General features: G+C 44.5%; 1 protein-coding gene across 1 annotated transcript; it reads left to right on the forward strand.

Annotated features, from left to right (window-relative positions):
* The first annotated feature begins 24317 nt into the window (after positions 1-24317).
* On the forward strand, positions 24318-58465 carry LOC146782735 (extracellular calcium-sensing receptor-like). The gene is made up of 3 exons (XM_085637217.1): positions 24318-25043; positions 57354-57477; positions 57561-58465. The coding sequence occupies exons 1-3, from the start codon at positions 24318-24320 to the stop codon at positions 58463-58465; spliced, it is 1755 nt and encodes a 584-aa protein (XP_085493343.1).
* Positions 58466-72089: the final 13624 nt, after the last annotated feature.

The raw sequence follows: 72089 nt of genomic DNA on the forward strand, positions 1-72089 counted from the left end.
GGAGAGCTCCCTACTAACAATGAAGCTACCAGCCACCTCCCAGATTGATCTGTCTCGAACTTCTCTATTTTTATCCCAGCATTGTTTGTAATTACTATTGCAACTCCCCTAGTGCTACCTTTTTGTTCAGAACAGAGAATATCTTGAACCCATCTAAGCTTGCCAAACTCTAACTTACACTCCTCTGCCTCTAAGTGGGTTTCTTCAAGAAGACAAATATGAGCCTTGGAATTATTTAAAAATTCACACACTCTGGACATCTTTCTCCTATCTCTCAACCCATTGACATTCCAGCTAATTATCTTAATTTTATTTGCATCACAGGGGGGAGGCCTTGAAAAAGAAGAGGGAGAGAAAGGAAAGAAACATAAAGAAAGGGGAGCTCAAAAATCGTAAGACCTTAAAACATTCTGCTCCCTTGGTAAAACCTACCCCCTCGCTAAAATCGTATTTTAAGATAATGGATCAAGTGGCTGTTTCCAAGGGGGAGGGGGCTTCCCCTCTATCTTCCCCCGGCCAGATTATTCTTCAGATTTCTACTGAAAACCGGGTACTCTCCCTTATCTTGCGATCCGGACACCGAGTCTGAAGAGATGGCTTCCTCTGGACTAGAGACTTCTAACCTCTTTGTCCCACCCGAACCTGTTATCCCGACCTTAATCCAGCACCCTGCAAAAGATCCAGATTCTATGACTACTGTTAATACTAATATCTGTCCCCCGTTAACCCTATGTTCATCACCCTCTACCGATGTTGAAGCGGGGGATAGGTCTGATCAGGGTGCTTTGGGGGGAGATCTGGAGAATTGAGTGGTGAACATTTACAGCTAGAGTCACTTCTTCAGTCCCTTAGAGGGGACTTACTCTCAAAATTTGAGATATCCGAGGCAAATCAAAAGGGGATACACGAGAAGTGTGCCAATTTAGAAATAAAACTGGACGATATTTGTAAGCGGACTGGTGCCTTGGAAGTGGAAGTTGCTACACTCTCGGAAGTGAGTCGAGCCCACACAAAAGATATAGTGGGTTTGAAGGCCCAGAATAAGTCACTCCAAATGGATATCGAGAGATTGGAGATTCAAGCTAGACAAAATAACTTGAAATTTTTAAAGATTCCAGAGGGAGCGGAGAATGGGGACGTTAAATCATTGATCTGTAAACTTCTTAGAGAAGGAGTATTAAAAGACAGGTCAGACATTGACCTCGAAAAAGAAATTCAAAGGGCACACAGAGGTCCCTTTAGGCAACATCCAGATTTAAAGGTTCCCAGAAAAATCTTAGTCAATTTCCATATCTTTTCGGTTAAGGAATTGATATTGGGTAGAGCACTCATCAATACATCTCTTCAGTTTGATTCTACAAAATATCTCATTCGTTCTGATGTAGGTAGAGCTACAGCACAAAGGCAATGGGAATTGGGGTCTAGAATGCCCGATCTGAGGAGCTTTGGCGCACACGTTCAGATGAGATTTCCCGCTTCACTGAAGGTGATGTGGAGAAATAAGCCTTATAGCCTTACTTCCCCCCAGGAGGCGGAGTCATTGTTGACTCTGATGAAAGAAAACTCACATTAGTCTTTTTTTTTTTTTAGATTGGGCCTGTATTTGAATATCTAAGATGGGATAAGAGAAGAAAAGAGAACCAGGAGATAACCAAAACATGAAGAAAAAGAAAAAAAAAGGTAATAAGTTATAAAATAGGAAATTTAATAAAAAATAGGATGTCTCTATGGATATATAAGAGAGGGGAAGCGAGGGGAGGGCCGGAAGGAGAGGGGAGAAGGGGGGAGAAGAAAAGAAAAAAAAAATCACGGGCACATAATCTTCTTTTTAATTTTTTTCAAGTGGGTCAGAGCACACCAGTGAATTAAGGGGGTCGTTCCTGGTATCGGATTAAGGGAGGTCCCGAAAGGCGACTAAGATCATCAAAGAAGAAGAGGGAGGGTCCCTCAGGGGGGTGCTGGGTGGCTGGGGGGCACGGGTGGTTGGAGCAAAAATGGTAAAAAATTAATCCTCACACAACTGTGGAGAAAAGAGAGCTATAATGACTGGGTGGGAGCTAAATGTAGTCTACTTAAGGTAACCCTAAGGTGAATAGCATTCCTAATAAAATTAAGATAATTAGCTGGAATGTCAATGGGTTGAAAAATAACTTTAATGTTGCTCGCAGGCAGAAGATGGAGCAATCGTCTAGCTAGAGACACTCTGTAGACTTTTCCATTTTTTTTTTTTTAAAGAAGAATGCCTTTAGTGCGCAGATGTGTGCAATGTTCCTGACAAGAAATTCCGGAAGACGCGAAGACTGTTCCTTTGGTGAGAGAGTAAACGCGAAGACTGGTCCTTCCTTCTGTGTCCCCTTTTTAACACGGAAAATTACCACCTCATAATGTTGCCGGTCAGAGCACGCGGCGTACATTCAATGAGCAATCAAGCAGCAGCTTAAATTCCCTCACGATATCTTTGTAGAATGCGAGTGCTGAAATCCTTTGAAGACGCGCAGAGCATTGACTCGAGCTACACTTTCATAATCTGCTGTCAACAGACTAGAAAGGGTGGAAAGACTGTCATAACGAGAATACCTGCACAATACTGACAAATTACACATGCGGTAAAGTTGTAGTTTTAAATGACGGTGCAGGCAACCTCAAAAATGTAGAATTCCCAAACTTTACTTAGACTCGACAAGGTGGGCAAACAGCTTGAGAAGACGATGCATGGGATTTCCGAGCCTCATGCCGGGGTGACTGTAGACCACTAAAACCCTGCAAGGGCAATAGTTATCTTTGGAAACTGTAAAGAGCAGGCAACAGTAGAATTCCTGCAGTTGCAAGAAGTGCTCAGATACTCGTAATATGGCAGGCTGTCCCTGGACCTTAAGATTATAACTTAGGCTCCCTGTTTTCTGTTTTCTACTGATTTTTACAGATAAATACAGACAGAAAACATTTATTTTCTTGTCTATATTTATTTTTAAATGTGGATAGAAACGGAAATTGGGTTGCTTTTTGACTAATTCTAAATACTGTCTGCCATGCCTGCCAGGCCAATAGCTGTGTGTATTGATAGGTAAGGGGGCTAAAAAAGAAAGGAATTTTAGAAAAGAGGCTTTAACAGCAGTAGATATGCACAAGGTTGATTCTGAAATTTGCATATTTTCTTCTAAGTGCATTTATCTTCTATGGGTGTTTACAGCATTGAAACCTGGTAGGCATTCAAGCATGAGTGCATATTTACAGGTTAAATAAAGGTGGAAATATACTTATTTCAGCTTATTTTTTCCATAAAACCCAAAATAAATATGTATAAATGCATAAAACCGGGAAAATTTATAACACCGGACCTTAAACAAGTTGTCCACTAGTTTTCCTTACTCTGCTCATTGCCAATATGTAAAACAAGAACACCCAAACAATGGGGAGATCCTTATGAAGTTTATTCTCCATCCTGAAAACAGGATACAGGTAAAAGGCCCAGGAGTCAGCATCCAACTGTGCCTCGATTCAAATACATTCATAATACATTCCAATGTAGAATGTACAGATATCCAATGAAAGTCCCACCCCGACTATTACATCACTTTGACCTATACTGCACATGCTAACACAAGAGCCCAGACACCATATCTCTTTTTTCCATTTTTGCTTCACTGTCTCATCTTCTATTTTTTCTCGCTTCTGGAAGCAGACATTTATGAACATTTCTTATTTGCACATTTCGGGGCAGATTTACAAGCCCCTTGCGTCACTTTTGCACCGTCGTTGCGTCATTTACAACGTGACGCATCTACGGAGATGCGTCACGTTGTGAAGCCCTGCGCCACATTAAACCTGTGTCAGGTTTAATTTATGCAGGGTGGACGTTCCGTCGCAGGAAGCCCCGTAAAAGTGACGCAGTGAAATCTACAAGAGTCACTTTTACGTCCATGCTGCGTCAAAACCCTGCGCCTGCTTGAAGCAGGCGTAAGGAGTGACGCAGCATGTTCGGCATAGGGTGCCCCTGAGCATTGCTGGACTTGCGTCGTGCTTGCGACACGACTCCAGCAATGCGTGACTTTTCCGTCAACAGATGCGTCAGAATTTCAGACGCATCTGTCAATCCTTGCGCCATGGTGAGCCGTATTGTAAATACGACGCATTCACGGTGACGCAAGGATTTGGCATGTTGGCGCAGGGAAAGTGACGCATCTCTACAGATGCGTCACTTTCTTGTAAATCTGCCCCTTTTTCTTTAAGATCTTCTGTTATGGAGGTCTCACCTGCATGGTGAAAACCTGTATCTCTTTATTGTCCTTTGCTATTCGCAGTATCTTTTCCTCTGCTGAGCATCTATCTGCAAGGTTATAGATAAGGAATCCCTGCATGTGGTTTGCATATTTACCACTAAAGAACGGCATCTTATAAAGGCAGCAGGCTCATCAGTCACTGTAGCTTCTCTGCTAATTTGTTGGAAATGCGATTCATATGGCGCAAATTCATCTGCGCCTTGCAGTGGTACCTGTAGCCTACAGTATGCAGCCTGCACTATTTGTCAGTGTTCCAAAAGGGAGCAGAATTGAGGAGGAAGATAGCATATTTTTTATGGTTGGAAATCCTGGCGATTCTCAGTGAAGTGGTCTACAATAGTGCGTTGTCGCTGATATATGAAAGAAGAAATACATATCTATCTGACAATGTTGGGAGCGGATGAAGAAATGAGAAATTGCGGGGCCGTAAGAAGCCCGGAATGTGTGAGGATCACCCCCAAATTTATGATAAAGAGCTGAGGATGTCCCACTAGAGAACTGGTTGTTAGTCAAGGATATTGCATTTAGAATGCTACTAGCACAAAACTGGTGACTTATATTGGTTGTCATACTAAACAGAGCAATTGTCACTGGTACTTCCAGTTGATTCATTTTATCTAGCTGAAAGTCTCTCCCTTGCTGAGTTATTGCAAGCACCTCCCAAACCTTGGAAATGGCTCGTGCCATAGCTTGTAATGGATTTAGGAAAGGATTCACGATTCTGGGGCTGGCAAATTGTCAGAGTCTGAGTGTAGGTTAAAAATGATATAAACCCAACCCTCTCTTCATCATCATAATACTGATATACAGTTATATGCTGTGAAAGGTGAGTGGATAATGTAGGATGGTCTGGAGGTTCTTTGGGCCTCAAACAGGCTTGTAATGAAAGCTGTGCTGCAGGTGTTAAATAGGTAAGTGTATGTAAGCTTTTGAATAGAAATCTCTTAGTCCTAATACAACACACATTCAATACATTGGTGCTCATAAGAGAAGGGTAAAGGCCTAATCTCAAAGAAACCATATGGTCATTTTGCTTACTCCTACCCCCACCCAGGGAGCTCTAATAATTGGTAAGGAAGATCAGGAACCAATCCTTGCAGTCAGGTAGGAGACCTGGAGATGAAGAGCTTTGTGACCAATAAATAAAGAAACAGACACAGCACAAAACAACTACACAACTACCCATGAGCGCACTAAGGGCTAAAGGTGTGGACCGAAAGAGAACTCCAGAGAGGAAAAGAAACCAAATACACAACTTCCAGGTGCAGAACAAGTGAATGTTGCCTGTCTTATTCTTCAGACACCAAGACGACCAGGACGGAGAGTGAGAAAACAAGAAAGTTAACTCTGTTGTATTCTGAAACACTAATGTGCTAACTTAATGGGATAATCGACATGTTCCGAGACCTCAACCTGTAGTTCTGTGTTAGTAACTTTCTGGTGTGTCAAAGCAGAATGGGGTCTGTGTGTTTTCAGACATCTCCTAATCCGAGAATTCTTACCAAAAGCTTCATGAAACAGAAGATAAAGAAAGGAAATCACAAATCTATATCTTTGTTGCATCATATGTGAAGTACATTGTTCAGATGCTAATTCACAACATCACAATGATTGTTTGCACATAGAATAAATCAATTATTTCCTTGTTCAACCCTTGGTAGCTGGCAACGAGCAGGCAGGCGTAACTTAGGAGAAAGGTGTGTAAAGCATTTAAAAACACCAATACATTAAATAAGTAAGACACAACACAGAATAAAATCCAACTCCAATTTGGAAAAATAGATTATATTTTTATAGACACCTAAAAACCAATGTAGGGAACCAGAGAAATACATTTTTAAAGCATAAACACTTTCTAGTGCTTAAAAACATATAGCACCATTTTGGGAAATCTGGTCATGCTTGATTGGGACAAAGTTTGACGCTGATCACGTGGAGCCCTAGTTGGATACAGAATCAGAATCAGAATCAGAATCAGAATACATTTTTATTGTTTAGTTAATAAAAACCATAACAATATAACATTTATTAACAGTGCATAATACCAATAAAATCAGTTAAAAAGTATTATAAAACAAGTGCTTTATCATTAAGTTTTAAGCCGTTTCCTTGTACGAATAGTCGATATATCAGTGAATTTAGGCTGTTACCTGAAATTAGTTCTGAAGTGCCATTGTGCTAATAACTTAATGTTAAAACATACACGTTTGCAATTTGATTATGGGTAATGTAAATTATGTGCAAAAAAAAAATTTAAGTTTAAAAGCATTTCTGAACAACAGCAGCAGGGTGAACGAACGCGTACATTGTTTGTTCAATGAGGCTTTCTTGTGGCTGAAAATAAGTCCTTAAGGTCTGATTAAGACGGATCAGTATCTCCTTCATGGTGTGGTGAAACGTTGATGCTTTTTTGGACAGTTACCAAGTTTTTTAGCCGTTTATGTTCAGCAATCGTTAAAAATTTTGCTAGGCGGCAATTTAACTGAGTATTTTCTGAATTAAAACATGCTAGTACCGCTTGTCTCCTTGTTCGGATACCTATAGTGTTAAATACGTTTTTTAGGAGTTTCTGCCGGTCTTGGGCCATATTTTTGCATAGGCAGATTAAGTGTAAAATGTCACCTTGCTTGGCTTTGCACAGGCTACAGGAGTCTTGACCTATCCGCCGTTGCCATGGCGGAAGATGTTGGGCACAAGGCAGAACTCCCAGTCTGAACCTCATAAAGCTCAGTTTTGCTGCTTTAGAGTACCCCTGATTGAAATATGACTGTGGGGTCAGAGACTTATATGTGTTCAGAGTCATCCAGGCATGGGCTCTTTTAGAGAAGGTTGCCTTGTCTTCAATCAATGACGCTTGTTTAATGACCTTCCAGGCTAGTTTTTTAAAAGCGTAGTATCCAATTTGGGCGTCCCAGAGTTCCTGTAGTTTAGTGTATCCCAGGGCTGCCTGGAGATAAGCTCTTGCTTGGGACGTGTCTCTGTTTTGCAGTTCTTGCCACAGCAAATTGTTGAGCATGTGGGACCGAGAGCTTTTGATCTTAAACCAACAGATGATGTATGCTCCTTGTCTGGCAAGATCTTGTCGCAAAAGCCCGAACTCCAACCTAACCTGGGCTGGAGAGGTGTAGTTCGGAAGACAAAACATTTGTTTGTAGGCTTGAACCTGAAGGTTGTCTAATTGCTTAGCGTCTCTGCCCCGCATTGCTTCACTGCCATATGCAGTTGTGGGAAGAAGTTTCGCCTGGGCTACCCTTAGTAAGGGGGTCAGGAGCGGCCCCGTAAGTTTGTGCGCAAGATTTTTCAGAGTTATAGCCATTAGCAAGCCCTTTCTTTTTTCCTCCTTCATCTGGGATTTAAACAGGCCTCCTTTATCGATTATTACTCCTAAGTATCTATATTCGTCTGCCGCATCAATTTTTTTATTACCGAAGAACCAATTCCTCCGGCGTGTCATTTTGTTTTTTTGGATTGTCATCGTCCGTGTTTTTTGCAGGTTTATCTTTAGATTATTTTCTACAGCGTAGTTCTGCATTACCGTCAGGAGGTTCTGTAGACCGACGTGCGTGTGACTAAGCAAGACTACGTCGTCTGCGTACATAAGGTTGGACAGTACAGTCCCACCTAACCGCGGGGAATGAGAGTTACAGGCGTTAAGTACTTTTGGCAGATCAGCCAGATATAGATTAAACAGGGTTGGTGCTAGCACACAACCCTGTTTCAGGCCTTTTGAGGTGTAAATTTTCTTGGAGATGTGACTACCAGCGCCTAGTTTCACCTGCACCCAGGTATTTGTGTGTAAAAGTTTCAGCATGTTTACCGTAGGTGCTGGTGCACCCCATTGCTCCAGTTTCCTCCACAGTCTGACTCTGTCCACGCTGTCGAATGCAGCACTAAAATCAATGTAGCACAGGTGTAATGGTTGCTTGGAGGTTTTAGCTGCGTCGATTATTAGAGATATTGTAAGGATATTGGTGGTGGTGCTTGTTGATTTACGGAACCCAGTCTGATTCCACGGTATAATAGAACTAGCCTCTGCCCAGTTTGTTAGTTCTTCAAGTATTGTGCCTGAAAAGTATTTTGCCTCATTGTCAATCAGAGCTATTAGACGATAATTATTGGGATCAGCCTTGTCCCCTTTTTTATGGATTGGTGCTATGATTGACCCTTTCCAAAGTTCTGGTATTTTTTCCAGTTTCCTGATGTCCGTGAATAAAGATTGAAAAATAACCACCCAGGCGTCAGGGTTGGCTTTGTAAAGTGCCGGAGGAATGCCATTCGGGCCTGGTGCTCCTTCTCTTCTTCCTTTTGCGATTTGTTTCCTTATTGTTTCCAGGGGATGATGGCTAGCGACACCTGATTGGCTGTTTTCGTTGTCTCCGAGATCTAGGTTACTTGGGTAGGTTGAGGTCTGGCTGATATGTGCTTGTGGCAAAGAAGAGCTTATTTGATAATTGCCAGGTGTTTCAGCAGGGACGTTAAAATGGCTTGACAGGTAGTTTGTCCATGTTGATTCTGTTATGTTTGACCCAATTCCGGTGTGATATGGACGGATGATTCCGTTAACTGTTTTCCAGAAGCGACTACTATTGTTGCATTTTAAATCATATAGTAATTTTGCCCAGTGGTCATTCTCAGAATCTCTTATGATGTGCCATTTGAGTTTCTTCAATTTTGCCCTTTGCTCTTTTAGGTTTATTCGAAGAAAAGTGTTCCACGGTGAATATTTTAAATTGCGCAGGGCTGCATTAATTGTTTTTTTAAGAGACTTTATCTCTAGTCTGGTTTTTTTCGAAATGTTGAACTTATTACGTGTGGACTGTAGCTCCCGATTATTGTTGTTGTTTATTGCTAATTGACTTGTGAGTGAATCGGTGAATGTTTCCCAGGTTTCTATTTGATTGCCTTGACTTTCAGCTAGTTTATTAAAAAGTTGAATTGCAGCATCTGCTTTGGTAGCTGTATTTGTTGTTGTGCAATTAATCCTCCGTAGGTTAGAGGTATAAAAACTCTCCAGGGTTGCTTCTGGCATGATTGTTTTTGAGGCTATACAGGTTATATAAAATTCTTGTGGGCGATGATCACTGTCTCCTTTTTCCCCCATTCTGAACCCACCGATGTGTTCAAACAGTGCAAGATTTACAAAGGTGTAGTCCAAGATGGAAGTGGTTGTTGAGGAGTAATATGAGGCTACAGGTGGAGTGTCCTCTGAGAATCTTCCGTTTAGTGCACGCAGATTTAAGTGTTCCAGGTCATCTAGTAGGTGATTGTTGCACAGGTTCTTGTTCTTCTGCTGTGGTACGTGTTGTTTGGGGATATTATACAGGCCAGTATGCAGCACTACCTCATAACCCTGAGCAGAGCCTATAAGATGTTGGTTAAAATCCCCAGTCAAAATGATCAGAGGGTTCTCTGACGCCATGTATATTTCTGTCACATGTTTCACTAACTCAGTGGCATCTTTTATTTTGCGTTTAGGATGGATATATGAGTTTATCCAGGTCACCTCAGTTTCTTTATCCTCAATGTAAATTGGAGTTTTGACTGTTATAAATGTGTTTGAGTTTAAATCCATCGTTGTTGCTGATGAAATACGTGTTGTTGACATGTAAGTGGCCAGCCCCCCAGAGCTGTGGCCAAATCTTCCGGATCTATTTGCCGGTGTGGAAAAGCACGTGTATCCCTCAATTTGTATTGGGGACATGAGCCAAGTTTCCTGCAGAAGTATTATGTCGTGGGCCTTGATGTAATTTAGAAAGTCTGGATCAGTTATTTTTGCTGCTAGGCCGTTTATATTCCATGAACAGACTTTAAGGCCTGTAGATCCAACTTGTTGATCTGGTCAATCCAGCTCTACGTGTCTTTTTATGGTACGTAAAATTGTTTCCGTTTTTCGAGCCTGATGTGTTGGAGCCCGTGGTTGAGATGTTAATTCCTGTTTATGCCTGTAGTCGTCAGTGCTATTTTGGCGAGATCTACCGCGGGCGCCCTTGAGGATACTAGTTGGTGGAATATTATCCACTTGTTGACCTGTGCCATCAGTAATTGTTAGTGGTGCCGGGTATGCTGGGTTTTGAAATGGAAGTATCTCAATGCCCCATTTTTTGAAAACATGTAGTTCAGCCAAAATTAGTTTTGCAGATCCACTAGAGGACCATGTTGTTTTTGTTGCTTCCATAGGTTGAGGGTTGTTGGTGTTTACAAACTCTATGGATGTTAAATCCGTTGATCTTATCGCGGCTAGAGTTGGGATTGCTTTACATAGTTTTAAGATGTTACCGCGATTGAGTATATCCTGAGGGCCCCGAGAAACATATGTTGGTTGAAAAACCAGGACTGTTGGCTCTTGCGTTGGTTCTTGTATTTCTAGAGGCGTTGGGTTTGTTCTGTTTGTTTGATCAATTTGAAACAGGCCGCTGATTATATCTTTGTGCTGTATATCCCTCTTGTTATTTGCAGCCTCAGTCCTATAGTTTCCTGAGGGTAACTCCGGATTTCCTTGTATGGGGTTTGGATGTGTTGTTCCTCCCCGTCTACACTGTAGTTTGTTGTCTGGTTGCCTAAAACTGGAGCATTCATTGACTTGCTCCTGGAGCGTAGACTCAGTTAGCAATGGCACCTGCGATGGCCAGTCAGGCCTAACTACACTTCCTTGGGCGTCCCTTGTTATCTCTTGGTTTTGTGTTGGTTTCCGGTTGTATTGAGTTAGATTGACCGGTATGGGTGCACGTAGAGGAATGCCCTTTTCTATTGGTCGCATGTGTATATTTTGGACTGACCGAGGTGGACTCTTTTGGTCGAAGATCTGTTTTTGTTGTTTATTTGGAATTGTCATCGTTTTGTTTATAGTTTTTGGGTCAATTGGATCACTTTGACTTCTCCCTGCTTCTTGTTGTGAAGTTAGCGTAGTTGTTATTTGGTTTAACTTATCTTTGTTTACGTGTGTGCAGATGCGCAAATTCAAGTTTTGAATACTTTCGGGTTCCGGGGATTGTTTTAAAGTATCCACTGGAGAAAAATCACATGTTGATTGACTACTTGTGGTGTCTGGAGAATTTTCATTTTTAGCGTGACTGTCGTGCGGGTATATAAAGATGGGGTAATAGGAAGACGTGCTTTTGTCTGACTTTTGATTTCGACCTTTCCTTTTTTGCTTGCGGCGCTGTTTGGCATTTAGTTTTAATTCGTCGCTGTTTTTGAGGACACTGGAGGTAGCCTTTACCATTACCTTAGTGGCACTGCCCTGCTGTGGAGTATCTGCCAGACAGTCGGTTACCGATCCCTCCGCGATGATCGGGACCGCCTGCATGTGTTTAGAGTTTGTCGCAGTTGCTTTTGAAGTTACATTTTTAATTTCTGATAGCATGCTGTTAAACATTGAGGGTAAAGTAGATAATTTTTCAACAACCTGATCGCAATTACATTTGAGGTTAGAAGATGTTTGAGCTCTTATGATCAAGTTGTTTAAGTTACCCAGTTTTTCGTCTATGCCGGCAGTGAAGACGGCCAGAGTGTTTAGCAGTGTTAACTGAATCTCCATTTTTTCAGATTGAAATTGCAAGGCATTTACGGCCAGTTGGATTGTATTCAGTAAGGAGTCCCAAGCGCTGATATTTTGTGCCTTTGCCGATTCGGAATCTTTGTCAGTAAAGCTCGTCTGATTTGTACAACTTGAGTTGTTAGAAGAGATTTGGGGGCTGGCCGGCCCTTGATCAGGTGCATCTTCTGGATTTGATTGGTAGACCACCGAATTGTTAGCTTGCCCGTGCTCTTGAGGGTCTAGTTGTAGTATACTTGTGTTAGTCGATGTCGCAGTCGTGGTCGTTGTCATCCTCCTATCCTCAGTCAGGGATGTGTCTGTTGGCCCTAAGCCCTCCAATTTGTTTCTTTGATGTAAGTTTAGGGTGGTGTTTGCTGTTGGGGTTCCACTTGGATTTCCACTTCCCAAGTCATTTCCCATGTTAAGATTGGTATTAACGTCACTGAGATTACCAAAGAATAAACTATTGTTTATACTAGTGTAGCCAGTGATGGTTACTGCACTCTTAGATTCTTCTTTCTCTGCGGTTAAGGACTCTATAGTCTCTGTTGTCTCTGTGTCGTGTTCATTGACAGAGTGTTTTCCGAGACTCATGCCGCCCGTCTTCATTGGTTTTGGTTTTAGGGCTGCCACAAATTCTAAAATTTGTTTTGGTGCTTGAGCCACGGGATGAGCGCTTAGAGGCCCCAGAGACCGCCCTTTTTGGCTCGCCCTTGTGCTTGGCATCTCGCGCGTTATCCCTGGGATCTCTGGTGATGTGGAAGCTGTGATGTCCAATTGATCCGTCGTAGTCCCTTCTTGTGGCCCTTCTTGTGGGATAAGACTGGTTAACTGTTGTGTAGTTGACTGAGTATCCTGGTATGAGTCCTCTTTGCAGATTTTGCTTAAAACATTGGGTTGCATAGGCAGCATGGGAGATTGCAATCCTGTAAGTGCGGCATTGCTGGAATACAGCGCTGACCCGATGTCTTTTAAAAAGTGAAACTTTGTGTAAATCTTGGGCTGATTAAAACAAATCGCGTTGGTGGTGACGTTAGAAGCGCACTGCTTCTTACCCTTACTGAGCTCTTGCTCTTGCTCTGTTGCTACTGCTTGAACTTGCGGACAGTCTTGCTCTTGATTCCAGCTGATAAGCGCAGACACTGTGCTGGACTGAGCGTGGGTTTGCTTTTTTTTTTCTCTCCCCCGCCTGAGTTTGGACGGCAATGGCGGCATCTCTTCCCTTATCCTTCCTGATCTCATTCTGCTCTCACTTTATTAGGGAATTTATGGCTCCCAGCCGCTGCTGCTCCCCGCTGCTTCCCGCTGCTACTGTATGTCTGAATCTGCTGCTCACTGCTCACTGAGCTGCTCTCTACTGGGTGTTGCCGCAAAACGTTAATGTAAGGGAGCGTGGCTACCGACCACCACAACAGGAGCAACAGGAGCAGGAAGTTTTAAGTAGTTGGGCAACACTATCACTGGGACAGCCACGAGCTCAGGAGGCAGAAATGCAGGCTGGTTATAGAAAGTTTACATGAAGCTGATATGGGACCAAGGGAGCGTGAGGTCTAAAAGCCACTGAGCCTCAGCTAAGACTCTGTCATGCTAGCATGCAATTTTTCTGCCGCCGTTATCCTCCATTACTCCCCCTGCCGCTGGGAGCTCGCTGGGGCAAGGGTAGCCAGATCTGGAGATGGCACGTTTTCCCCCGGATCTCCCCTGGCCCCCCCTAGGTCCTCAAGTCCTCAGGTCGGCGTTTTTGGTATTGTAGTTATGGATTTTAAAGTTTTTTGGTTTTTTTTTGTTTTTTTTTTGCGGGATTGCAGTCTCTGAGGCTGAGCTCACCTGGGGCTGTGGAACTGATTGGAAGCAGAGGCTCCGGTTTTGCTGATTGAGGTACTGCTGTTTTCCGCTGTTTTCCGCTGTTTTCGCCGTGATTTCTCCGCGATTTTCGGCGCGATTTCTCCGCGATTTCTCCGCGATTTCTCTGCGATTTGGTCGGGAGCGGGGGTACAAACTCCCGGCCCCCCAAGGTTCCTGTGTGTCTTTCACGGAGTCACGGTGCCTCCGTAGGCACAGGAGCGAAGACGGCAGCTGCTTCTCCTTCCGCTGTCGCTGCTGCTGCCGAGTCTGCTGACTGCTCTCTGCTGACTCTGCTCGCGACTGGTCTGGACCTAGTTGGATACACTAAGCAAGAGGCCTCGGTCAAAATGTGTCCTTCGGCCTTAGAAACTTTTCTGGAGTATTTTTCTCACGATGTCAAACAGTATCCTACAACAGGCTGATTTCAATGCAACATCGTAGGATTAATTCCTCTCGGGGCTTCAATCAAATCCTGCCAGTCTGGACCTCCAGAGCTTTAGGGAGGAGGAAATTGAAATCCTGGTTGATTTGCTGTTGAAGGTAGCTGTCTTGACTTTGGACGTTGAAACAGTCACCTTAAGGAGCTTTGTGACAAAAAGTTCCCAGTTTTGCCATACTTCTGGACCATCTTCCAGAAGGTCTCTTTAGGGATTCAAAGTGTCCAAAGCACAAATCCAAGTGTCTGGAATTTCCTAGATGGTCTTTGGTATGTCTGGACTACAATTCCCACAATGCACCTGGCCGTAATCCCTAAAAGTCCACTGGGCGCACTCCAGGATAGAGACTCTTGATGGAGATGATACAGGTGGACTCTGTAGACCTGTAGCTTGCAGGTACTCCACTCCTTAATCCTTCTTAAAGCAAGGAAAATTCCTTAGGGCTATAGTACCAGATTGTGCAGCAAGTGCAGTCCTTCAGAGTGCAGTCCTTTGGGTGCAGATCCAGATTCCAGCAAGGCATTCCTTCTTCTCCTAGTAGATTCAGGCAGCAGATCTGAGGAGCTATGCAGCTCTCCCTTATTTATTCACAGTTTATGAGTGTCAAGCAGGGGGACAGCCATGACCAATGGGATGCAGGGTGCTACCCAGGTGTATGACCACTTCCTCCAAAGTGTGGCATATTCTTGTCCCAGAAAGCACTATTCTCTCAAAACCCAACATGGAGAAAGTCTTTCCTTTGGGGTAAGATCCAGCTAAGCCAATCCACTGGTGAGGCTAGGTTTTACTAACACACATCTTCCAACCCCCTGACTAACCTAATTACTGAGGTTCATGTGTGGCTGGGGGTGCAAGATGTGTTGGTCTGTCTGTGCTGGTCCAAAACTGTTATTCTTCCTTTGGAGACTAGTTTGGGCCCCCCCACCCTCATCCTGCCTTTTTACTATTGCAGCTAAAGTTTTCCACCCACAGGAAATTCGGTGTCTTCTATGACAGGACACTTCACACCTCATCAAGCAGCTCTGGTTCAGCCTGGGAGAGGCTGTCCAATCAGGAGAGGGCAGCTGGAAAGCTGGATTTTGGCTCACAGAAAAGAAAGTTTAATAACTCATTAATCTAACAGTGGCAAGTTGTTGGATTTATCTTAATAATTAATTAGATACCTTGACATATATGTGTAGGTGTCTCCTGTCAATATTTATACTTAAATAAAATATCCCAATGTTAGCCAATTAAGCCATTCACTACAATGGGGAAATACGGAATTGTCCAGTTTTTCCCTCACCTGGGTTTATAACATATTTTATAATGTCCCTGCTTATAATTAAAAGCCAGCCTACCTCTGGGGCACCAAAGGGAGACCTTAGGCAGACTTATTGGTACAAATAAGGTAGTTTGAGACTTCACAAGTACCTTTAAATTCAAAGACGAATTGGCATATACATTGAAGGTAAAGGCAGCCTGAAAAGCAGTGCTGCTTTAAAATGATGGCAGGCACCACAGTAGTGCCCACTTAAGTCTAGTGATCCTCTAAATCTACACGGCCTAGTATATACTAAGTGCTTACAGCTATGCTGTCAGTACCAATTATATTTACACCTAATTTATATTTCCTTATAACCAGAGCACTGGCCCTGGGCCTGGTAAACAGAACTCAGGGTGCAGTGTGAATCCGTTACCACAGTACAAAGCAAAAAATGGGGGTGATCAGGGCAAAAAGGTTGATTTTCTCACAGGTATTTAGGTAATTTAACAATAAATAATTCTAAAATTGAGTATGTCTCAATACTATTACAGACCATCAGCATTGATGATGTTATAAAAATCTACAAAAATAGAAGCTTTCACAGTCCGGTACATCTTGGAAAGAAGAAAGAGAAAAACTTACATAGTTTTAGCCACTCCAATCCCTTCTGAGATTGTTACCATCTATAGGAGGGGATGTAAACATTTGTCTCACATACGTAGGGAGTACAAAACTACAATTGAAGAAACATATCTTAGAACATCTAGGAGAAATAACTAATTTGCACTTTAATTATCCCGTAGCCAGACACTTCTATAATACACACAAGAGTAAAAAAAATACTTAATTTTTCTGGTATTGATAGAGTAATGAAACACAAACGAGGAGGTGACAGGGAGAAACAATTGTGCATCCTCGAATCCCTAATGACTTAAATACCAGAATGCCATTTGGTTTAAATAGGGAGGAGGAATTATCCACACATGTAGGAACCTAGTTCCTCAACTAGCTTTAAACGTTTCGCATGCATTCCCTGAAGTATGACGTTTGACCTTTTAAAACACCTTTTTCTTTCGTAACACACCCCCCTTCCTCTTTCTCATATAAGGGTTTTTCAACCTTATTTTGTATTTTTTATCTTGGGTGCATGTAAGAAACACCACGGATAGCTAAGATCCAGGATTTAGGACCTTTATTGTATTTAGCATGTGCTGGGTATTACATACATGATTAGGGCACTTGCCCGCGATTAGGTCCCTGATCCGAACGGAATATCCGTAACTGGATTTCACCATTTTGCACGGTTGGAGGACTTTCCACATTAATCTATATATGCGAAATGGTCAACATATTTAATATATGCAATCGATGTATTTTCACAAATAATGGCACTTCACTCTGCAATGGATCATATACATTCGTGGTTTGAAACATATAATTCTCACTTCTATGGCACTTTGGAATTTATTTTGTTCTTACCAATTCCCGAGCCATGATATCACATCAACCTTACGTGTGGGACACCAAGAAGATAGTATTGGTGTGAAGCCTGTTTTTGTTTCTATATATTTTAAAATGAGGTGATCATGTATGAGATCAATAATTTATTCTAATCATCTGTATTTTCTCCCGTATGAAAAAGGAAAAGAAAGTCATGAAAATGATGCACTAAATGAATTATTAAGCTTTGCACATCATGATATCACTAATCTATGTATTAATAAAAAAATGTATTAAATCGGGAGTAACCTGTTCCGAGAGATTTTGTCTATTTCCAGTATGACGCACGGCTAAGATCGCAATTAAAAAACATTGTTGCAAAGTCTGTTGACGATCTCAGGGCGTTCAAACTGACGAATTTGCACTTGATATTGTTGTTATATTTAAAACAGTTATATTTGCTGATTCAATTATTTACGAAAAGAATTATTCGTACAGCTTTGCACTTTATGTTTCTTTTTTTTTCAAGTGTTAATGAAATTGGAACCTTGCGGTGTCACTCAAGATATGTCATTGGGTGTGGGACATGTGAGGGGAGGACGGCAGACTGACTAGCCCGACATCAGTCAGACCCCATGCTGCCACTGGTCTAAGCAAACACATAACCTGAGTGTTTTTCAAAAGCACCAGATGTTCTGCTGTCATTGGCAGGAAAGGCAATCCTACTTATGAAGTTGCATTACTTGAAACCGTGATTGTGAAAGCACAGATACCTCCTACTGGCTTTTGCACGGCCACATCTTTATTGGCTTCACTCTGCTAAACACCCCACTCATAGGATGTGTGTAAACACAGATAGACGGATTCTCACATAGCAACAACCTCTAGTAGGGCCCCAAAGGCCCTAAAGTCATGGTGCCTACTCTGGGTTCTAGGCATTCATTTGTGGCTTGGTATGAACTACAAGACCGTCGGATGGCTGACGTGTGCATACCTAATGCTGAACTGATAGCGTGGAGTTCCTGCGATTGTACAGTAATGTCACCTCCCTGGCATTGGAGCATTGTCCAGCCCTCACCCCACTTAGGAGACAACAGAAGATTTTCTGCTTTTGGCTGTGATGGACACCTGACTGGTCTGGTAGTTCAGGCAAAGACACACCTTCCCTTCCCACATGCACATCTGTGAGCTGTGGAAGGCTCCCCAGTCACCTACACCGCCCGCGCCCTCCCAGCAGACAAGAAAGTAGCCCCAGGTCTCTGGGCATTTACCACAGAGTGGGCCAATTAACCCTGTGACTAATTATGCAGGGTCTCATTGCTACAATGATTCCCACTCTCCCAATGGCATCATGTGTGGTATAAATGAGAGAGACGCGCTAACAATGCCAAGATAGCCAACAGAAGCGTGCACCGACATCACTGCAAGATGAGAAACGCACAGACGAATGCACAGTTAAACTCATAGATTCTCAATTCTGATCCATAAAATCTCTTTACTTTTCTGAGCAGTGAGTATCTATACAATACTGAGTCACTAGCAGTTCTGTGTGACATAATCCCTAGTACCTGAGCAGCAATTATGCAGCAGTACAACAGTGCCGGGTACTTTGGAGCCCCGGGGCTCGGTATACCTAGATCTAGAAGCCACAGATGACTGGACAGTGGTGAAATAATGTAAGCCATGGCTTAAGGAATGCGAGCGTATGCCACATATGCAGAACTCTGAGCTGGTAAACAACACACATCATTGACACAGCATGTGTGAACTTGAGCACATCTCTCTATTTCATCACCAAAAATGATTAAATTCACATTTTTCTCTATCAAAATCCACATTCACATAAGGATGCACTTACAGAATTGTTCTAGGCCTGCATTATGCTAATGTTTCGTGCGGTGAACACACCATAGAATAATGTCTATTTCTTAAAATTAACTAGCAGCTCATCCAGGCTTTCCAGATCTTTGTAGCACACATGTCAACACGAGGGCACCAGCCCACCTTCCACCAAGTGCATGTGCAATTCACCACCAGCCATATCCTAAAGATCTCAGAAGTTCGACACTGGGAAAGGACCACCGCGGTGATGGAAAGGAGCCTTCTTCAGGCCAGGGCTCTGCCTCTCTGCATCATTGTTTCCTGCCTGATGCCTACTTTTGTTGGCCAACCATCAGATGACACGTGTCGGCTCCAAGTACCCAGCGTGACAGGAAGCACGAGCGCTGGGGATGTCCTGATTGGTGGCATCTTCCCCATCCACGCTGACCGGGTCTATCCAGAAGTCCTGCCTGCACCCTTCACAGAAAAGCCTGCCCCCATCATCTGCCAAGCGTAAGAAATGAGTTACCTATGTGAATGTTTTACAAAACGACCCTTCAGTAATGTATGTGCAAGGAACAGGGTGTGAGATTGTGGAGTGCAAAGGCGGGATTTCTGGTCCTTGACTTTCCATAAATGGCAATATAAATTAGAAGAGGCAGAAACAAGCATTTATACTTGATATTGGAACACTGATTTAACGTGGTGTTTAAAGAGAAACCAAACCCTTTTTAGATAAAAAGCTAAATCAGGAAGAGAATCTGCGGTTGTATGACTTTACAATGCATTCTGTTGTAACGCTTGCCTTTGCCACGCATGCGTTACAACGGGAATGCCATCACCACGCATATCCTTTACCACGAAAATGCCTTTTACACGCATACTTTTACAACGATTTTCTTTTTTAAATTATGCATGTTAATGACATTTTCATGTTAAAGGATATCACACTAAAAATGTACCCTTTAAATTTACCCCTGTGCAACACCACCCCCCCAATCCCCCTTACCTCTCCTCGATCTTCCTTGGTGACGTTGCACGTCGTTAAGAGGAAGCGGAAGTGTCCTTCCAATTCCCCTTACGACGCCCTTTGCCTCCACATCTCTTTCCTTTAAATGATGGAAACAGGTGGTTTTTTTTTTATATTTTATTTTGGGGGTGCCCCCTCAAGCCCTCTTTTTTAATCCCACGCTTTTTTTTGGGGGGGGGAGACCCACCAATCCCCCTTTTTTTCCTTTTAACTTTAGCACACATGCCTTTACTACGAATCTCGTAGTAAAGGTATGCGTGGTAAAGCTTTTCGTTGTAACCACACATGCGTTGTAATGCATGCGTGGAAACGGCCGCGTTAATTTCCTCTATAAACTTGGAAAGTTATACATTATCTAACAAACTCGAAATCTGGCCGTCAATATGCAGCTGATGTTTTCTCTATAATAAACTAAGGTGAGATGTGAACAAGTATTAAAAAGATCACACATGAAAGAAAGATGCGACCATCAGTTTCTCCCTGTTACCTATGGGAGGTAGGATGCTGGTGGTTCAGTGATGCTTATCACAATTAATGCAGCACATCACTGCTTCAACCTCCATCCAGTAACTCATCTCTAAACATCAGGCCAGCGAAAAGTGTTCAGGATGCATCAGTCTTGAATCAGCAATGAATGACCTTGAGGAAGGTCACACGTGGCTGAAAGGTCGGCCTGCGAGGCTGCTTTCCACCGCCTCCTTGCGCGTTATTTTTCACACTTTGGCATTTGCACTGTGCGTTGGACTGAGGAAGAAATAAAAGTGCATTTCACCATCGCTCACCTGATTGGCTTGATATTGTCCCCAGGAGAAGATCATTTGATGCAAAATGGATCTTTGCATCCTCAGCATGTTTGTTTGGAGCTCGGTCGACAACTGCATTTGGTTACCTTGGGTTCTTCCATGTTGGAATGACGTATAAACTAGACATGGACGAAACGGTATGCGCTCTATGAAATTCTTAACTTTCACTCTCATACAGATTTGCAGTTGGTGCACTTCGCCCAACTTCTCCTGCATGCAAAGTTAAACTCTCACAGTACAAGCTATTTACTTTGTTCTATTTGTCCTGCAAAGACCTATTTTCTTAAAAGTTTTTGATTCACTTATTAATTAAAATCTCGGGAAATTTAGCGACATTCACTAATTCTTTGAAGCTAAAAAAACAAATGAACTATTTTAGCGAGAAATAACTTCTCAAGCTTGTACGTCCTTACCATGCACGATGCGCTTGAAAAAATAATGTCGAGTTTCATCTTTGTGCTTTATTGTCTTATAATACAACCCATACCAAAAGGTCTTTTTTTAAAAGAAAGGCCTCATAGAAGAGATTCTTGACTGAGATCTGCTTCCGGGTCATGTTAAGAGTAGCCTAAATAAACGCATCAGTCCAGCACCAACACTATTTACTACTGCTGCTTTGTTTACGCCTACCCGATAATAGTGCAAAAAGACACAAGTGTCAATAACATTTGCACCAGGGGCTCGCAGTATTTTGTACCAAATGTACCACTTTGAAATAAATAAGTAATAAGGTATGCAAACACTGTTTGCTCCAGGTTTGCAAAGTTTCTTATTTTACATATTTTGTGCTCACTGTTAACACTAGTAAAAACCCAGTGCAAAGCCGAAGAGAGTGCAATTTATACTTTCCGGTAAATATGAGTACAGAAGGGTGAGCATATTGATTGCTCCTATCTTTGTACTCATACCTTTGTCTGTATCTTTATTGTATTGTAATTGTACCTATATTGCACTTCCTAACCCTGACGGTGCATTAAATCACTTTACGCCGGGCAGCACCCTGCTCCAGAACCCAAGGTTCGAGGTTGGTCCAGTAGTTCTTGCTCATTATTGGTTATTGGGGTCAGTCGTGCGACCTGAAGGAAACATTTGCATTTACACTAGATTCCTTCTGTTAGAATTGCATTGTGAGGAGTTTGGGGTGATCATTAGTGGGGGGTTGGGGAGTTCATGCAGGTGGTTGGTGACTGAGATGAGGGAGATTAGGTATTGTTAAGGTGCAGGGATATGCCTTTAAAAGAAAGGGAGGCTGTGAACTTCGAAATGAGGTGTGGGCCATTAGCAAGAGAACAGTAATAAAGTCTCAGGCTAACATGCATAGACTTAAACTGGGCTGTGCTCAGCGACAGGGGGGCGTACAGAGGATGGAGAGTAAAGACAGGGTCATTCGAAAGAAGAAGGAAAGGCGGTAATTGAAAGATTAAGTTAAAACTCGGTTTTTCATGCAGGGTTTAGATATATAGAGAAGACATTTTGAAATAGCATGCAATCTGAGGTTGGAAAACCGCAGGAAGAAATGACATTATTTGCATGTGAGCTAATGTGTCACTGAAGTACCGGTCTAAAAAATGCTGATTCATGCTTCCTTCCAGATAAATAATGCAGGATTTGGTTTATGAGACATCACCCATTCTCACCAGGAAAACAAAATCCTGAAAAGGGTTTTGGCTCATTGGTGTGCTAACAGTGGCATTTGCAATTAAGTGGCAATGCAACCCCAAATTATGCACCAGGGTGAACTCTATTAGTGCCATGAAATGGCAAAATATTCAGTGTGAAGCTGCACACTCTGTACCTATATTAGCTATTTTGTCATTTTAACACAATATATTCCTGTTTTGTCAAATGTTTCACCTCATAAATACCAATTTAACCCTAAATAAATCAACCATCAACTGAAAGGTGACCTACTTAGCTTCGCAAAGCATTTGCCACAATAACACCATGTGTGGCACTTTTTGTTTTTTAGTAACATTGTATCCATTTGAGCTAGAGACAGTTTTCTCTGTAGAAATTCTCAAATTAAGCTGTAGCCAGCACAGTATGTTGCAAGAGAGGTAAATTGCTAATTATGCAGAAAATGCCTCAGGTGCAGAATCACAAATGTCCATGCTGTGCCAAGTGGCTGCAACCATTGGCAAAGCCAATAGGTCCCAAAGGACAGACATATTGGCTTTGCCAATGCTTTTTTCCGAATGGCTACAACCATTGGTAAAGCCAGTAGGTTCCACAGGACAGACTTATTGGATTTGCCAATGCTTGTTTTAATGGATGCTTCCTAGAACTAAATACATTGAAATAAAAATGCATATTAATTCAACAGGCATGAACTATTTTAGTGTATATTTCGCATTCGCTGTTTTTTTGGCTGCATCCAAGCTTCTCTTTCTTGGCCACCATGTTAGGGCCATGTCTGCCTGACTCCTCCCACTCTATATTCCAGATTCAGTGCACAGAACTACCAGTGGCTTCGGGCCATGACCTTCGCCATCGAGGAGATTAACAAGAGCCCGGACCTCCTGCCCAACGTCACCCTGGGCTTCTGGATCTATGACTCCTGCATGATGCGCCAGCGGGCACTGCAGGGCACCTTCTGGCTGTTGGCGGGGCAGAAGGAACCCGTTCCCAACTATCGCTGCCTGCACCACCCGCCATTGGCTGGCATCGTTGGGGATGGAGGGTCGTCCAACTCCATGCTGATAGCACGAGTCCTGGGTCTCCTGCGGATGCCCCAGGTGATATAGCACTTTTATCGTATGATAATGTTAATATTGACTGTATGCATTGTACTACCTGGACTTTTACGGAACGTAGAGTCAGAGAGACCAAAAAGGATCACGCTTTGATACACGATAGGAGGCATCTCCCACAGTTGAGAAGAATCATGCGACACAATGCTGTGGAAAAACCTGCAGTGCTGTGCTGCGCTGCACGCGTAGGAGGAAAGTGTGTTACCTTCTATTTACAACGCATCGCATGATGATGATGTCATCTGCCGTGCAAACTCTAGTAAAGTTGTGTTCGTGTAAGTCTAAGCATGATTTAGCGTTGTGATGAGAAATCGGGGTCTGTGGTAAGATGCACTTGCAGCACACCTTCCAGTACCACTGTATTCAGGCACACAACGGCCCGGGCTTCATGCACGTCAAACGTATGAGGCATGGGAAACCCACACAAAATCCCTTTGTCCTACTTTTGCCTTTGTTTTCATTTTCCAGGAGTATTGCATGTAAATCAAGGATACACTGATTCGGTGGACTTCAGTTGGTCTGGATTTGCATGGACTTCCAAGGATGACTGCTGTGTAATCGCACTGCCGCTCCATCCTTGCATTCATTTTCAAGAGTTTTGCAGATACAACATCCTTCCACTTTGCGTTGTGCTTGCATCAACCTTCGATGCACTCAAAAGTTGACTGAAGCCATTGAATGCATTACTTACTGTTGCATACCATTGCATAGCGTAGCGTCGGTGACCACACAGCCCATACATTAATCTGGCCTCAAATCCCCACTCAAACTCTATACAATTGAATCAACACCCTCAAAACTTACCACACATTCTGATCTGAAGGTCTATGCTGATCTCACTTTTCAGGCGAAAGTCAAAAGTACTCTGCACGTCTGGTATCTGAGACTTAGCTTTTGACATTTTTAAAATCTGGATGTTAATTAATAGTCAATGAGTTAAAGAATTTGAGCATAGACATTATATGCATGTGTTTTGCTGAACTTATAACGTAATAAACATGAACTATTTTTTGTTTTGGCCAGATCAGTTATTTGTCAACAAATGCCCTCCTGAGTGACAGGATTCAATTCCCTTCTTTTTTCCGGACCATCCCCAGTGATGACTTCCAGTCACGTGGACTGGCCAAGATGGTGTTGCACTTTGGTTGGACCTGGGTGGGTCTCGTGGCTGATGACAATGACTATGGCCAACAGGGCATTCAGGTTGTTAAGCAGGAACTCCTCAATTCTGGTGCTTGTATTGCCTTCTCTGAGAACATTATCCTCAACCAAGCAGACAGGAATGCCTTACACATTGTTCAAGTCATTAAAACCTCCACTGCTGATGCAGTTGTCATCTTCGCTCTTGACACAGGTTTGGCACCACTGCTGAATGAGTTAGCATGGCAGAATGTCACCCGGAAGGTGTGGCTCGCCAGTGAGGGCTGGTCAACATCTGCCTTGTTTTCGGTGGAAAAGTACAGAGAGCTCCTAACCGGCACAGTTGGCTTTGCCGTCCACCATGGAGAAATGTCAGGCTTCCAAGAATATCTTACCAGCCTCAATCCGGAAACATCTCCAGATGACATGTTTATCAGAATGTTTTGGGAAGAAGTGTTCGGGTGCAAGTGGGTCGACCCAAAAGCATCAGAGGCTTCCTTGTGGGTGAACAACTCTCGAATGTGCACAGGCACCGAAACACTGAGTGGACTTCCTAGGATCTTCGATGACACCAATTTACGGATCACCTACAACTCCTACAATGCAGCATATGCACTGGCAATGGCCTTGCAAGATCTAAGTTCCTGCAGACAGGAGCAAGGCCCCTTCCATCAGGGGACTTGTGCGAATATCCTAAATGTACAACCCTGGCAGGTGAGCTCTGCATACAATGTATGGATAGTCCTTTTTTCCCTCAAAATGTGGCAGTTCAAGTTCTTTATTTTTTTTATACTATGAAAATGATATAAATATTGTACCCAAACATTCCTACATTGTCATATCTGTGTTTTCCTCTGAAAACCTCTTTAGCCACAGTGCCTCCTGACACAACAATGCAACCAGAATTACATCTGAGTTTGGAAGGACTACATTTCAGGATGAACTAGAGAAAAAAAGCAGAGGCACATTGGAAAGTTTATGCATGGCACACCAACTGCATTAATGTTTTAATATAAATTATGCACTGTTAGGATCCCTGTACTGGTAGTTGATATCCCTCTTCCTCAATGGTCATTTCATGTCTGGCCATAGACAGAGTCCAAACTACTCTTACACAGCATTGGACTTTGTTTAAGAAAAGTATCCTTGAAATAAGTGGCCAATCCCAAGGCCACGCCTCGCCTCTGAGTCTGAACCACAGAATATTTCTCCACATTCACCAGTAGGTTGCAAGCACTCACCAGTCGGTCATTCAGATATGGGTAGGTAGTCATTTCCTTTGGTCTCAGAAGCTGCCACCGCGGCCACCCCCATGATGAAACCCCTGGATGCTGATCCCAGGCCATGTATGACAGAACTTTGTACTGGAAATATCTGGTACCCACCATAGATATGGAAAACCATCTTTGAGGGAAGCAAATTGGAATGTGTAAAGGAGTCCTTGAGTCTGAGAGTGCGCACACATGGGGCAGCTTTACTAAAGGTTCATGCAACGCAGCAAGACAAGTTGGTTAATGGGAGAGAGCAGAACTCCATTAAACAAACATTCTGATACTGAGTGGAGGTAGGGATGGAAATAGGTGGGACTGGCAAAGAGAAATCTGAAAAACCTTTTCAGTCACTGAAAGCACCTGCACATTTTCATACATCACTTTTTAAAAATGTGGCCTAAACCTCAGCCACCAGCTAGAGGACGTCATTCACCCATCATGCTGATAGGGGCGATTGAGTACATGTTCATTCTTTTACTCTGCATTGGGCATGTAGGCAAAGAATCCTCTAGAGGAATCTCCAGAGCATCTTCCTGGATTTAATGAGACATGAGTTAGGCAAGATCATCTGCTAGTTCGGGTCAGGCTTTATCCCAACCCCTGCAGCACAGAGGCAGCCAAGGACTATCAAACAGCGGCTCTAAGTGCATGGCATGTGGGGGAAACCTGAACCCCTATGCCTCCTTCACTCTCTAAGTAGTATGAGACGTTAAGGCCAAGAACAATGGAAGTAGTGCAGCCCCTGCAGACCCAGCGGCACAGAGGTCCCTCAACATTTCAGGGGCCCCCCATTCAGCCACAAGTTAATTAATACCTGTGAAATATGGGACACTTAGGGGCTTATTTATGAGGATGTTTGTGTTGCGTTTGCACCAAGCAAGACGGTACACATGCAACGCAAACCTTAAATCTGATTTATGAAGCCATGCAAAGCCACTGGAGTGAGGCAATGCAACACAAAGCGTTGCATTGCGTTGCGTTACTCTGCCCTGGAAAGGCATTCCATGGACCTGCGTGGGTGTTCCCTCACAACTCCTATGGTTTTTGGCCCAGGAATACACCAAAAAGTTACGTAACAAGGAGAAATATCTAAATTTTTCCTTGGTTCTTCCTCCTTCTAAGTTTGGTGCATTTTCCAGCAAAGATAAAAAGAAGAATATGGTTCCCAGGATTATTTTTGTGAAGGAAGCGGTACCATACAGGCAGCAGCTCATGGGAAAGGACAGGAATGCTCCGTATTGTCATAAATACTGAGGGGCAGATTTACAAGCCCCTTGCGTGACTTTTGCGCTGCAGTTCCGTCACTTTTTTTACGCAACAGCGGTGCAAACAATGCTGCCTATTTACAACGTGACGCATCTAGGGAGATGTGTCACGTTGTAAAGCCCTGCATCCCATTATACCTGCGTCAGGTATAATGTATGCAGGGTGGGCGTTCCCACGCAGGAAGGCCTCGTAAAAGTGACTCAGTGAAATCTACAAGATTTCACTGCGCCACTTTTAGGACGCCACTGCGTCAAAACCTTACAGCTTAAGTAGTGACACAGTGTAGTGGGAATAAGCCTAAACACGCATTGCTGGAGTTGCGTCGTGCTTGCGACACGACTCCAGCAATGCGTGACTTTATCGCCAACAGATGAGTCAGAATTACTGACACATCTGCCAATCCTTGCGCCATAGTGCGCCGTATTGTAAATACGGCGCATCTATGGTGGCGCATGGGTTTCTAAGGGTAGCGCAGGGAAAGTGACGCATGTGTACAGATGCGTCACTTTCTTGTAAATCTGCCCCTGAGCATTCGTGCTGTTTCCCGTCACGCAGTGCAGAGCAACCAGGTGACTTGCTTAGCTGCACTGCGTGACTTCTTCATAAATGAGCCCCTGAGTGGCTCCTCTTCACATTCTGTAGTGGGGCCCATCATTTTGCGATATGCCACTGAGTGCAGGTGTAGTACAACACAATCATTACTGTCGAAATAAAGGTGTGCATGTCCAGCTGGGGCTGCTAGATCACAACAGCGTAAAAATACATCAAATTATAAATATAAAAAATCAGAGTAAAACAGTAAAAATCAGACAGGCATAATGAAAAAGAAATGTAACAGAATACAGTGATAAAATGGGTTCCTTAGATTTCTATGCATTAAAGGATATTTGAGCTCATTAACCCCTTCAGTGCCCCGCCCTTTCCCCGCCCTGTGCCCGGCGTTACATTAGCGTGAGGGGTTCATGACGAGATAGTCTCGTCATGGGCACAGCGCAACCGTGCTCCATGACGAGACTATCTCGTCATGGGCACTGAAGAGGTTAAATCATAACAAACCCCAGAATAATTCGGAAAACGAAAAGACAGCAGCATAGCAAAGGTTTTGCTAGAATGACTGTTTCCGGATGTCTTGGTCTGGTGGGGGCTCCCATGAAGGTAAGGCAGGCAGGCAGAGCTTGATTAGTGAGTAATTCAGACCACAGCAATAAGTCATTTTGGAATGCAGAATTACCTTGGAAATGCAGGGTAACCCCTTCGGAACTAGGCAGTTCCCAGAAATTGATGTTACCACACTCATTTCTGTAGGTAATTTGGTGTTAATGGCCATTATCCAAAGGCTTTGGGGCATATATACAAATAAATGACACAGTGCGGTGCCACAAACACTTTTCCTGCGCTGAGCTGCATCATTAAAAAAACACAGGGATGCTGCGTATTTACAAGAATTTGGTGCAACACTGTCCTCTCCCCTGCGCCGGTGCACGAACATCAGGCATGCACCAATTCAGGAACCCATGCACCATATTTAGTAGATCAGAGTTTGGAACTAGAGAGGTAGACTGGGGCAGAAATCAGGGCAATGACAGTAGCCTCACCAAAAGCTGCGTGAAGAATCACTACATGATGCAAATCTTATACTCACAATAAAGTACTCCCGATGACAACACATGAACACTGAGAAAATGAGGTGCAGCTAGGTAGGGATCCAAAGTTGAAGTGGGATGCGTGGCACCCTAGCACCTTGATCCATGGTGCAAGGGTGTCTATTGCAGGGGTGATTGTGTGTGTGGAGGTAGGGACACCTTCCTGCACAAAAACAATCATTAATGGCATTTTGCTCCTTCTATGGGTGCTGTATTCATTTTGTTCCTTATATGTGTGCTGCACAGTACACATAGAAAGAGCAAAAAACGAGAAATTGAAGTATTTCTTCTTGTTGCACCACTTTAATGCCTCCCCTGGAAAGGCGTTAGTTTTTGTCATTGCCTCAGATTTACGAATCCTTGTAAGTCCGGGGCAGTGTCAAAAGTCCATGGGGTCACATGGGAACACCCATAGCAACACCCATGACACGCACCTTTGTTGCATGAAATAGGCCCATATTTACAATGCCGTGTAAAGCCAAGCAAAGTGGCTTTGCGTGGCCTTGTAAATATGGGCCAGCACACAGTGCCACCGTAGGGTAAAAAAAAGTGATAATCCAGTGGCAATATGAGTTTGTAAATTTGCTCCCAGATCTGCCATGTTACACCTGGTAAAAATGTTTTGGTAGAAAACAAAGGCTGGGGTAATTTTTTTTAATTCCCTGCAAGTCAGACTTCCGTCTGTAACTCCTATTGTGAGACACGCAGGATAGGGGTCCTCCAGGTCTTTAGAAAGCTGGAGGAAGAGGTTCCAGACCATGCTTAAGGTCGCGGCTGGAGAGCAGCAGCTCACTTCCAGAGTCAGTGCATTCCACAAAACATACAATAGAGCTAATCGGGTGGTTAAGGGATTCCCCCCTGAACTGGGTGCTGGGAAGGGCATGCCACGCCTTATGCCAGAATACATTGCAGAAGCTGCTGACTATGTGCACCTGGATACAAAAGGCCTGCCCCGGAAGTCAACCTTTGAGCCAGGCATGAAACACCAACAACTGGAAACGAAGGAGAATGGTGGTGAGCTGTCTTACTTGTCCTCTGTGGACAACATTCACCCTCCATCTTGCAAACACCATGCTTACAGACATTCAGTTGCACTTGATCAGCTGATAGAACAGTAATGACAGTGCACCAGCAGTGGTTGTGAAAAATCTCCCTTGCACACACATTCTAGGTAGTATTTATTCTTCCTAAACCAATTTGCATATTGCTCACACACATGTTAAACACAAAGGGGGCCTCACCTGGCCGAAGCCACTGCACCTTGGTTTACATAATGAGGCATGTGGAAACTGCATATAAAAGGTGAAAGAGACTAACATTTTGACAATTGAGGGTGGAGAGGTCCCCCATCTCTGAGCAAACAAACGTGGGGACACCAGCTTCCTAGTTATTAGTGCCAGACAAACTGTTGAAAGGAAGGAAAAAAAAACAGAACAAGCTTTAGAAAAAAGCATCAAGCCACACGCTGAGCCAAAACAAATCAATAAATTGTCCTTATCAAACAGATAGCCCTACATTTTTCCCGTGCAAGAGCCAGATATAGGTGCTTTCTGGAATTAGACTTGAGCAGTTAAACATTATAGATAATACAGCGTACATGACAGGCAATCAAATATGCAGCAGCTCATCAGAGCCGAAATGGAAAAAAGTCTGCAAAACACATGAATCAACCATTCGTAAGCAACATTCCCTTGGAAAACACTCATGATTGAGAAAAGCATCAAATCACTAAAGGCGATTCCCCAATTCCACAAATTGAGTACAAAGACATGTCCCTCATTCAGCAGAAGTCATCAGGTCTTGAAGCTCTGGAAAGAGTAGCAAAGTTTCCAAACATTCTTCATATAAAGTCATATCCTTAACCAATCCTGAAATTTGGGGGACCCCCAGACCCCACATATCATGGCAACCCTACGTTTACCCAATACAATCGCAGGTGAGATGAGCTTTTGAAAGGTTTTAGGAATATTTTTAGCATGACCTAATTGCACTGTGTCAACAGAGAGCCAGATTCCAAGTTGAGTCTTGGTCTCCACAGCTTGCAAGACTTGGTCCCAGAATGTAGCAATGCCCAGACAGTTCCATGCTAAATGAAGGAAATCTGCAGCCCATACACTACATCTTTTATCCCTAGTGTCCTCAGTATTAGCAGTGTTAGCCCGCTGCAGGAACTTATAGTGGATTAGCCGATATCTACGGTTGGGGAAGACCTCTGCAGTCTGCTGACAGCAATATATCCACATTTGAGGTGATTTCCCGTCTATCAGGGACATAAGCACGGAGCACAAGTGCAAGATAAATTTAATGGGGCGTGGAGTGGACAAAAGGAGGAGCATTACCAACCATTCCTGTGGTTCCTTAGAAAATGTTTGATAAAGGCTACGGGCAGCATGATAAAGCGTGCCATATGTAATGGTGTTTATGAGTGCGTGCTCTTTGTTCTCCAAGTACTCCCCACACTGTTTAAATTAATGATTCTCTAATAGGTCTCCCAATGTAGTTATATGTTTCTTGAGGAGATCAGTCCATGAATCTCACTGTGTGGATCTCCTGCACTGGTTTAGCAAACCGAAAATAGGGGTCTTCCTGTATAGGAAGTGGTTGTATGTGTACATTTTCCAGAGTAAGGTGTGGGCCATGTCGCCAATTATGAATCCAGTGGTGCATAAATTGAACCTAGGCTGCAAAACCATCCCTATCATATGGCAGACATAACCGACTCCAGCTGAGACGAGGATTCTAGCCCGTCAAGGCCAATCGAGTCATAAGCGAGTTCAACTGGTTAAAAAAGGACTTGCTCAATGGCACAGGCATTTTCTGAAACATATAGAGCAGCTTAGGCAGTATTATTATTTTCATCAGGTCTATCTGCCCGTCAAAGACAGTGGGAATAAGATCCAACGTTCTACTCATGCACGTAGCCCCTCAACATACGTCCCATAATTTTCTAGAGGACCATCTGTGGATCTACAAGTTATAGGATGCCTAAGCAGTGGACCGGTCCCGTCTGCCACTGTGGGGGGTATGACAAGGAGGACTGAGTGGTAGCTCTCATGAGTGGGACTAGAGTGGACTTAGACTAGTTAATTTGAAAGCCTGCCCGGCGATCAATTTGTATAACTCACCTATAATCGGGGCCCAGCTAAATGCCAGGATCCCGCACCACCAGGAAAGCATCATCTGCATACATGGATAATAGTGAATACTAATTGCCCAGATGAATCCCATGTTTACAATTGAATTCCCTGAAGGAGACATGCCAGGGGCTCCATTGTCAGGGCAAATATTAGGAGGAAGAGGGGCAGCCCTAATGTGTGCCTCTAATAGTAAAAAAAAAGTGGTGGATATCACTCCATTGACCCAGACTAGGAGTCAGTGTAGAGGAGCTGAACTTATCTTGTCACTGTCCCACCCAGTCCCATCCTAATCAGCACCCCCAGGAGAATGGGCCATTCTACTGTTTCAAATGCCTTTGCAGCATAAAAAAATGCAGCCACAACTTTGAAACTAGAGTCCAGTTGATGCATGAGAGCAAACAATGGTCTAAGGTTATTAGCGGTGGAGAGCCCTTGTAAAAAACCAGATTGATCTGGTCGTACCAGGTGTGTCATAAGGGGCAGCAATCTGTTTGCCAGTATTTTAACTAAAATCGTACTGCCTACATTTATAATGGAAAGAGGGCAATACGAATCACATCCCTCCAGGGGCTTGCCAGGCTTAAGAAGCATTATATAATGCGCCTCCCTCATGGACTGTGGGAGTGTTCCTGCCACATATGCCTCCTCGTAGAAAGCCAGAAGCAAAAAAGAGAGTTACTTATTAGCAAATTCTGTATAAAATTCAGCAGGGAGGCCATCACTACCAGGAGCACTCTCATTCTTAAGCTGCCAAATCACAGACTTTATCTCTTCTACTGTGATGTTTGATTCAGTGCAGTTCATTCCTTGAGCCACAACATGCCAATGTAGCCCTCTCTAGGTGGGTGTGAATAGTAGGGGCATCAACCTGCAATTTGGAGGTGAACAAATCTCTATAGAATGCAGCAAACATGTCTACAATGGCATCAGGTGTGTGCAGGTCACAGCCTTCAGATTTCTGTATGTGGGTGATATGACAAGCTGGCCAGTTAGGCCTGAGCAGAGATGCTAGTGTATGCCCCAATCTATCTCACTCCCAGTATCATTGAGCGAATGCATATTTGCCCATGAATTTTATCTCTCTGGCTGCCTCAAGAAATGCTTCAATTTGTAATACAAAATCGTCAAGTCTTTTTCTAGAGGTGCCGAGCCCTCTGTTATGGAAAATCGGACCCTTCTCAAGGCAACAGGAACTATGATTGTACAGAGACTTAGGGAATACAATTGTCCTGTGACACAGGGGGCCAAATTGATGAAGACCGCTAAACTAGAGTGAGACATCTGCCAACATTATTAGTCACACTGACAAGGTCTTCTTACAATACTAGAAGGAAGATTGAGTCTCTGCTGATTTTATCGCATGTGAGATAAAGGTTTCTCAAGGTCAAGGAAACCATATGCATTTGGAACTAGCTCTCATCCCAGCCATCCTGTGAAGTGATTGCTATGTCTAGCAATGTGTTTAAGACTGGAGCTGCTTTTACGTTGGTGTAGAGGGTGTGTCACTGGAATGCCTATCTGTGGAAGAGGGAGATGGATCAACCTCAGGCATCATCAGAATAGAAGAAGAGTTTTGTTCAAGACTGTGGGAAGGAAAAGGTTCAAGTGCATGCACTGCTTTGGGAAGATGGAAAACAGTTTAGCAAAAGGATTGCTAGTATCAGCAGAGAAAAAATACCCATGTTTAGTAGATCAGAGATTGGAACTGGAGAGGTGGACTGGGGCAGAAATCGAGACACTGAATGTAACGTCACCAAAAGCTGTGTGAATAATAATTGCATGATGCAAATTGTATACCCACTATAAAGTGCTCCAGATGACAACACATGAACATTGAGCAAATAAGGTGAAGCTAGGTAGGGATCCATAGTTGAAGTGGGATGTGTGCTGCCCAAGCACCTGTATCCAAGAAGCAGAATCAAACTGAATGTCTACTATTTCCCATAACTTGATATCAGGGTGCAAGGAACTGTGAAGCATGAGAATAGCTGCACTAAAGAGGCATGCACACAGGAGATGTCCATAAAGGGTGACTCCTCTGATAGGTGAGAGGGGGATATCTATAGTTATGCTTATGGAAGAATCTGGTTCCAATCCAACTAATTCTGTTTCTTTCCTATGCTTTGCAAAACATTAACCAATCTGTACTTGAGGGCTGGATACAAAGAGCTGTACATTTTTTAATCCAGAATCCGGTTCACAATGGAAGTCAAAATTGCTATGTCTCCAGGAAAATCCACTGAAGTAGGACTCCCAAAGAGGCAATGACGGCAGACTTTTCACACCTCAGCTCCTTCTCTGTTGAGCTCAATTGAAGTCAGACAATCTCTCACATCATAACCTGCCAAACCTCTTGCTTTGCTTCTTGGAATGTCACTGCTACCAACATTGAACACCAATGTGCCTCTTGCTCCCCCATCTTTGAGAGCATCACCTCACCAAGAGAAGACTTTGCAAGGAAGGGATAATGGAGTGTGACAGCTCCTTAAGGGAAGCCGGTGAAAGACTGGCAATGCTCATACATAGTAAAACCATATCGCATCAAGCTCGAATCTTACAAATATTTAGCTATGATCCCATCAATGATCCCTTCCATTAGTCTTTCTGGGCCTAAATACATTGTTTAGGGAAGCAGGTTCAAGAATGATTTGCATATGGCTGGGTCCAAACTGGAGAGGCATGGTGAGCAAAAAAATTAAGGATTTACGACCAGATCTCTTCACTTGGGGGTGAGTGTTTGACATTGTTCAGTGTTCTTTCCTTCATCTCTTCTTTTTTAATGGAGCATTGTGTTTGTCCTTAGGGCTACCTTTGGGCAAAGAGGAGAATATCACATGTTGGTTGACTCCCCATTTTTCTGTCTACACCTACTTCTGGTCTAACTTGCATTGCTTATTTGTAGAGCTGGTGCACAGGACCTGTTTGCATGGCCATACTTTGGCAGTGAGAGACGAGGTATGGACAGCCAGGTTTATTCTTGCATTGGATCGCTAATCTCTAGGCCTTTTCTCTCTTTCATTACCTGAAATGACAATGGTCCATCCTATACATGATTGTAAGCACTTTGTTAGTTCTATTTACCTCAAACCTTACCCAACTGTTTTCCTCTGCTTGAAAGAGAGTGCATACCGACAGGGCTGGACAGGCCGTAGAGGGCACCTGGCGTTTCCCTGGTTTTTGGCCTCTGGGGGGCCTTTTTTGTTACCGGGGGCCGGCAATATCTGGCCCCGGTAACAAAATCGACCGCATCCGGCCCTGGCAAACTGCTCGGCCGCACATAGGGGAGCCGCCAAGCAGTTTGCCAGGGCCATTTTCGGTTCCCAGTCTGGCCCTGCACACCGATCTAACCAGAAAATGCACTAAACACTAGGGTTACCTCACCAGTATTAAACACTGAACGCTTCTAGAGACACATGTATGTCTCCAGAAGGCACCTTAAATCCTTAAACTAAATTAAAATTCAGTCAGTTTGTGACTGCATAATTGAACCAGAACCGGGACCTTGGGAAAAAAGAGGCTGGTTGCAGTGGAATGTTTTACACTGCAATGGGATCTGTCTCACACTTTGGGGCACAAGGGTTTCTCATTCTGTCAGAGGGCACAGGTTTTTTTTTAAGAAAGTAAGCCACTCACTCATTATTATTGATGGAATGGGAATCGACTTGTGATTCATTATGAAGATTAGTGAATACTGTGATGAAGACTTACATGACACAACAGACCTCCAGCCCAGCACTTGCATTAACAGTGGTCCTGCATTGTGACTCCTGCCCCTTGAAGAGTCATTGGTACAGTGTAAATGTGATTTAGGAAGTGAATACAGTGGTCCATGGGACAACTGTCTGCTCATCCCACTGTCCAAGTATGCACAAGCACAGAGTGAGCTATCAAATATTGGCAGCTTATGCTTTTGTAATATTTTTGACCTGCTTTCTGCAGGTGCTAACCATTCCATGCTTTGTGGCTACAATTCTTAATGTTGGAAATTGGGCTACTGGTTCAGGGGGGTGAAACCCTATGCAAGCAACATCCACAATTTCTGTCAGGGTAAAGTCACAAGCAAACTATAAATTAGCCTGTGCTGAACCCTCTGGTAGCTTGGCACAAGCAATGAGGCTTAACTTAGAGGCAATGTGTAAAGTCTTTATGCATCACTTCAAACAGTAATAAAGTAAAGACACAACACAAGAAAAATCCCACACCAATTTAGAAAAATAGATAAAATGTAATACATTTTTGAGACTATACAGCAATAATCCATTTGGCAAAACCAGGCATATGCAATTTTAAAGATTTAAGTGAAAATAGTGCCTTGAAGTACAATGTGCCAACTGTGTTTATCTATTCATGCCAGACCAGGTCAAAGTCACAAGTTCAGGGCCACCATGAAGGGCCATTGGCCAGATAAAGGGACCAAGTTAGGTCCGTTGAAACAAAGAAACTTGAATCCTGGTATGTAGAGCATTGCGAGGTCCCGTGTCTAGGATGCGTCATGAAGCAATGGTTCTGAGGAAGCTGTGAAGCTGGGATACAGAATCATTCATTGCCATCAATGTGGGGCTTGCAACGCTGAGTCCAGCGTTCAGAACGTGAAGTGCAGAGATGGTTCTGAAGAAGCTGTGAGTCTTCAATACAAAGTTCTGCATCGTCACTTGCGATGCGAAGACCTGCGATGAGTATACTTTGGGTGAAGGCAGTTCTGACGAGACTGCGGCCTGCCATGCGAGGTCTGGTGTCTGGGATGTGTTGCACTGTGGCAGTTCTGAAGCGAAGCTACGAGGAGATGCATCACACTGAGACAGTTCTGACCATAGCTAGGCTGACACAGGACCTTCAGGCCAACTTTTAAAGATCCAGGTTTGGGGTTGCACCATTTGGGTGGTAGGACTCACAGGAGGCAGAGTCCAGGTACTGGGGCCAAGGTGGTTGAAGCATTTTCTGGCTTTGAGGAACTTATCAGAAGTCCAGTCAACTAGCCCTTGGAAAAACGCTGGTGGCCCTGGGTTCAAGATGCAAGTCCAGGCCTTTTCTCTCAGGCAGTAGGGCAGCATGGCTGCAGGGCATCCGAGTACCATTCCTTCTTGAAGATCTGCCCAGTAGTCCTTCTGAGTCTTCCACAGGTCCAGCAGTGTACTGAAGAGTTGGATTGGAGGGTCCTCTATTTATACCTGGTGCTCACTTTGAAGTAGAAGAAGGTTCTTGAGGTTCCCACCCTCAGAGGTTTTTGGAATTTCCTACCTCCCTGCCCTAGCCCCAGCTTGTCTGCGGTCACAAAAGACTAGTGTCAAACCCTCATCAAGTAAGAGATGGCCAATCCTGCCAACACCTATTCCCCTTTGTTTCACTGTCTTGGAGCAATACACAAAAAACAACTGCTAGCTACACATAGTCATCTGATTCAGGATATAGTCTGCAGGAACCAAATGGTCTGTCCAAGTAAATCATCTTTCTAAAAGTGGTATTTTTATAATGGTGACTGAAGATCTGACTTTACCATTAAACCGGGTTTTGAATGACAATTCTTTGGACACCAAGCTCAACATTTCTATCTAATCCCAATTGAAAGTTATCACTTATTAAATGTAATAAGTTAACCCAATTTTAGCCTATAGGAGAGGCATCCCTAGCAGTAGGGAAACATTATTTTAAGAGTTTTTCTCTACCAGAATATGTAAAAGTTAAACATAATGTCCACCTTTTCAAATACACTGCAGTCTGCCCTATGGTCTGTGTAGGAACCACACTAGGGGTGACCCATATATATTCAAATGGAAAGTTTAGGCCAAAGTGGCAGCCTATGAGTGCACACACAGGCTGCATTAGCAATGTTTTTAAAGTATGTGTAAGGGGGTAGCACAAACAGTGCTGCCGGCCATGGATACCTATAGTACCATTTACCTAGTGACTTACAAGTAAATTAAATGTTCCAATTGGGTGTACCCACTTTTTCCATGTTTAAAGACTGCGGCCTGCCATGCGAGGTCTGGTGTCTGGGATGTGTTGCACTGTGGCAGTTCTGAAGCGAAGCTACGAGGAGATGCATCACACTGAGACAGTTCTGACCATAGCTAGGCTGACACAGGACCTTCAGGCCAACTTTTAAAGATCCAGGTTTGGTCACAAGCACTTTAGCACTGGTTAGCTATGGAAAAGCGCAAAGAGTCCTATGGCCAACGAAAAAGAGATTAGCAAAAATGGAGGTGAACGGCAAGAAATTTGAGGGAAGATCACCCGAAGGCTGACAGGGCTAACACATATGTACATACCATTGTGGGTCATGGTGGTGGGGGAATACTCCTTCACCACCTCCCTCATCATGCTACTCTGAAAATAACTCAATTTGTGCATTTTGATACATAATGGTAATTATGAATCGCAGGGCAATTTTGTAGTGAAATTGGACTTTGCATTGCAAAGTCAGTTTCACTGCCTTTAAGAATGCAAAGTCTTTTGTGTGTCAGACCCAAGCCTTACTAGCACATTTTTCTTGGTTGCCAATTTTTTTATAACAGAGTTTGCGAAATACCAATGCATAGGCTGAACTTCGTTCATTCCACTTCTCGTGGCCCCAGTTCTCATGTCTTTCTACTAATGCCACCACCTTCTCCTGCTGCCAACCCCAATTGTTTGGGTCCTAGTGTTGATTATTTTCATTTCGACATCTGTATCTCTCTGTAAGCCCGCACATGATAAATATAGGTACTTGCTGTTTTTCTGCAGGTTTTCCACTACCTTGACAACATCAGACTTCAATCTAAAGATGGCAAAGCAATCTTTATGGAAGGCAGCAGAAGCCCATCTGTGCAGTATGACATCATAAACTGGCAGCTGAGCACTCAGGGCACCCTGAGGCACAAAAAAGTGGGAAGCTATGACTCCAATGCCCCTACACAGCAGACACTTACTGTCAAAAACAGTGATATCCAGTGGTCAACAGGGAATATACAGGTATACCATTCAATAGCATTTCTTACTGGTGAATTTTTGCTAACAGACGAAGTCTTTCACAGTTCTTGATTTAAAATGTGTCCTTGTTTTACATCCAGCATCTCAAGAAGATAAATATCAAGTTCAAAAGGAATTTCACATTGCCGTTGTTTTCTAGTTAGAACTTCAAAAGACTGTGACATAATATCATCTTCTAGACCACAGACGGTGACATTGCTGTGTTAATCAGATCTCAGACTGCGAGTTCACTCTGCAAACCTAAGATCATTCCACATAGCAGGCCACAGACTGTGGTGTAATTCCAACACTCTATTTATAGACTGTGGTATCAATCAAGTCATCAACTTTTAGACTGCAATATCACTTCAAGAAACAAAACATCAAAAAGTGACATCACTTAAGGAAGCAGACAATACTGTGGAACCATTCCAGACTTCAGCCCACAGAGAATGTAACATCTCTTAAGGCAACAGACCACAGTCTATAAAATAGTTTAAGGGAATATGTGATGTTACATCGCATGCCATTACATCGCATGCCGTTGCAACGCAAAACTTTACCCCGACTTTCTGTCGGGGGAGCTCTGGAAGTTGAAATAGATTAATTTTCTATTCCAACTCCAGTGTGTACAACAGTAGGGAAGGTGTTGGAGTTAAATCCGACACCTTTGTCCCACTGCTGCACACCTTTTGTGTTGCAACGGCATGTGATATAATTGCATGCGTTGTAACGGTTGCGTGGAAAGGGCTGTTCCTCAGTTTATGATTGTGATATATCATTCCAGCACCAGACCTCAGACTGTGTCTTTACTCCAGAGATAAGACCCTACACTATGGGCTCACACTGGAAACCTAATGCCATACTAAGACATCACCCAAGGCACTAGAGATGGTGACACCACCAGACATCAGACCTCAGATTGTGTCCTGAAATTTCATGTCAGTCTGTGGCATCAATTTCGTTTTCAGGCCTCAGACTAAAAATATTCCTGGCACTCTGGGAACCTTATGTAAGACTGTGGTATCACTTGTATTTGTCAGCGTGCAGACTACAATCCCTTCAGGCACCAGAGACTGTGGCATCACCTCTGACATAAAGCACAGACTGTGACAACACTCTAGGTTCCAGACCTGAGACAGTGCTATCATTGTACTAACATTACAGCAGATTGAGAATTCACTTCTCGAGCCACAGATCAGGACATGACATTACTGGATAAATCTAATAAGAGACTGCAATATCACCACAGAAACAGGACATCAGAATAGATCATGAATCTAGGAACCTCACCCTACACTGTGGCATCAGTCGAGAATCCTGGCACATTGAGATGGTTTGTGTGAAAAAGGCACACATCTTCTAATTGGTGTCCAGGAAGTTTGCTATTTCCCTCTTTTTGCTCTTTCCTCGGATCGAAGTTCCTCACTTATTCTAAATGTCTCACAATAAATGACCATAGAAAATAAATGAGCTTTTACTAAAACAACACTACCTGGCACCAACGGTGATGACCTTAAGCTCCCATATAAAGGACACTAGAAATTTTCTGAGGCTATTGACAGATACAGGATGGAAAGAAGGATACCTACTTGTAACTTTTGATGTAGTCTCTCTTTATAGATCTATAAGTCATGAAGTGGCCCTGAATGCAACCAGATATTTTTTTAAACAGAGAAACATCAAAGAATTGCAACTCTCCAAAATGCTCATGGAAATGACCACATTGTGTCCAAGAAATAACATCTTTCTTTTTAATCATCAGATATACTCCCACATTTGCAGGACAGACATGGGAGTTTCCTTCTCTCCAAGCTATTCCAACCTTACAATGGGCAGGTGGTAGAAAACCATAGCTTGGAGAGCGGGTAATGAAGAACATACCATAAAAACAACAATGTGGTTAAGATTTATAGACAAACTATTCCTGATATGGAATTGAATGTAAAGGGAATTGTTGGAGTACTTTGAGATATTATATGACAACGAAGTGAAGTGGGCATCATTTCACATGTAACATTAGCAAAATGGAGAAACAATTCCTATATGTAACAGTGTATATGGAGGACAAACAAATACAAACCACTCAATATCGAAAGCCAACATCAACAAACAGTATTCTCCACACCAACTCTCTCATGAAAAAAGCATCCCCTATGGAGAATTTATAAGAATGAGGCTCAACTGCTTGGTGCAGAAGCAAAGGTCATAGGACTATCACATCCTAAACACCTGTTTGTATACATTGTAACCTTCCCACCCACCCCATTATTAAAGATTTATTTAGGAGTGGGTGAGGAATTTTATCTTCAATAGTACGCCCACATGCACAATATCCTAAGTGCTCCCTGAAACACGGTTGAGCCCACCCGAGTTGGGGTGAGCCCTTGAATTAAGCATGTCACTATTAGAGGGAGTGAGGGCAATTAAAAGAAAAGGGTCTTCCTCCCTTCCCACCCGTAAACAACGGGTTGGTAATACTCATAATTCTCTACAGAAGCTTCTTGAGAGTAGTACCATCACACACTTAGGAACAAATTTCCCCCCCTACTTTTTGGTCGTTCCTGTGTGGCTACCCCCGGGGTTCGTGAGGGAGCAACCAATAAATCATTGAAAGGATATTCCTTTGGCTAAAAATGAGGCTCAACTGCTCCAACGATGAAGAAATGGAGAACAAAATTCACAGAGACAAAACAAAGATTCCTACAAAGAGGCTATAAACAAAACAAAACATAATTAAACAAGGACAGGAACGAGCAAGATCTCTGACATACTCTCCAACATTAGTCAACAGAGAGAATCAGAATAAAAATAAGACGAAAGAAGACGCAACCATCAGAATGGTATTAATATTCAGTAAGGAAAATCAAAGCATAATAAACAAATTCAATAAATATTGAAGTGTGTTACAGAAAGACGCAGATATTGGAAACAAATTGGGGCCTAGACCCATTATGACATCTCAGAAGGTGCCCTCACTAAAGAATAAGCTAGTAAGGAGCCACTTTACCATGAGCAAACCCAGTAATTGATTACAACAACAACAGATGGGGTTCACTCTCTGTGAAAGATGAAAAGCATGCAGGATTGGGAAAAACATGAAGGAGCTCCTAGACTTTAAAGGAAAATCATTTATCAATGAGAGAATTACCAGTGTTTGTAGAATATGTAATTGAGTACTTCTGTGGACTATGATATATCACCATCTGCCCTTTAATGAAAAGGATCCTGGAGCAAATCAGAGCAGTCCAGAATAAAGACATGCAATATGCATGGCAGAATATATGGACACACATCCAGAAGAGAACTGGCAAAGCATGCTCTACTTCGGAATAGCGATTATACCCAGAAGGGAGAGAGGAGGATATAGAACGCTCGCACTAAGACGTTTCGAGTCGAGACTCATTATAAGATTTAAAACTAGCCCCCCGTGGGGTTTGAATAGGGATGAAGAACTTCATATTCATGTGTAAATCAAATATGCTTTAAATGTACAACGTGTCAATGTTAGGTAAACATGGTCTTTATGAATTGATGATTAATTAGGGGAGAGGATGTGGCCTAATGGCTAGTGCGGTCAACCTCAAATCTGGGGAACCATGTTCGAATCTCGGCAGGGAGGCTGAACATCCTGTGATTCTGGGCAGATCACTTAATCTCCTGGTGCCTACAAATCCCCCCCAAAAAACACTAATGTGTCCATCTGTTACGCAACTAGTGCTCATGTAAAGCGGTTTGATACCTTCAGGTATAGTTTGCGTTATATTAAACTCTCCCAAAAAATATAAAGAGAATGGGAGTTACTAACTAGAGGCCATGAGTCATAAGCTATATACAATATTGCACTTGACTGCAGGAGTCAATCTGTGACAATGCGATTCAGCTCTTGTACACTGAGTAAAGAACACAAAAAGTATATAAACCCTCAAATATCCATGCAGGTCCAGTGAGATAGGATATTTGGGTTAATACATATGGTGTGGCCCTAAACCTGCCATGACATGAGAAAAACATAGAACTCACTATATAGCTTTAATGGGAGAAATACAGCATTACAGACACTTAGCCAGATAGTATAGCAAAGAAGCACAAAATACACAACATATTGAATATCAGAAAGGGGCTAGATCAGATACAAAGACAATGTCAGTGTGTAATAGAGGATTAGCAACTCACTTGAAAACTCCCCTCTGCAAGATACAGACACCTAACTAATACACATGAGGAGAAGGTAATTATCGCCCTCTGATGTACATTTTGAGTAACAAGGGTGAAATAGGCACTGAGCCAAAAATAACCACCATCACATAGTTAGCACTATATACAAAATAGACGCAAATCAGAGAAATTGGGTACAATGAGGTCAAAAATTAGGAGAGTAGAGAAACCACTAATATATGTCGACATCATAGCATAATACCCTTACCATATTAATAACAGAACAATATGATATATCACACTAGGTGGTGCTAAGATCTGCATCTTGGCTTCGTCTGCCCCAAGGTCCCTCAGGAATAAAGAACACTTCATACCTCAACCAGTTGTGCGCCAGCAACTGCGGTTGCAGATTGGTGGAGAAAGGGGGATTGATGAGATATGGTAGGAGGCCTCGCCTCCTTTCTCTACTGCTCTGCAAACCCTCCTCCTGGTGCACTTCTCGTAGGGATATGAAGTCCCCTTGGCTATTGAGGGTCCTTCGGGCCAACTACCCTTACCGTTATCTCCACCAAGTCCTACACAGGAGGTTTGCCAAGAAGTTTTTGATGGCCACGCCCCTTTTCTCCACCACTCTGCAAAAGCACCTCCTGGCACACTACTAGTTGGGGGATAAAGTCCTCTTGGCTCTTGAGGGTCCTTAGGGGCAATTATTCCTTTGTTAACTCCAGTAAGACTCATACAGCAAGGATTGCTGAGAGGTCATCAGAAGCCACGCCTCCTTTCTCCACCACCCTGCAAACACACCTGGTGCACTGCTGCTTGGGGGAAGTAGTCAACTTAAGTCCTGAGGCCCTCAGGAGGCAAGGGCACTTCCTCCCCAACCAGCAGGGGGTGGGGCCTTCTGGCAAATGGAGGTTTTAAAAAAAGAAAATCTATTTTTTTAGGAAGGGGGACCATGTGGCCCCTGTCCCTGGACCCTTTTCTGCCCCAGGGAAGCCATCCCCAAGGCCTACCCCTTTTTAAAAAATGTAAAGCCCCCCGGCCCATCTTTGGCCCCCGGCACCCTACCCCTGGTCCAGCACCTTTTTTAAAATAGTTTTTAAAAAAAATAAGGGAGGGAGACCCTAAACCCCTGGCCCGGGCCTGTAGTGTGGGTTTCCCTGGTCCCAACTAGGGCACCCTTTTTTAAAATGGGGGGAGCCTGAAGGCCCCTGTAGGTTCACCACCTCCTGTGGAAGCCGAAGTTGCTTTGAGACCCAGGGAGCTGGGATCTCACAGCAATGTGTCCGTTTCCCTGCTCGCTTGACAGCGAGCAGGGAAGTAGGCATGCTTCGCTTTCAGCAAGCGAGAGCATCTTCTGCTCTCGCTTGCTGAAACGAAAGCTGAGTTTGCTATCCCTTTCAATTATACTAAAATGAAAAAAGCAACATAAAAAATAAATAAAAGGCCCTGCCCCTCGGGATGGGGGCCCCAGGGCCAAAATCGACCCAGAGGAGTGCTGTGTTTTTTTTAAAAATGTTTTTTAAAAAGAGGCAGGCCCAAGGGGATGGGGTCCCCAGGACCCAAAATGGTCCAGGGACTAGGGGACCATGCGACCCCCCTTCCTAAAAAATAGAAAAATATAAAAAAATAAAAATCCTGCAACTCGCCAGAGGCCCCGCCCCTTTCTCCACCACTCTGTGTTAAAAAAAAGTAAAGGGGGCAGGGTAGAAATACCCTGGCCACCTAGGCCTCTTGTAGTGGCTTCACAGGGCCAAACAAAATTCAGCTGGAGTCATGTGAATTTTTTTTTCAGTAGTATGGGCTCCCGTGCTTCTGTAATCTTGAGCCCCCAGGTGGGCCAAGTCCTGGGGGCAAGCACAATATAAGTAGGAGGGGTGTAGAGGCCCCCTCCTAGGGCTTATAAAACCCTGGCCACAGCCACCTCCCTGCAGCACTGTTTTAAATTTATGTAGGTGTTGCCCTGAGACCACCAAACACCCAGGGCAAATCTATAATAATTGTGAGGGGGTCCGCATGTCCCCCCACAGCCTCAAGGATGACTACCTCCCCGGTGCATTAAGAGATATGTATGCAGGCAGGCCTGTTGGCCCCCCCAGCCCTTGCGCCCACCACCTCCCCAGCCTAAGTCATGGAATGGAGGGGCCCCCTCCTTGAGTCATAAAAGGCCTAGGGGACTACCACTCCCCTGGGATGGCTCTTGCTTTGTCCTGGGCTACCCACCTCAAGAACAAAGTTATTTGCTGGGGCTTGGTGGGAGCTTTACCGCTCCTGCCTAGCCACAGTAAGCGATCCACTTCCAGCAAGCGAAAGCATTGAAAATGTTCTTGTTTGATGGAAGCAGAGCAGAGTTGCTTTCACCCCGTTTAAGATGGCCAGGCCCCAGGGATGAGGTCCCTGGGTGCTGAATTCGGCCCGCGAAGGACATCCGCACAGTCCCTACCCCATCTCTACATGGACAAACCCTGGGGGATAGGGTCACCTGGACAGAAATTTGCCTGGAGGATGTGTGGCCCCCCACCCTTATCAAAAGTAGGCCTGGTCCCTGGGGATGGGGTCCCAGGTGCCAAAATCAGCCTGAGAAAAATAAATAAATCCGCATTTGTAAAGCCCGAACTACTCACCCTTATGGGTCTCAAGGCGCTGGGGACCGTTGTGGAAATTAAGTGAGCTATTGCCCAGAGTCACATGGTGTTGGGCTGCCGCCGGAGCCGGGATCGGACCGTGAACCATGTGCTCCAAAGTCAGCTCCCTTGGCCTTTGCACCATACCTTTCCATGGCTGCATGACTCCCCTTCCCTAAAAAAAGAAAAATGTAAAAAAATGCTGCAGCACATGGGATGGGGTTGCCGGGTTGAAATTGGCCTCCTCCCCATTCCAGAAAGTCCTGGCACAGAGGGATGGGGTTCCCAGAGCCAAAACTGGCCCTAGGAAGGGTCCAACTCCCCTAATAAAAGAAAACACATTGATTTAAAACACCCGGCCCACCATGTCGTGGAGGCCCTGTCCCCTTTCACCACCACTCTGCAAACACACCTCCTGGTGTACTACACCCGGCCCACCATGTCGTGGAGGCCCTGTCCCCTTTCACCACCACTCTGCAAACACACCTCCTGGTGTACTACTAGTTGGAGAATAAATACAGCTTGGCTGCTAATATGTGCGGTAATAAGCAGTGCATTGTGGGGGCGTAAGTTATAGTTAGCTCAAGTAACTATAACTGCTGAACTTCTATGATTTTGTAAGAGTGAAACCTGAGCCTAACTATAACGTCTCTGTAACCTTTGGATTATTCAGTGAAAAAAACGAAACAAGGCCAAAACGCATCATTCGGATCTTTGATGTGTGAATAAACAACACTTATTTGGAACATTGCCCACGGAGTCTGTATCCTGGTGTTGCGCCTTTCCTTTGGATGGTAAAGCTTTGGGATTTTGTTGCGAATATATATATATATATATATATATATATATATATATATATATATATATATATATATATATATATATATATATATACATATATATATATATTATCTACTGGTGGTCGCCAGTAGATAGTTATAGTTATGACCGTGTTTCCATAGGAAGTCTGAAAATTCTATTTTGAATACCTTTGGCGCCGGTTGACGGATCCTCGCGAAATTTTCAAAACTAATGGGGCGCTCCGCTCAGCTCCTACCCTGGAAGTCACGGGGTGGTTCGTCAAGCGGGGGCTGAGAAAAAAGGGGGGGCCCAAAACACGTTTTCCCCATGCATTTTCCCATAGGACCTTTAGTCGAAGGTACAGCCCGAACGGCTGAACAGAATTACTTGAAATTTGGCAAAGAGGTAGTCCTCAGGTCAGGGATGTGCCTTTTGCATATATGGTGTCAATCTGTTCAGTAGTTCCTGAGAAAATTGCAGTTAAAAGCACATAAATATCTATAGCCGCGCACAGTGCGCGCACCGTGCGCGCACCGTGCACGCACGGTGCTGTGCGCGAGCGTAATTGTGATTGGTGGTTACATGTCAGTCAACAGTTGTCCGCCATTTTGTGTGTGACAGTGAAAAAGATAGGTGGAGAATGTGAAAAGGGGGCAGGGTACAGAGTTCCTGACCCCCTAGCTTTTAATTTAGAGAAAATCTTAAATTCTTAATATAAACATGCTTAATTTACATTAAAAAATATGTACATATTTATTAACAAAACAAAACCTAATTAACAATTTACATAATTCATAAACATTTAAATAATTAAATATCAATTACAATGATTATTCAATATTTTATTAATAATTAGTTACTATTTAAAAATAGATTTAATTTATTTGCTATTTCAAACACATATTATTAAAACAATCATTTAATTATGACTTAATTACCATTCCAACCTATAACCGTACAAACTTAGCAGCCCTTGCCTGAAATAAAAATTCAATAGCAACCTGCAACTAAAGAATAACTAAAATAAATATTACATAATTTTCATAATTAAAATCAATCACATAATTAATTAAAACATTTAATTAAATTAATTAAATATTACTTAATTAGCCTCAAACCCTATCCTTATACAAACCAAAAAACAACTTGTTGTGACACTTTAAATTAGTATTAACAATTAAATAAAAAACTGCTAAAATTACAAAATATTTAAAAAAATGAAAAGCAATTATACAAACAATAGTAACACAACATTTGTATATGGACTAAAAAAAACATTCATATAGTACAAAAAAATATATTATTTACATCAATGAAAATGATATTTAAAACAACAATATTCGTAAAATTGATATTACATACCTAAAACACAATATTCTTGACAATTATATTTTTGCATCACAATATTTTTTAATCATTTTTTTTTTTTCTTCGAGGGGGTCAACCAATGCCACTTGGCACCCCAGACTGACTCGGCTCTGCAAAGTTTGTATTATACAGACATGCAGAGAGCCTTGCACAGCTCAGCGAATAGTTGTAGGCACTTAAAACTTTTTTCTGATCATAATGGTCAGAAAAAGAAGGTGAGATAAGGGCCATTTTACCCACTTCACTGATTATGTGCGAAATAGTATTTTGCAGCAGTTGTAATATTTTAATTTTACCCTGTTGCTCAAAACAGCGCTTTACAATAGCATCACTTTGACCCTATCATTGTTTCTACTATTCTTGTCCAATATTTCTCCCCCCAGAAATGGCAGAAATCTTTTTAGTACTTTTAATTAACATTCAAGTAAACAGGTGCTCTCATTTATCAGCTTTTTCGCAAGATTGTTTGATACATAATTACCATCCTGCCCTACGAGGCCTTATATTAAGAGATGCTAATGTCATGGTTGCCTAGTCCCATTAATTTGTAGTATATCTTTATTTCCCTCAATGTATTGGCCATTGCAGTGAGAAGAACATTCAGACTAGTAATACACTTAGAACCTGATTGCGACCTCTGGCAGAGCTGTGGTGCGGCGGTGCAAATCGCCGTGCCACAACTTGGACTGCCGCCACGGCATGGACTCGAAAGTCCAATCCATGCAGGAACTAGTTTGCTTGCACAGAGGGGGGCACTTGTTATGCACCCCTGTGTGCATCCACAAGCATATGAGACCCTGCAGGGCCCCCTTTGTTTCCTCTCCTCTAGAATTTACACGTAAATGTAAATCCTGGAGGAGAAAAAACTCGTAATATGCTTGATGGGATCACAAAGGTTCACCAAGCATATTGCATCCTCCTGACTGCCACGTCTGGCTGACGTCGGCCTGCCAGAATTGTAATTAGGGTCTTAAAGTTTGGGATGTGGGAAAGAGTAAGATAATGAACGCCTAGTCTTGCTCATAGCTTCCCGTTAGTCTAAGGAAGGTTTGTGAAACACCTTCAAATTTTTGGAAGGATAACCCTGGAGTCCTCAGTATATCATGAAATGACTGGAAGAAGATCGTAAATATCAGCAGTGGGAGACTACAATCTTGAGGCTCCCCAGGATGGAATGTTTCTAACCACACATTACTCTTGACATTATTTTTGGGCCAGGAAGTACTGTAATCGCCTGCTTAACTAATCCAGCACCCATTCCAATTACTGGAGCCTACTCAGAAATGTAGCATGGTCAAGGTTGTTGAAAACAACAATTTTTAGAAGGGAGCTTATGGATTCTACCAAAATTAGAAGAATTTCTTCCATGCTATGTTATACCTCTTTTGATGGGGTTGTTTTACTCAGGCATTCACTGGAGATTGTCCTGAATGATCTTGCTAGCATCATCTCCTGATAGGACACTAAAGAGTATCGGACACTGTTTCACAGGCTCTTTACTAGGCAGTATCACCCTCTTGTTCCTTCCCAGAAGATTCAACCTCTCTACCTCAATAAACTTCCAAACACATTCTATTTTTTAAAATAGATATTTTAACACTTAGGGGCCGATTTTCATCCGGGTCGGAAAGTACTCCGACCGAGTCGGATCCGGAGTGTTTTCCGACCGAGCCGGACCCCTACAGTCCGACCGAGCGACTACAATGCACACGTATGCTGTCGGACTCTGTTCGGTCGGACTGCCATAGAAGTCAGTGGGAGCCAGTTGTATGACGTGTACATGCGCTCCCATTGACTGGATGGGTACGTCTCGAACAAGTGCACCCCCTACATTGGGTACACGTCGGTACCATCCGCGCTGTACATGGGTCTCCCCCTATGTGCGAGTCATATGGCTGCGGGTGTCGGGGGGTCCGATGCGGACCCCCGAAGTCCGACTCTGGGAGCTTTTGCGAGCCGGTCACTCCGGCTCGCACAGGCTGTCTGACGCGTGCATCGTACTGGCTCAGTCTTGAATCGCATCCATTGCACGCCACGGTTAGCTTACGACCGAGAAGTACAGAGCGGTTCGGACCCGGAAATGACTCGGTCGGTGAATTTCATGTAGCTCGCATCGTACTGGCTCGCTTGTACAGCTGTACGAGTCGGGCGGAAAACACGCATACGGCTCGTAGTTTTTCTGGCCAGATCGCGTTCGGTGCCCTTCCGACCCGAATCAGAATCGGCCCCTTAGTGATCAAGCCAGTAGTTCAAGACGAGCTTCCAGTCCAACTGTATACATCAATATGAAGGTCCACAACACTGCTGTGCTGACGAAATAAGCCAGGAAGCCGGAAATAGGAATGCATGCTGAGAGGAGAGCTTAATCTGAGCTCAGAGCACTTCGAGTTTCAGGGAATCACATGACAATTATATAGAAATCCGGTTACACTTCAGAACATAACTTAAGAAAGTTTCCTTTTGTTTTGTTTTGTTTTTTACATTTTTACTTCCTTGGGTTTGTTGATACTCTGGTACTGTTTTTAAAAACCCGAGTATGAATTTAATTAATATATAGGAAAGAGATACATGCTATAAACAATTTTGCACACGAAAATAAATTAAATGTCCAGTAGGTGTCAGTGTTACTCTGTGCCTGAAACTCTGGTACGCGGCTGCTTCATAGTAGTAGGTGGAGAATAACTACTTTAAAAATATTATATGTATTAGTAATGTTATTTTTTCACCATTAAAAGTGTGACTGAACCTTGAAATTATGTTTAACATCATTTTTTCAGTTACTAAACTAATTTGCTCTGTTTTCAGGATCTACCATCTTGGTGGTAACTTTTTTAAACAATATGTCAAATATAGCGATAAACTGATAATTTTAACTTTTAAATGTAGCTTTTTTCAAATTGTAAAGTCTAATCAACATTACAAGTTAAAATAACACTTCAAAGTAATATTATTAAATATCCGAAATAACTATGTGCACGGTGACAGTGTGCGTGCTTGTCGTTGTCGTGGCATGTATATTCAATCAATCAATCAATCAATCAATCATGACATTTGTATAGCGCACTACTCACCCGGGGGGTCTCAAGGCGCTGGGGGAGGGGGGCCGTCACTGCTCGAAAAGCCAGGTCTTGAGTTGCTTCCTGAAGGAGAGATGGTCCTGGGTTAGCCGGAGGTGGATGGGGAGGGAGTTCCATGTCTTGGCTGCCAGGTAGGAGAAGGATCTTCCACCGGCGGTGGCTCAGTGGATGCGTGGAACGGTGGCGAGGGCATGGCTGGTCGACCGTAGCTGGCGGGTGGGCGTGTAGAAGGTCAGGCGGTCGTTGAGGTACTTGGGGCCCAGGTCGTGGAGAGCCTTGTGTGCGTGGGTGAGGAGTCTGAACGTGATCCTCTTGCTGACGGGGAGCCAGTGCAGGTCTCTCAGGTGGCCGGAGATGTGGCTGTGTCGGGGGATGTCCAGGACGAGTCGTGCGGAGGCGTTCTGGATGCGTTGGAGTCTTTTCTGAAGTTTGGCCGTGGTTCCGGCGTAGAGGGCGTTCCCGTAGTCCAGTCGGCTGGTGACGAGTGCCTGGGTGACCATCTACCTGGTTTCATTGGGGATCCAACGGAAGATCTTTCGGAGCATGCGCAGGGTGTTGAAGCATGATGACGATACGGCGTTGACTTGTCTGGTCATCGAGAGGGAGGAGTCCAGGATGAAGCCTAGGTTACGTGCGTGGTCCGTTGGCTTGGGAGTGGATCCCAGGGCAGCGGGCCACCAGGAGTCGTCCCAGGCGGAGGGAGACGGTCCCAGGATGAGGACTTCCATCTTGTCTGAGTTCAGTTTCAGGCGGCTGTTCTTCATCCATTCGGCGACGTCTTTCATCCCCTTGTGTAGGCTGGTTCTGGCAGAGGCTGGGTCGTTGGTGAGGGAGAGGATCAGCTGGGTGTCGTCTGCGTAGGAGATGATGTTGAGGTTGTGCTGGCGTGCGATGGCTGCGAGGGGGCTCATGTATACGTTGAAGAGGGTGGGGCTGAGTGAAGATCCTTGTGGTACGCCGCAGATGACTTCGGTGGCCTCAGATCTGAACGGGGGGAGGCGGACTCTCTGGGTTCTTCCGGCGAGAAACGAGATGATCCACTCCAGCGCCTTCTCTTAGATACCGGTGTTGCTGAGGAGCTGCACTAGGGTGCGGTGGCAGACGGTGTCGAACGCTGCGGAGAGGTCCAGGAGGATGAGGGCCGCTGTTTCCCCGTTGTCGAGCAGGGATCTGATGCCGTCCGTGGCTGCGATGAGGGCGGTCTCGGTGCTGTGGTTGGCTCAGAAGCCGGACTGCGAGTGGTCGAGGGATCCCTTCGTCTCGAGGAAGGCGGCAAGCTGTCTGTTGACGGTCTTCTCGATGACTTTGGCAGGAAAAGGGAGGAGCGAGATGGGTCGGAAGTTCTTGAGGTCGGTGGGGTCCGCTGTTGGTTTCTTCAGGAGGGCGCTGAGCTCGGCGTGCTTCCAGCTTTCCGGGAAGGTGGCGGTGTTGAAGGAGGCGTTGATGATGTCTCTGAGTCGGCCTTGTTGAAGACGTGGTGGGGGCAGGGGTCGGTTGGGGATCCGGAGTGGATGGTGTTCATCGTGCGGATGGTGTCTTCGGTGCTGACCGGGGTCCAGGTTCTGAGGGTGGTGGTGGGGGCGATGGTTTGGTGGTAGGGTGCATGGTCAGAGCGCCGAAGCTGTTGTGTATTTCGGCGATCTTGCGGTGGAAGAATGAGGCGGGTGAGTCGCAGAGGTCTTGCGAGGGAGTGATGTCGTTGTTTCCGGCGTTGGGGTTGGAGAGCTCTTTGACGATGCTGAAGAGTTCCTTGCTGTTGTGGGCGTTGTTGTCCAGTCGTTCTTTGAATGCTGTCTTCTTGGTGGTGCGGATCAGCTGGTGGTGTTTGCGGGTGGCGTGCTTGAGGGCAATCCAGTTGACTGTGGTCTGGTCGTTGCGCCAGGCTTTCTCAAGGGTGTGGCAGTTCTTCTTGGAGTTCATGAGTTCGTCGGTGAGGAGATGTGCTTGCTGGAGGAGAAGACTGGGTCGAGCGTGTGGCCGGCGTAGTGGGTGGGGGTGTTCACCAGTTGTTTGAGGCCGAGGTTGGCGAGGTTGTCCAGCAGGGTGGTGGTGTTGCTGTCTTTGTTGTTCTCCAGGTGGAAGTTGAGGTCCCCTAGGAGGATGTAGTCAGCGGAGGAGAGGGCGTGCGGGCTGATGAAGTCTGTGATGTCTTCGCTGAAACCTGTGCGTGGTCCTGGGGGCCTATAGATGAGGGTGCCTCTGAGTGTGGTCTTGGGGTCGGTGTGTATCTGGAAGTGGAGGTGTTCGGCGGCGGTGAAAGTGTCGTCGGAGCTGGTCGTGATGCGGATGGTGTTCTTGTGCACGATGGCGATGCCTCCTCCAGTCTGGTTGACGCGGTCCCTCCGGGTGATCTTGTATCCGTCCGGGATAGCGATGGCGGTGTCGGGCACTGAGGAGGCGTTCATCCAGGTTTCCGTGAGGAAGACGACGTCTGGTGATGTAGTGTCAAGCAGGTTCCAGAGTTCGATGGCGTGTCTGTGGATGGAGCGGGTGTTGAGCAGGATGCACTTGAGGTGGTTGCTGTTGGTGTTCGGCTTGGCGGGTGCGGTGCAGGTCCGGAGGCAGGTGAATTTGCAGGCTTGGCAGGTGAAGGGTCCGTGGGTGCGTTTCGGGGTGGCTCGGTAGCATGCTGGCGGTCGGCTGGTGTTGAGTGCGTTGAGGGTGGCGGCGTTGTAGGTCCGTCGTGTGGTCTGGCGATGGCAGGGGTCAGGGGTCCTGGCGCTGGGCGCGGGCCAGGCGCGGACGGGCGCAGACGGGCTTGTCTTTGGCGCGCCTTCGGCGCACAATCGGCGCACCCACTGCGCGTACACGCGGACTCTGCCATAAATGGAGAGTGGGGGGGCGGAGCGAGGGAGGAGCAGCTGGGAGGCGGGAGCGGGGTGGCGAGTGGGGAGGGGAGCGGTGCGGTGATGCTGGGGGGAACGGGGGTGGGGCCGCGGGGGAGCAGCGGCAGGGAGCGGGGAGCGGGGTGGAGCAGCGGGGGAAAAACGGCGGTATGGGCACAAAAACAATCAGGGGCACAACAGTTGAGAAAGAAAACAATTACTGGCACAACGGCGAGATCAGGGGCACAACAGTAGAAAGAAAAACAATTACTGGCACAACAGCGAGATCAGGGGCACAACAGTAGAAAAAAAACAATTACTGGCACAACAGCGAGATCAGGGGCACAACAGTGGATACAATATGGGCAGCGGCGGCGGCAATGGAGACAGGGCACACGAGGATGGGCCACGCGGCAGGTGGAGTGACCGGCTCTGACCAGGTCAGGTCAGGTCACAGCTCCCCGCCTCGCGGACACAAGCTTATGTATCCAGTGGGAGGGAGGAGCAGCTGGGAGGCGGGAGCGGGGTGGCGAGTGGGGAAGGGAGCGGTGCGGTGCGGTGATGCTGGAGGGAACGGGGGTGGGGCCGCGAGGGAGCAGCGGCAGGGGTCGGGGAGCGGGGTGGCGCAGCGGGGGAAAAACGGCGATATAGGCACAAAAACAATCAGGGCCACAACAGTTGAGAAAGAAAACAATTACTGGCACAACGGCGAGATCAGGGGCACAACAGTAAAAAGAAAAACAATTACTGGCACAACAGCGAGGTCAGGGGCACAACAGTAGAAAAAAAACAATTACTGGCACACCAGCGAGATCAGGGGCACAACAGTGGATACAATACGGGCAGCGGCGGCGGCAATGGAGACCGGGCACACGAGGATGGGCCACGCGGCGGGTGGAGCCACCGGCTCTGACCAGGTCAGGTCAGGTCAATATTTATGTTGAAAGCAAATGTAAAGGCGAGCTAATAGTGGTATTTACTACGAAGTAAAGACCCGTGTAGTGAAACCACGCGTGGTAATGTCATATTCCCTTTATTTGAGACAGTGTTTTCTGGTGCTCAGTACCAGCACTTAATTCTAAACACTGGCTCTTACGACAGTTCACCACATGGTGGTGCTGTTTGTCTAAGTTTTAAGTGATCCAATCAAATTATTCTTTATTGTTTAAGTAAATGAAAACTATAACAATATTCCAGTAAAAATATAAAACATAATACAATATGAAATAGTGAAGAGGAAGGAATTCTATCTGCCATAAGATATTGCTTGTGTACAGTGACAGGTCGGCAGATGATTAATTGGGCCTAAAGCAGGTGTTACAATATTTGGTATAAAGTGTTACAGCACTCTTAATAACATAGTCTCAGTCAGACGGGTGTCAGGGACTAAAACATTTCTCATATAAAAACAAGAATTTCATCTTTTTGCAGTTGAGCTGAGGGTCCATTGGATCAAGGCACTTTACTATAGCCGATCTACAAGTACAAATGCCCCTAATATTAAAAGCTTTTTTTAGCAATAAAATCAAACCTGGTTTTAAAACGGAACATATATATATTAAATGTATAAAATCCTGCTTTGCCGCACCACGCAGGCTACATGACTTTGGTTCATTATATTTCCAGGTTGGTAAATCAACCAGGGATGGTAGTGACCCGAAGCGAGTAGGTAGTAGGTTCCTTTTTGTATAAAGAGTAAGTTGTACTCAGATATGCTGTAGGTTGTAGTATGTGATATGATATAGCACCATCCATGCATTGGCATGTTTGCTTAGTGTGTTTTGGTCTTCAATTAGCTTATTTTGCAATTTTGTTCATTAAATGATGGAAAGGCCAAAAAAAGGAAGATTCTGTTGGCAAAGATCTGTCGTATTTGTTAACTTCAAGGGTGATTTAAGATATTTACTGTAGTCTGATTGAGGATTGTCTTCCTGGGCCCTCCAAAGTGCATTATTAAGTAGGCTTGAGTCATTTATCCAAATTTTATACCATGATTTTATTGTTGAGTATCTTCTTGCTATAGATTGCTGCAACAGTCCAAATTCCAGCCAGACTTGCCTAGAGATGAGTTCCAAGGAAGACAAAATACCCTTCTATATGCCTTTATTTGGAGACTTTCAAGTGATGTTGCATCTTCCGGTGTAGAGCTTCACTTGCATATCCACTGTTGGCAAGAATTTAACTTTTATGACTGCTAGTAGTGGTTTGTATGAGGCTCCATTTAGTCTTTTTGCTAATGAGCAAAAGCATAGATCTGGCCATTACTTTTCTTGACAGGATACTGATAATGTGTTTTTAAGTTAAGTCGATTATCTATATACAATCCCAGGTACTTGTATTTACTGACCACCTCTAGCCTTGTGTCACCAAGCTTAAATGAGGGTTGCTTTTGAGCTCAGTTCCTACTAGTCATAATGTTTGCTTTTGTTTTATTTATTTCAAGTATGTTTGATTTAGTAAAGCCTTCTAATTCATCGATCGCTCTTTGAAGGCCTACTCCTGTATATCCTTAATAAAACAATATTGTCTGCCTAAGATAGATGCATTACAAATAATACTCCAAGGCATGGTGAATGCAAGTTTACCTGATCTAATTTTGAAGAGAGGTTGGCCATAAAAAGATTGAACACGTGAGGGGCTAAGACACAGCCTTATTTGAGGCCTACCTTGGTGTATATTTTCCTTGCATGTCTCGTACCATCAGCTAGTTTAACTTGTATCCACGTATTCATGTACAGCTGCATTATGGCTCGGAGGGTTAAGTCCAGATGGTCCCGCATCCTTAATGTTTTCCATAAAAGGCTTCTACCTAAATGGTCAAAGGTCACTTTAAAATCTATAAAACATAAATGTAACTTTTTCTGCAAGCGCATACTCTTGTCTGACCATCAGCCCAAAAGCTAAAATATATGTTGTGGTGCCTAAGCCTCTGCATAATTATGTCTGGTTAAATGGAATTATATTCTTACTATTTGACCATTCTACCAGAACATTGAGAATGAGTGATGCATAATATTTTGCTTTTGAATCTATGAGGGTGGTCGGCCTATAATTAGTAGGATCTGTCCGGTCACCTTCTTCATACACCGGGTTCAATATTGACCCTCTCCAACTCTCAGGAAGTATGTTCTGTGTACCCACCTCAATGAACAGCCATGATAATGAGGCTGCCCTGTAGTCGGGTTCCAGTTTGTAGATTGCCTGCGGAAGGCAATTTGGGCCTGTGGCACCATCCATTCAACCGGATCTTATTACTTTTGATATATTATCCACTGTATATTGTAATGGGGCATGCTCACTGAACGGATCTGAACTAATGGTTGTTCTTTTGACACTTTGTCTACTTTGTCAGCTGGGTGTTAGAGTGGAGCCTGCACTGCTGGGCTGGCCAAATTCAGGGAAGGGACGTTTGTGTTTGACATTCTGAAAGTTGAATCTACTGTTGGTTTAAGATTTGTTTCTAGAAGATGGTTCATATTGTTCACCTCATTGTTACTTGTTTGTACGTCTTTGGAAAAGTGATAAATTAGGTGGGCTGCCCAGACTACATTGGTGACACATGAGACATTTATTGAAGTGATCATATCAGCAGATTGTTTAACAATAAATATGTATAAAAAACAAACAATACCAGTATGTCTAGGCCAAATTGTTGTACTTGTAAGAGTGTGATAGATAGTAGTTGCATTGGTACTGGCATGTGGAAGTGCAGACAGTGACAGAGGGTGGTGCAAGCCACAATGGCCTCTTGAGAAATACCTTGAGACCAGCCACTTTTTTACAAATTAAGCACTAACTGTACTCTTCAAATAGAGCCTCTCAGAATCCTACCACCACAGGTTGGAGCAATTAAAACATATGTAATACACATTAAAGTGTGTCTCTTATTTAAATATTTTTTGTTTCCAGGTCCCTCTATCAGTTTGTAGTTTAAGCTGCCGCCCAGGACTTAGAAAAGCTGCCAGACAAGGAGAGCCTGTTTGCTGTTTCCAGTGTATGCCATGTCCCACTGGAGAGATTTCCAACCACACTGGTTCGTGGAATGTGAGTGTAATTTACAGTAAATGCTAAAATATCTATGATTTCAACTTATTCTTCTTCTTCTCTTTCCTTCAGACTCAGCTGAGTGCTTCAAGTGTCCATCTGATCACTGGACTGATGAGAGGCGTGAGAAATGCATTCCAAAAGTGGAGCAGTTCCTCTCCTATGGTGAACCTTTAGGATTCATCCTAACAGCAACTAGCATTTTCCTCTCATGTATTCCCTTTGCAATCCTAGCACTCTTCATCTATTATTGGAACACACCCATTGTTAAAGCCAACAACCGGTCCCTCAGCTACCTCCTGCTCCTGTCTCTCAGCCTTTGCTTTCTCTGCTCATTGGCTTTCATTGGTTATCCCACAACAGAAAAATGCCTCATACGTCAACCAGCGTTTGGCATCACTTTTGCTCTTTGTGTTTCTTGCATCTTGTCCAAAACCATCATGGTTGTCATAGCCTTCAATGCCACCAAACCTAGCAAAGATTTAAAAAGGTGGGTTGGGCCCCAGTTTTCATATGCAGTCATTAGTGTCTGTACACTTTTGCAGGTTGTTCTCTGTGCCTTTTGGTTGATTCTCTCTCCTCCTTTCTCAGAACATAACATCCACACTCAGCCTGGAAATATAATAATTGAATGTAATGAGGGGTCATCCATTGCTTTTTGGAGCATGCTGGGATATCTGGGACTTTTGGCCACCATCAGTTTTCTAGTGGCCTTCCTTGCCAGAAAACTGCCCGACAGCTTCAACGAGGCTAAATTCATCACTTTCAGCATGCTTGCCTTTCTCAGCGTGTGGTTTACATTTGTTCCTGCCTATCTGAGCACCCGGGACAAGTTCATGGTCGCTATGGAGATTTTTGCCATTTTGGCTTCCAGTTCATCCTTGCTTTCCTGTATCTTTTTCCCCAAATGTTACATTATCCTGTTAAAGCCAAAGTCAAATTCCAGAAAATATCTTCTGAACAAGAGAAAACGATAATCCAAATATTTAGAATTGCATTATTTAATCATAAAAATTTCTGAACAAACAGGCCTGTAATTTTTCATTAAAATAATTGTAGTTTCTATTTTCACACTGTGTTGTGCTGATTTAGAAAAGATTATAACGTTTATTTTATAGGTCAGTTGTGTGAATGAAACATTTGCTCTTGTTAGATACATGCACCTTTTAGAAAAGTCATAGTAGGGTGACAGCGGATTGATACCAAATATTATGTTTGAAATACTACGGGGTATATCTACAAGGCGCCGAAAAGCGGCGATAATTTTATCGCTATATCAGCAAGGTCACGCTATCGCGTGAAACCTTGCCTTAGCACCTGAATTCCGAATGTCCATTTTTGCATCTCTAATGAGATGCAAAGTTGGCTTTTCCCCCCCTAGGATAATGGGAAAAATGTCGCTAAGCGACATTTCTATTATCAAGCCTCACGCAAACCAGCATAGCGACAAGAAAAGTAGCGATAACCTCTGTTATCGCTACTTTCCTTATACCTGCTCTGAAACTGACTTAGCCATGATATCTTATGGACGGTGGATATCATGGCTAAGTATGTGAGGCCCTATCAGCAAGCAAACTTCGTGGGATTATCACTGGTTTTCCAGCGATAATCTCACGTTAGGCAGTTAGCGCTAGGATTTTTATCGCTTTTGAGATAAGCGTTGCTAATAGCACGCTATCTCAGGGATAAAAATCCACGCTAGCCGGCGATAATTATCCCAGCGCTAAGTGTGCTCAGCGATAATTATCGCCGGTTGTTGCTGATATGCCCCTAAATCCTTTACCCATTCCATATGACCTCCTTTCAAACTCATGGCAGTTTGCAGCCAAGATGGCTCTGGAGCAACACAAGATGATGGGGCATCCCCACTCAACATCAGTCCAGGCGCAAACCTAGGGGCAGATTTACAAGCCCCCTGCGCCACCACTACGTCACTTTTCGTGACGTACTGGTGGCGCAGGGGGCTCCTCCGTATTTACAAGGAGAGGAAAAGCCACCCTGCGTGACTTTTCCTCTACTCGTAATTATGGCCCCTTCACACGCAGCACTGTGCGTTGAAGGGGCGTTCCATGGGTGTTGCTGTGGGTGTTCCCACACAACACCCATGGAACAAGACACATCTCCAGATTTACGAGAAATCGTAAATCTGGAGATGCGTGTGAATGCTACGCCACCCTAGAGGTTTCTCCTCGTTTTTTCCTCTTTCAATGCGTGCTGCATTCTACAGCATGCATTGAAAGAGGAAGAAACCTCCTTCCTGCACAAAAACAATCTCCCCACAACGCAGGCATCCTTGCACCATGGTGCAAGGGTGCCTGCGCTGGCACATGGCTGCAGTTTGTGCGCCAGCGCAGGGGAAGCACAGAAATGCGACATATTCTTGTACATATGTTGCATCTCTGTGCTTTCCAAACTAACACAGCACGGTGCAGCAAAATGACTTGCTGTACCGTGCTGCGTTACATTCTTGTAAATCTGCCCCCTAGTCTGTCCAAACTCAACATTCTGACAGTTTAGCTATCTAGCAATACCATACATGCTTTTTGAAGAATTGTGTGAATCTTTAAGTTCACTTGGGAAATGTTATTGCATGATCTGTACTCATCCGTGTCCTAGGTGTCAAGCAGGATAGCAGCTATCGGAAATGGAAAATGCTTTGGTCCTTCTCTAAAAATCTGAAATACCAAGAAGCATAGGACTCACAGAGGATTCGCACAGTGCCTTCCACAGAGAGCTAGACATTCCCAAAGCCTTTTTTTTTTTACAGGAAAGTCTTTAAGCAAAAAGGATTTCCAAAGACCATCCCAAATGTTTTGTGAAGATTCATCAAACAGCTCCAAAGTTATTGACAAAACAAAAAATGTTTTTCCTGTGGAACAACTGACCTAGCTATATACATTTTCAAGGAAAAATACAACGGTTTACGCTTACTTATAGTTAGGAAAACGTTATTTATTATTTCTATACAAACCAAACATAAACTACACAAATATTAGTAATGTTAAATGTATAGTTATACCATACATTTTTAATTTATACACCACCTTTAATGTATTATAACTCCCACATCTCCATACACAGTGTAGTGAACTCGGTAGCCACACTACATTTACTATAATTTGCCACTCTACAATGCATTGTGTTCCCAGAAATTATGCAATTTGCAATGCCATAAGTATTTTTATGAATGCTATGATTTCAGATGGTATAGGTGATGTAATATGAAATGGTAAGAGCAGTGAAGGGAGAAGGGAGTTATAGCTCACCAACCCCCACGGCCAGACCAAAAAATGTCATTTCTTATGGAAACCCTGCCCTATCTATAACTATACAGTGGTGACTGTAGGGTTGGTATAGGAAGGTATGGCAATAAAATATTACTTTATGTTAAAGAAAACCCTGGACCTTTGCTGAAAAAACAAAGGGGCAAATTTACAAGCCCCTTACGCCAGATTTGAGCCACCGTTGCGTCACTTTTGTGACGCAGCGGCGGCTCAAAGCCAGCGCCATGCTGCAGGCTATTTACAACATCTAGGGAGATGCGTCATGTTGTTAAGCCCTGTGCCACATGTGGGCGTTCCTGCACAGGGCGGCGCCGTTCCGGCACAGGAACGCCTCCTAAAAGTGGCTGAGTGAAATCTACAAGATTTCACCCAAGTCACTTTTACGGCCATGCTGCATCAAAACCCTGCGCCTGCTTGAAGCAGGCGTAAGGATTGACGCAGCATGTTAGGGATAGGGGCACCCCGAGCCTTGCTGGAGCTGCGTCGTGCTTGCAACGCAACTCCAGCAATGCGCCACCTTTCCGCGGGGGGATGCGACATGCATCTGCCCATCTGTGCGCCACAGTGCGCCGCATTGTAAATGCGGTGCATCAGTGGTGGCGCACGGGTGGGCAGATGTGTTGCAACTCTTCTGGCGCATCCCTGCGGATTAGCAGAGATGCGCCAGAAGTAGTAAATCTGCCCCAATGTTTAAAGTGACAGAATAGTTACATATGGTAATACTATCTTACTTCACATTAGAAAACACATAGAAATTCATTGAAAAAATCAAGCGTAAATTGACGTTGTAGTTTGGGAAAACTGTCAGCTAAGAAATAATATTTTAAACTAAAAACTAAACGAAATTTACCAGTTATAGTTAAATGAATAAACTAGAACTCACACCCTCACATGCACTGATTATGACCTCACACATCACATCACTCATGAAATGTTCTTTGACATCATAAATAACATCACTAATGACATCTGAAGTGACATAATTGATGACAATTCTGTGAATGGCTGGGGTACTAATGCACCTACTGCAAGGATCTGTTGTTGACCTCATTGAGACTCGTTCAAATCCCAGCTGATCCACTTAGCCTTTCAGTTTTTTAAGGTTGATAAGCTGAGCACCACTGAGTTGGGTCACAATAAACCTCTATTATTTCAGTGTCTAGGTACACTTAACCTGTTTTACTCATTTACATGCAATGTTATGTCTAAATATTCCTGCCTGCCTGCCTAAGATGGCTCTTTTTCTGAAGAACAAAATAATCAAATTGTCCCTGATGGCAGAGACATTATACACTTTTCCTGCAATGCCTCAAAGGGCATTTCCCGGCTGGAAAATCAGTGGCAGACGTTTCTTCCTAATACTGGATGAGTTTAAGCCACTGTGGCACAGCAGGGGTGCGGTAGAAAAGCTGCCAGGTCAACGTTTTCAGTTTATGAACACAGTGGTCGGTCTACAGTCCTAAATCAAGCTTTTATAATGATACATAAAGTGACATTGTGGTGTCTGCCACAGAGTTGCAAAAATTATCTATACACTGATGAGAAATGGGCATTGGATTACCTAAAAAAACTTTTTTTTATTCAGGGGCAATATTTGCTTTAATGCAGAATGTACGAATTCCTTGCATTTGATGTATGGCAACAGCAGGGGTGATTAAAGTTCTAAATTTCATGGGGAAGTTGGGAGAAGCCGAATATGCTTGCAATTTATGAAGTTCCAAGTTGGCATACTTAACCCGTCTTGGCACAGGGATGCTGGCAATACTTGGTGTGCTACAAAGGAACATTTACCTTTATGAGAGTGTTTGCAGACCTTTTCTATAAATTCACAAACATTATTTAGAAACCTTTCCAGCTTGTAAAGTTCCCAAACTCTTTTCTGAGCAAAACCACGTTTACTGCAAAGTTCCTCTGACTTCTCCCACCCACCTATCAAGGATGAGGCAATTAATGTTAGGAGTCGGGCTGATTGGACTTCTGGCAGTTTAATTAGTCAATTAACTTCAGGAGTGGCTATCCTGGTGCTGTATTCTCTTTGTTAAATGTAAAGATGACACTTATTCAAATTGTTAGGAATTCTCTGGTATATCAACTGCATTAAAGCAGAGACAGCTGAGAAGGTCTAAAATGGCCCAGGAGATCCCAAAACTCAAACTCGTTTAAAACATTGCACCATAGCATTCCATAGCAGAACCTTATATTGACCAACAGCAGAACTCAAATTAACGACATCGCACACCAATAGAAAGTAAGGACATCCACAGCAACATATGCCACAGTTCCTTGGACTTCTCCCTTCAACCTATGAAAGATGAGGCAATTATTGTTAGGATTCAGGCTAATTTGGTTTGTGGCTGTTTAATTTGTACAAAAAAATGTTTAACTTTATTTATAATTGTTGGAAAACAGTGCACATGAATACATATTATTTGTAATGGTTTGGCAGTTGCAAAAGTGACCCACTTGCATTCGACATCACAGTAAACCTCATTAGCTTATTGGCGAAAACATTTACTCTCTGGATCAATTAGTCAAAGGGCCTCATGGGCTGGAGATCGGACCTTGTTGCCGAATATACCTGACAAAGGGTTCCCAAATGTCTCAGGGGCGAGATCTCAGAGGCATTAAGTCCCAAAAATTGGACAGTTGTTCATGGCAATAAGAAATGTCCTGTACCCAGTCTCTTGTTCTTGGTGCCAGCGTGCTACCCCAGCACATTGCGACCTTGTGTTTGGCAAGGAGGAGCATTAGGGCGGTGAGCTTACGAGAGCTGGTGGCTTTCTCCGCCACGTGGCAGTCCGGTAAAGGGAGAAGGGGACATTGGCAGTTGTATGATTTTCCCTATTACCTCAAAAAACTCCACCCAGTATGCTGCAACTGCCGGGCATTGCCAGACGAGATGAATGATCTCCACTGAAGCAGCATGGCATCGTGTGCACTGAGATATACCCATTCGGTGTAATAGTACAGGAGTGCGATAGGTATGGTGTAAAAAAGTAAAGTGAATGAGACGTAGCCTGTAATTTGGGGATAATAACTAAAGCTGGCCGCAAAAAAATGCCCATTCTGCATCTGTCAGTGGAAGGGCAAGGTCGTCCCCCAAGCTTCTCAGGCTGGTGTGTGTGCTGCGGGTGATGTGTGTTGCATGTTTTGGTACAACGACGTAATGAGTTTCCTGGGTGAGGTGGTGGTGTACATATATTCTAGGGCTGCAAGTGTCACCGGGTGCGCTGAAATCGTTTTGAATAATTCATGTCGCTCGCAATTGATAATATAGAAAGGTGTCTTGTGGTGCGCTGGTGGTAGTCTGTGGGGTTGGAGGGCCGCGGAATTGGTCTCCTGGAAAGAGGTCTGCGAGGTGTGCATATTTAGCCTGTCTGCGCGGTGGCACACGCCACCTTCATGTAAAGTGGGTATTAGTGGGTGTCTCGTTATCGGGATTTATGTGGCGTAAAGGAGGGGGACGCCTGCGCGTCGCGCCAGCCAAGTCCATGCCCACCTCAAGCACTGTGAAGTGTCTATTTCAGACACGAGCCATTTGTATGGAGTAAACAGGGCTGTTGAGAGTGGTCATGGTGAAACCACGTCTATCTCTACTGCAACGTGCGGTTGGAATAGTGTGGGATGCATCCTGTAATGTAAGAAGTGTGCCTGAGCGCATAGCGCGTACAGTTGTAAATCAGGTGCACCTAACCCTCTGTGAGTTTGCGGCAGGGTCAGCAATTCGAAAGTAACCCGAGGTTGTCGACCGCCCAGACCAGTGTTATGAGATTGGACCTGAGTCGTTTGAAGAAGGCCTGTGTGATCGGGGTGGGAATGTTTATAAATAGATAGAGAAATTTTGGTAATACCACCATCTTTGCAATTGCGATTCGGCCTGCCAAGGACAGTGGGATCTTCGTCCATATGGGAATGCGATCTTCAAGCCATGCCATCGCTCTGCTAAAATTGGCCTGACACAGCTCGGTTAGATCTCTGCTAATGTGGATACCTAGATATTTGACAGGCCCTGATGCCCACTGAAGTGGGTATTCTAGGACTGTGGCTTCAGTTAGTGGAAGAAGTATTGATTTGACCCAATTAATTTGAACCCCGGATAAGTCTCCAAAGCGTATGAGTTCACAAATTAGTGGGGAGAAGTTGTGTTCCTGTTGGCTTACATAGAGAGTGCTGTCGTCCGCATATAGGGACATGGTGAGACTGCGAGTTGTAAATCCCACCTCCGGTTCATGTGGTATTGGCACATTTGTGCGGCTAGGGGCTCTATCGCGATGGTGAAGAGCAGGGGCGAGATGGGGCATGCCTGCCGGGTGCCCCTGCTGATAGGAAATGGGTCTGATATCTGCCCGTTGAGACGTACCCGGGTGGTGGGGAATGTGTAAAGGAGTCACATCTGTGCAAGGAAGGTGGAGATGAGGCCCATTCTGGTCAGAAGTGGAACCATGAAACCCCATTCCAATGTATCAAATGCCTTAGTTGCATTAAGCAAGGCTGCCAGCGCTGTGATGCGGACATGATCCAGAGGTTGTGTGCTGGTGGGTGGCCAGGCATAAACCCAGATTGATTGGGCCTGATCATTAGTGGCAGCAGGAGCTGCAGCCTGGTCGCTAATACTTTCACGAATATTTTGTTGTCTATATTTCAGATAGCTGTGCGCCTTACAAATTTAAAAAACATAACATATTAATGAGTGATAGGGGCCTATAGGGATCGCAATGGTCAGCTGGTTTGTCTAGTTTGAGGAGCGTGAAAATTGCAGCTTCTCGCATGGATGGGGGAGCGAGCCTACTTCTAAGGCATCGCGATGGACCTACAGCAGTTGGGGAACTAAAATGTCAGAATATTCTTTATAAAAGGCTGCTGTCAGTCCATCTGTACCAGGGGCCTTGTCCGGGGAGATGCTGGCAATTGCCTGCTGTACCACCTCTGCAGTGATAGTGGAGTCCAGAAATTCCTGGTGTGAGTTTGAAATCCACACAAGCTCAACAGTGTCAAAGTAGGCCTGTAAGTCCGGGGGTGGGTATTGCTTGGGAGGTGGAGTATAGTTGGGCAAAGACGTCAACCATAATGCGTAGTAAGTCGGGATTGTGATAATGGAGTCCATCAGGCCTGTAATGTAAGAAGATGCATGTGGTTTCTGAAGTAACCTAGCTAGTGTCCTGACCGGGCATTCTCCCTCACCATATCTGCAAGCCTGGGTTTCTTTACCTAGAAATTTAACTTCTCTAGTTGCTTCCTCCTGATATGCCGTCATTTTGCCGCGGATGTCAGCTAGAACAGTAGGGCCATTAAAGTGGTGGAATTGAGCCTCGAGTATGGAGATGTCTGCTTCAAGTGCTGAGATTGTTCCTCAGATTGCCCTGAGTACACCTTGCTGCTTGGCCATGCAGACACCTTGGATAACAACCTTAGAGGCATCCCAAAGTGTGGCGGGGAGCTGACCATCCCAGTGTTATGTTCAAAGTATTCCTGGATGGCTATGCGTATCTCTTCTCTAAAGACTTGGTCCCTGAGTGCGTTTGGGGTAGCCACCAGGAAAACACGCTTGATGGTGCGTGAGGGGGCCTGAGAGTCAGTTGAATCGGTGCATGATCCAAAAGAGTATGCAGTAGGTGAGATGCTGTAGGTCGCCAGGGTAGCATGGTTTTGAACGTTAGCCAGTAGTCTATTCTTGACCATGCCCAGTATTGCAGAGAAAAACAAGTGCCTTCCTGTGCGCTGAGGTGCGTGTCATGCCATATATCTATAAGGTGGTTGTCTGTAATAATCAAAGCTAATGCAAAGGCCGCTTGTGGGAGGGGCCATCTGGAACTCCCTGCCCTATCCATGTCGTCTACCAGTGGGACATTGAAGTTGCCACACCAGAGTGCCATCTGCGGATTGAAGCTGGCGATGTGCTGCTACACGTTAGTAGAAAATGCCGGATCATCTGTGTTTGGGCCGTAAACAGTGGACAGGGTTATGGGATGGTTATAGAGTTTGCCTGTTAGAATAATGTAGCATCCTTCGTCACCGCATATATAATGATCTGTAGTCCAGGCCAAGCCTTTCCGTATTAGGATGCAGACTTCCCTTGCATAGATAGAATATGAGGTGAGGAGGTGTATGTGCATCCCCAACCCCGGGTAAGCAGGGGTTGTAGAGTATTACTGGGAAGGTGGGTTTCTTGGAGTAGGCAAATGTCTATGGCGTGTCTGTATAGATAGGCGTGAACTAAGCGTATCTTTCTGCCATCGTTAAGCCCTCTCACGTTCCATGTAAGTAATTTAATTAAGGCCATCTTATCCATCTCTTTTGGGGGAAGCCACGAGGTTACGACTGGGCGTGTGATGTGTCCGTGCATCCTTGCCAGCTGTGTGGGAAAATGTACCTTGGTATGCCAGCGTTCCAACATATTTTATACAAACAACAAAACTAAAGCGATTAACCCCAAACAACTCCTCCCCAATTATCCTCCACCCACTCCAACCCCCAATTAGGTTGAGGTATTTCCCTTCATAATCAAAACTTCCGGGAATCATACCAGGGGTAGTGAAGACTCCAAAGGGTCTACCCGCCTTGAGGCTGGGTGGCTGAGTGTAAATGTGGAGATGGAATCACATCCGCCCCACCCAGTGCCATATAGCAATAGTCTTGTGAATGACTTAGCTGATTGAAAGGCTTCCTTTGAAGTTAGCTGAAGTGAGGTGTAGCGGCATCTGTTCAGTAATAGGCCTGGGCGAAGCACTACGCTACGCTCGCGTAGTTTGCGAAGTTCGCGCTACTTCGCGCTACGCGAACTGCACGTAGCACAGTGCGAACACGCGTAGCGTAGTGTTGCGTAGTGCTGCGGTCATTTTTTGCTTGCTCGCGGTCCTCAACGTCAAGTTGGCGACCGCGAGCAAGCAAAATGACATCCTGGCGAGACTTTTTCCTTGTTCGCGATCGCGAGCATGGAAAATAAACCTCCCGGCGAGATTCCCAACGCGAGAAGGTCAGGTTTCTCATTGCGAGGGGTCGCGTATGCTCGCGACTGCTCGCGATGAGAAACTACCAGTTCGCGTTGAGAAAGCTGCAGCTCGAGTAAAAATCTACTCGAGCAGCAGAAAACTACAGCTCGCACTGTGCAAGATGCCATTTTCAATGATTGCACAGTGCCGGTTGCTTGTCCGCACTGTGCAATCATTGAAAACAACATCTTGCACAGTGCGAACATGTTACTTCGCAGTTCGCGAAGTGCTACGCGTAGCTCGCGTAGTGCGAACTTCACTTTGCGTAGCTTCGCGAAGTGCTACTTCGCGAACTACGCCCACCCTTATTCAGTAAGCCAAAATTTAGATTTTGCGATCAACTGTAGATGGCTATGGACAGCGGTTATTCATTGTCGCTTAGTCGCGCTCCTGCTGAGGAGCAGCTTTTATGAGCCTCCCGGGGTTATTCTTTCTTTGCCTGCTGCTTGGCGAACCCGAGGGCCATTTTCGGGTCCGTGAAGTGGGTTGTTTTGCCGTCCAGGGTAATCCTAAATTTGGCGGGGTAAAACATGGCGTATTTGGTATTGACAATTTGCAGGAGTTGTGTGACTGGTAGAAATTCACGACGGGCGACTTGTCCGCTATGGTGAATTCTGAAAATAAGGATATGACATCTCCTTTGTATTGGATGTGGCCCGCTCCCTAGTCTGTCGAAGAATAGTGTTGCGATCCTTATAGTTCAGCAGGCGCACCACGATTGGGCGCGGGGTGACTCCTGGGGGAGGTTTTGGTCCCAGCTATCTATGCACTCTTTCGACAATGAAAACCGGTCCGAGCCAAAGAGGTCCCGCAGCATAGTTTCCATGAAATCCTCCATCCTGGAAATAGCTGTGAACTTGTGAATTCTCACCACATGGAGATTGTTGTGTCTTGAGCGGGCCTCAAGGTCTTTGTTTTTTTGTTTGATTAAGTCTAATACCTTGTCCATTTGTAGGAGATGTTCAGCAGTGGTGGATTGGTTGTCATTGGCTTCAGATACTCTGGTCTCCAAGTGATTAAGCCGGAAGTCATGTGCGTCGATCCTGTTCTTTACCTTGTCCAGGCAGGAGGAAAGCAGGTCCAGCTTAGCATTTAGGTTTTTCAGGCTGAATTTTACCTCTACAAGTATGGTTTTCAGGTCCCGATCCTGGTCTTCTGGGGCGTCATCTTCTGGGGGGTGCGATGCAGCGCTGTTCCCCACCTCGGATTCAGTATGTTTGGCGCTGCGTGTTTTTTCAAAATTGAACTTGGACTTTCTGCCTTCTGACTTCCCCATAGTCGCAGGGAGCTGGGGCCAGTAGTCTACCGGCTGGCGGGAGCCAGGAGAAGTGTGTCTCACAGTCTTGCTCCACGGATAATGCCCAGCAGCCGCCTGACACCCAGCCCCACCACGCAGGGCCCAGGTCCTCTTTGGCTTGTGGTGATTGGGCCCTGGTACAGGTTTGTGCAGCCCTGAGTAAGAGCCGGTGACACAAGGTGTGCAGCGGCCGCGGGCCAGATGACTTTGTTTAATCCCACTGCAAGGGGGTCTCAGCTCCCGGGCCCACGGGCCGGATAGGCGGTGATGTGGCAGGTAGTAAAGGGCGCATTCGCTGGGCCCAAGTCCTCTTTGGCTCATGGTGGTTTCCTCCTGGGACAAGTTTCTGCAGGCCTGAGTAAGAACCAGGGACACAAGGTGTGCAGTGGCTTCACGCCAGATGTCTTTGGTTAATACCACTGCAAGGGGGCCTCAGCTCCCGGGCGCACGGGCCCGATTGCCCATGATGTGGCAGGTAGTGACGGGCATGTTCGCTGGGCCCGGTGCATGGCGGGTGCCCCTGGCAGACTGGCGCCCGCAGGTCGGAGTGTCGCTACAAGTGTTTAGTTCAAGCACCAGGGTAGTAGAGCGGAGCATGCCCGATCGCAGCCGGGCCCGTGGGCAGCTGCACTCACCGCCTCTGGATGGTTCCGGCTCTCCCGCGGGCAGCACGGGCAGCGCCTGACTTCACCCCGTGCCCAGCGGCGACCAGGCCCAGGGACCGTCTCGATCGCTCAGTCCCTCTAGCTCAGCCACGCAGCGCCTCAGTGCAGCAGATCTTTGTGTGTGGTGCAGCGAGACCGGTGGTGCCCAAACAGCCTCCGATCTGCTACTCCCTTGCAGGCCTCGACTCCCCCTCGGCCATCCAGCATCAGCATCCGTGCTCGATCACGCTTTGGTATCGAAGTTCTTGTTGCCCTGTCGATGCTACTGCTGTCCGTATAATGTCGTGACTCAGTGGCAGGGACGAATGGCCCCTATTTCGGCTGGGTCATGGCGGATGTTGAGTGTAGCCGGCAGAGCTCGCTCAAGGTGCAGCCATCTTGCACCGCAGTGAGGCCTCGCCCCATTTAATTTGTTAATTAACTTCAGAGGTGCGCTGTCTAGGACTGTACGCTATGTGTTAAATATGTCGACTTAGCTGCACTCTTTCAGAAATTTAAGTCATTATTTTAGGCAAGCTTTTGCATGACTTTCCACTTAATAATCTTTGGGCTAAAAAACCATATCACTTCAATGTATTTTGAGATTTTTTACCCTTCACCAGGAACATAAGTTTCTCAGAATTTAAAAATATTCTGTAGTTCAGTGACCACAAACTTATGTCTCAACTGTAGTGAATAGATGTCTCTTCTGTAAATCGGCTGTAGTTAGTAGTTGCCTGGTGAAGCCAGATGAAAGTTGATGTACATGTACAAATACCACTAATAACAGCCTTTATGTTACAGCTTGCATCAATACCATGGCCTGGATCCCCATAGTTTAGCAATCTGATTTCCTAAACTAACAAATGTAAAAACCTCATAAAGCTGGCACTTTTAACTCCTCAAAAACAGACAATGCTTATGGTACCATTTGTGTGTAAGAGTTTCCCTACATTTTAAAGTTACAAGTGGGTCACAATGCTGGTCTCCTTTATCTGTTATTTGCCTTCACTGTTCAAAGTGGAGGATTGTGTCATCCTCACTTTTTCTACATTATTTGGTGATGGAAGCTCTGTATGCATGCTCAGAAAGACTGCACTCCAGTTTCTCTACAAGCATTCCCCATTGTCACACAAAATCTTCAAGGCTATGGGTGTTCTATAAATTCTTCACTTCATGGGGCTCCAAAAAGTGTCCACATTTTGAGGGAAGTCTTGCTATGCAACAGGCCATGGGCTCAAGTTGCCAAAAGGCTTCTCACAATTCAGTCATATCCAGAGCAAATTGTCCAGGTGTAACTTACTCTTCAGTTTCCTTGACAGCAGCTCAAATGCCCTCACTCTACAGGGGCTTCTACATTTCCCAGACCTACTGGAGATATTTTGCTAAAGCTTGCAGGAGAAATATCTAATAAAAACTGGTATTTTGGCATTCTTTTGGGTAGATACAGCTTCCTTTCTCTCCGTCTCCATGACATTTTCCACTCTCTTGCCCTATGAGAGAAGCTCTAAAAGGTATGCAGGTTCCCCGTGAGAGGACTTGGGGCCCCCTTGTCATTGTAGGGCAGCAAGATCCTAATTTAATCATCTTGTGCAACTGGCCAGTCCTAGAAATGCAAGATAAAGATAGGAACAATCAACTTCAGATATTAATATTTGGCAAGATGAAAATCTTCTATTTCAGTCAGCTCCCCCCATGGAAGTTTCATTACCATAGCTTTTGTAAGGCAAGCTCAGCTCTGATTGACAACAACTCCTAAACAGAGCAAACGCAGGGTCTTGCAGTTTTCTTTGTTAAATTTTCCAACGGTGTTACAAAGTTCATGTTTTCCAGAGATGCTTCATTATAAAACCTATCTCAGAGGGATTTGCAATCTATAACTCCAAAATAGTAGAAAGGTGCTTCCCATAATCTCCTCTCCCACTCTCCACTAACTCTCCCCAATGGTCGTCTATTTGCACCTTCAATTGACCTAAACAAATCCCCCAGGACACACTTCTCCTAAACCATGCTGGGAAGGCATGTGGGGGGGGGGTCCTTTTAGACAACAAGAGGAAGTATTATATCCCCTGTTAGGTCAGTCAGCCTTTGGGTGGTCTTCCCCGAAACGTTTTGCCTTTACCCCTCCTATTTTTTTAAATTCTTTTTTGTTAACCTTAGGACTCTGTACACTTTGCCACTGCTAACCAGTGCTAAAGTGCTTCTGCTCACTAAAACATGGTAAAATTGGCTTACACTTGATTGGCATATTTAATTAACTTGTAAATCCCTAGTAAAATGGTATGCCATCTATAAATGTTACTTGTGGGCCTGCAGCACTCACTGCGCCACCCACTCAAGTAACCCCTTAAAACATGTTCCAATCCTAAAAATGGCAGCCACCAATG

Source organism: Triturus cristatus, chromosome 12 (genome assembly GCF_964204655.1).
Source record: "Triturus cristatus chromosome 12, aTriCri1.1, whole genome shotgun sequence".
Lineage (NCBI taxonomy): Eukaryota > Metazoa > Chordata > Amphibia > Caudata > Salamandridae > Triturus > Triturus cristatus.

Bases quoted from the DNA above. Each gene is read 5' to 3' on its own strand.
- LOC146782735 (XM_085637217.1), top strand. From the start codon at position 24,318: ATGGTGTTGCACTTTGGTTGGACCTGGGTGGGTCTCGTGGCTGATGAC. The intron at 25,044-57,353 runs GTGAGCTCTGCA...TTTTGTTTCCAG, and splicing joins TAAATGTACAACCCTGGCAG to GTCCCTCTATCAGTTTGTAG. The intron at 57,478-57,560 runs GTTCGTGGAATG...TCTTTCCTTCAG, and splicing joins AGAGATTTCCAACCACACTG to ACTCAGCTGAGTGCTTCAAG.